General features: G+C 37.0%; 1 protein-coding gene across 3 annotated transcripts; it reads right to left on the reverse strand.

Annotated features, from left to right (window-relative positions):
* Positions 1-20,655: 20,655 nt before the first annotated feature.
* Positions 20,656-36,818, reverse strand: LOC131065765 (glutamate synthase 1 [NADH], chloroplastic). 3 transcript variants are annotated; one of them, XM_058000408.2, is made up of 22 exons: positions 35,706-36,818; positions 35,498-35,617; positions 33,236-33,349; positions 31,676-31,828; positions 31,377-31,477; positions 30,559-30,655; positions 29,877-29,986; positions 29,574-29,677; positions 29,317-29,496; positions 28,387-28,730; positions 28,237-28,307; positions 27,647-28,116; positions 26,623-27,495; positions 26,289-26,443; positions 25,879-26,040; positions 23,941-25,524; positions 23,586-23,804; positions 23,146-23,414; positions 22,716-23,021; positions 22,362-22,629; positions 21,948-22,205; positions 20,656-21,473 (listed from the first exon to the last, which is right to left on the reverse strand). In XM_058000408.2, the coding sequence occupies exons 1-22, from the start codon at positions 36,045-36,047 to the stop codon at positions 21,213-21,215; spliced, it is 6,561 nt and encodes a 2,186-aa protein (XP_057856391.2). In that variant the 5' UTR covers positions 36,048-36,818; the 3' UTR covers positions 20,656-21,212. The 3 variants fall into 3 exon arrangements, with proteins under 3 accessions (XP_057856391.2, XP_057856392.2, XP_057856393.2); XM_058000409.2 differs by lacking the exons at positions 31,676-31,828; positions 33,236-33,349; positions 35,498-35,617; positions 35,706-36,818 and adding an exon at positions 31,194-31,281 and having other exon boundaries at positions 31,377-31,476; XM_058000410.2 differs by lacking the exons at positions 30,559-30,655; positions 31,377-31,477; positions 31,676-31,828; ... (1 more) ...; positions 35,498-35,617; positions 35,706-36,818 and adding an exon at positions 30,180-30,317.
* Between the last annotated feature and the right edge of the window lie 35,271 nt (positions 36,819-72,089).

Here is a 72,089-nt window from a genome sequence, read left to right on the forward strand (position 1 = left end):
TTGCTTCTTAGTCATAGCCAATGTTGCCACCCTTCGTTCCTCCAACCGCTCCTCGAGTGAAGCGAGGTAGGGCGCCTATTGTTGTGAATGTAGTGCCTCTCTGGGATGCACCTCTCATTTCATCGGTTGGGCCTTTTCCCATTCTTGACACAATTCTGGAGGCCTCTCCTATGGAGCATCCTCTCTAGCTTTAGTTGGTGGTCCTCACCTCCGTCGGAACCAACATGTGCATGAGTGTAAACACTTTCAACACGCTTGAGCCCAAGAGCGTGGCGTTGCCTTGTAGTCTGCTGGTGTGGTTGCGACACCCAGCGCTGCTATTTCGGAGTCTATCCCTTTGATTGCTCCCATCTCTGCATTTGTTTTGGTCTCGCTCCTTGTTGCTTCAGGAGCTTTCGATCAACCTCCCCCTAAGCGGGTGCAGGTCTTCATCGCTCCTTCCTTGGAGCCTCATCTTCTCACGTCTTTGATGGACATGCCTCCTTTGTCCCAACCTCTCGACATGTCACACACGCAGGTGGTGTCTAGCGCAGCTCTGTTTGCTCCACCAGTTTTGCCTCTGCTTCAGCATCTGAGCTTTCCTGGGGTCCTTCAACCTGATACAATTGATAGGAGACCTGACACTCTTGTCCCGTATAAATACAAGTTCAATCAGGGCCTTGTCCTGAAGTTTCGACGATGTTGTATACACCTAAAAATGGTCTGAAGATAATTAATTAAATAAGTAATTATTTAAATAATCCTCCTTCCTAATTTAATTAAATTCATTAGGAAATTTGATTAAATTCTCCCTTTCATCTACTTATTAATAAATCTAAGGATTTATTTAATAGGTTCATTTCCATAGTCCCCTTTGATTAATTAATTCAAATTAATTAATCCTCCCCCCACTTCAATCAATTCTTCTAATCTTCTAATTAATTAAAACAAATCAATTTATGAGTTGTTGAGAATTAATTAGTCTTTTCCTATTATTTGAATTTTTAAATTCAAATTACCCACATGCCTCCTAACTTCTAACCATCCCTCTAACCTAACCCATTCCACCTAACCTTGGGTTTAACTAACCCTATCCTATCTTGCACATTCTAACCTCCTGTGGTGTGGATATTTTATTCTTGAGACACATGGCACTTTGGCCACATGTCTCCTCTCTTGGACACTTGCCTTTTTATGAGCAAATATCCTTGACACTTGTCACCACAGAGATGACAAGTGTCTCTTCCTCCAACCTCCTTCAATTTCACCCTTGATATCTTCAGACTCAATCTTGACCGTTGATTCCTGCCACCTAACCCCTAGCCTTGGAAATCCTATAAATATCCCCCATTTTGGAGCAATAAGTATCCCATCTTATTTTCATCTTATGCATTGTTACTATAGGCATATCATTTGAGCATTGTTGTTTTAAGCAATTGCATCTTAGATTTAGTTTAATTTGATCATTTCTTAGCATAATTGTTGAATCATGTAGCTTAATCAATCTCTTTTCTATCTTAATTGCATCATCATCATAGCTTAATCATGCATATCATTAGCTTAATTAGTCTCTTTGATCAATCTAGCATAATCAATCTCATCTTTGCATATCATTATCATTTCAAATCCTCCGTCTAGGTGTAGTCAAGTCATTGGGATTGCTTATCTAGATCTGAGAGCAAATCCACACTTGTATCTCTTAGGAGGCGATAGGTCACTTTGTCATGGTTCATCTTCATTTTCTTATTATTTTCTAACCATGCTTGTAATGATCTATTGAGTGTTTTGTGTTGCAGTTGCAGGTATCACACTTCACAGGCACGACAGATACAAATCCTCGCAGGTATACTCCTCATCTCTTCCTCTGCTTGTCTTAGTGCATGTTGGTTTGCCAGTCTCTGTATGTGTGATTGAAGAAGGCCCCACCTTCTCCCAAATTTGTCACTACCCCTCTTCAAGAGGTCAGCAGTCCTTTTCTTGTATCATCTTCTCCGAGTGAGTCACTTGTGTCCTCCACGGAGGCCTACATGTTCGACTCATTGGGGGACATATCGGCCTTGTCTACGACTTTCACGCGATCATTGACCCTTGACTCCTCCAATCCTATAGATGAAGACGTCATTGTTTCTTCATCTCTTTCTCTCATTGCAGGTGAGGCGCCCGATGAAGCCCTTGCAGTGGTCCCTCTCCAAGCTCATCCCCCTTCTCCCTATGATCTAGATTGGGAGGACGATGATCTCCTCAAGGATGACCTTTAGGATTCTTATCTCCATCTATTTGCATGTGTGTGTGTTTGCAAGAGCTCAACAAAGAACGGATTGTGGTTGAAGACCCTTGATCGCAAGAAATCTAGATTGAAGTAGTTGTTAAGTGATTAGATGATTAGGGTTGATAATTAAGGAGAGTATCCTCTTATATAGAAGACACTTTAGAAAATGGAGGGATAAGATTAAGAGGTGTAAAGATAAATGGTCAGCTAGGATTAAAAGGTAGGTAGAGGAAATAAATAAATGATAAAGGGGGTAGGTAAGAGAAGAATTAAGAGATGAGTGACATGTGTCATGGGTAGAAAAGGCTAATTAATTAATTAAATAAATAAAGATTTATTTAACTAATAGAAGAAGTGGGATTAATTAAATAAATAAAAAGTATTTATTTAAATGAGGAAAGGCTTAGAAGAGGATTAATAAATTAATTAAATAAATAATAATTTATTTAATTAATAGAAGACTTAGGATAAAATAACTAAATAAATAAAATATTTATTTAATTAGACAAGACAATTTTAGGTGTATACATTTTGCCCCTCTTTGAGACAATGCAGCTTGTCACGTTGGCTCAAAGAAGATAAGATAAACTGATACAAAGTTTCCCCATGACGGGAATGATATGCCCCCTCAAGAGATTGGATGAAAATGTTTGAAAAGATCGCAGACAATCTCTCAATAAGACGGAAAGGCTAGAAAGGACTGATGAGATAGGGTGACAAGGTCATGCAGGAAAAAGACTGACTCAAGAGGAATCAACAGAATCATGTCTATGTCTTAAAAGGCCAAAATTGATAGTTTTGTGATGAACATACGCTATCAATTGGATAAGTTGTTGAGAGGATTCACTCAAACAGGTGCCCTAGGGAAGACAAACTGAAAACAAGGCTAGAATTGTCAATTATGTGATAAACATACGTTGCCAATTGGATAAGTTGTTGAGAGGATTCACTCAACAGATGCCCTAAAATAGGTAGGTTTGCTAAGCTGAGTATAGGATAAGTTGTCGAATTAATAAAATCTGGTAATTACTCTAGCAGAATAGGATTAAGCGCAATGTGATAAACATATACACTAGGATGCAGCACCATGTGAAAGACATAAGCACTAGGATAGAGCCTGATGAGAAGCACCATGTGATGGACATAGATACCACTAGGCTAGGATATGATAAGATAAGAAGCACTATGTGATGAACATGAGTACCACTACGATTGAGTCTAGAGAGCGATTCCCTGTAACATAGCGGTTACGAACAGATTTGACTGTTGAGGACCATACTGCGATCAAGTCGATGGGATTGAGACACATTATGTATATGCCTGAGATTTGGGCAAAAACAAGACTGTTAACTGATTTGGTGAAAAGATGGTCCCGTCGGGTCTGCAGGAGAGGATAGACGAGATGATCCAGGGGTTGGTCCTTAGAGAGCTCAGATTCCTTCGAGGCCAGTTCTCTTTGAGGGAAGGAGTTCATCATAGCTCTCTTGGATCCCATTTTGTACCAGTTTTTGTATGATGATATAAACACCTTTGGGTGATTTTGTAGCCATATGAGATTTTGACATCGTTGTAGCATGACACGTTCTTTTTTTGATATATATGAGATGACCCATCCTTGCGGAAGCTATATGCATGTGTTCCTATGTGATGCTTCAATATATTTTATGATGATATTATGATGCTTATAATATGGATGCAAATATGTACATGATGAATGCAATATATTTTTGTTCTTTTTCTAGGTTTATATGTACTAAATGCGGATGAGTATATGGTAATGATATGATATGATTATTTACAGGATGAGATGCATGATGTGTTATTATTTTGGCATTTTATGTTTTATATGAGAATGCAAATACTAACCAATGATATACGCAAGATGTGATGCAATTATGATAGCTATATGTATGTATATAATGCTAATATGTGGTAATGTAGGTGCAAACTACATGAAATGCAGATATTTTGGTGTGTCATTATGCTCAGTCATGTGATAGCAGGCTACACAAACTCAAGGAAGGACAATGGAGGTCAATCACAAAAGGGGGATGGAAGATAGAATATATGGAAGTGAAAAAGATTCTTGTGTTGTATCATCATTGAGTTTTATTATGGCAAATAGGTTATGACAATCGAAATATAGGTTCGACCCAGAAAGTCATTGTACCCGTTTGCATCGAGATCAGACAATTGCAAACAAGGAATGCCCTAGTTCACACTAGACTCATAATGTCCTCATATCCTTGGATAAGTCATAGCATTACTAAGAGACAATCCACAGACAAAAAAATAATAGCTGAACATATCCCATCCTCGCCTTTCTAGTCAAAGACATCCTTGAGATAAAATCTCTAGTCAGAGACATCCCAGAATCACCAAAAGATAAAATCAAAAGAAAACCTAGACTTGACACCAACATACAATGAAATCCGCAGGTTCTTTGTGTTTCTTGCCACATATGTTAACATGTTTGATTTGGTCAAAATGTTGTCATCTTAATAAAGGATTGATCATGTTGAAAAACATGTTGTTGCCAAAGTCTGCTGAAAGATTTGATTGTTTGAAAGTCGATTGTTGCTTTTGTCTCATTTGAAACTGACTGAATCCATCAAATTGATACTTTCTTGTGGAGAAGAACGGAACTTTAGTACAGATTGGCGATGCAAGTGATCTTTTATTGTGGATTGTGCGCAAAAAGGAGGAATGAAAAGACGATGCTCCTCAAAACATGTGATGCTTAGGGTACCACTTCCATCACTAGATTTAGGATTTTGCCCTTTTTATAGATTGGACCTGATTTATTATGGAAGGAAAGGAGGAAAAGGAAGGTTTATTATGAATGGATAACCAAATTTAGGTAGATCAATAACAAGCCATGATGGGAATAGGTAAGTTTATTATAGATGTATAACTTGTGAGTGTGTGCAAAGTGAAAGGATAAGATTTGAATCTTGAAAGAGAGAGGAGCAATGTCTCTACACATGGCGTCGGTAACCCGGTTTTCACCATGGTACTTGCCCAGGGCGCCACCGAAGAGGTTTCCACTGTTGCATGAATTTATTTCTCTTTACTTTTCTTTTTTTTTTTCAATTTTTTTTTGTCACAAGGTGCCTGCTTGTCAGGTTTTCACCAAGTAACGATTTTTTATTTTTATGATTTTTTTTGTATTTTTTATATATTTTGAATTTTTTTTTTATATTAGGATATTCTAAAGAGTTGTGTGTAAAACCTGTAGGTGCATGTTGTTGATAGGATCTTCCAAAGGTTCTCCATTTGGTGTTGAGAGTTGATATGCACCTGATCCATAGACTGTTGTGATGATGTATGGACCAAGCCAATTTGGTTTGAACTTGCCCTTTTTCTCTTTGTCTTGCTGATTTTTAGGATTTTCTCTTAGAACTAAGTCACCCACCTCAAATGTGTGAGGCTTTACCTTATGATTGTAGTTGTGTCGGTCCTTGAATGAATGATATGTTTCTCCCTTGATTGTCTTCCCTGATGAAGGAAGTAAGGTGGAATTACTAATGTGTGAACTATGTAGGCCCATATGTGTGTCACCTAAAGAAGTTTGGGCATCCCTGATAACAAAGTCCTTCAAGGAAGTTCTATTAAAGGTACATTGATGTGATGTATCGCCAAAAGGGGATGGATTTGTGGAGCAAGTGGATGAGGAATGAAGGCTTATGATTGCGAAAAGAAGTGAAAGTAGGATAGCATGATGGAGACTTAGGATCAACAAGTATTCTTTTTTACTTGAAATTTTAGAACTTTTGCCCCCAATTATTTTGATATTAGGGGAGATCAACTATTGTTCTTTTTTCTTCGTAGGATTTTTATCCTTGACTTTGATTTTTGCAGAGTCCAATAGCTTTTGATTTTGATTTGGACTGAAGGACTTGTCTTTATTTTTTACTTTTAGATTTTTCTTTTCAAGGCTTGATTTTTTATCCCCAATAAGTAAGGTCTTTTGTAATTCTTGTTGATCCAAGTCTAGAAGTGGAGTGGAAATGGAAGGAGTGATTGAAATGGTAAGGCTATATGAGTTCTCAAGAGGGCTGGTGATATATTCAATAGATTCTTTGTTGGAACCACTCTTAGGACTATTGATATCAAGAGCTGCTTGCACCACTAGAGGATATTTGCATTCAGAATTAGTAGCCACAACACTAGATGGTTCACACCCAATTCCTTGACATTGACAATTGTTTGTAGGTTGTTCTTGTCAACTAAATGTCTTAGGAGATAGTGGGAGTTGATCAACATGAAATATATACTCACCACATCCTATGTCTTTAACCTTCAATTTTTATTTTAGCTCTACTTTTTCTGATGTAGAAGCTTTCAATGATTATGGGTCAACATATGCGGATGATGGAGTTGCTTCTCTATTGGTTGGTATTATTGTTTCCAATTTTGGCTGTGGGTTATTGCAATATATGAACGGATTTGGAACACCATTAACAGTCACTTCCACTCCATTGTGTGGGAAATTGATACATTAGTGATATGTTGAGGGAACGGCTCTCATTTCATGAATCCATGGATGTCCCAAGAGTATGTTATATGTGAGATCTAGATCAAGGACTTGACAAACCACATCCTTCATGACTGGCCCAATTCTTAGAGGTAAGGTGATTGTTCCTTTGGATGAACATTCTTCATCATCATATGTTTTTATCGTGATTGCATGTGTAGAATTCACAGCCTTTTCAGAATATCACAATTGTTTAATAGTGTTCAATGTAAAAATATTCAGACCTGCTCCTCCATCTATCAAGACTCATTTTATTCGGTTTTTATCGATAAAGGCTTCAATATGTTAAGGTGCATTATGAGGCTCAGTTACGGATGTGTCATCAACTTCTGTAAATGTGAGGGTATGCAAAATGGAAAGGTATCCCACCATGGCTTAAAACTAGTCCACATTCAGATCAGTGGGTACGGAAGTCTCTCTCAAAGTCTTATCAAGGATGGCCTTATGTGCAGGGGATATGCGTAAAATATAAAGGATGAAAATGAGGGCAGGTGTCTTCCCTAACTGATCTACAAGGTCATACTCATTCTTGGTAGATGAAGAGGTTGTGGTCTTGGATGGGACGCCTTGCAAGGTAACTTTACCTCGATGAGTTGTGACATTACATTCGAAGGCTTTGTCTTTAGAAGATGAGGAAGATGGTCCAATGCCTTTTAAAACAACCTTACTCCTTTGGGTAGACCCTTCGGGAGTTTTTTTCCTTTATAATGATAGTAGAAACATGATTCTCCATTGAAATGTGATTAATAGTGGAATCATAGTCATAGGACATCTTGGTATAATTGGCTTGATTATTTGTAGTTTTTTTTTTGTTCCTTTGTCATGTTTAGGAAATGGCTCCTTAAACATCACATGCTCTTCATTGGAGGTGTGACCATTAACTTCTATGTCACCTCTATCAATAAGATCATGTATGATATTCTTCAATCTGTGACAATTGCTAGTTAAATACCCTTTACTCTTGTGATACTCACAATATTCATCATCATTCCACCAATTTGGTTTTACTTTTGGCTCATATGGTGGATTATTGGGTAGTGTTATGAGCTTGTTTTCCACTAACTTCTTGAATGTTGTTTCAATCGGTTCTCCCAAAAGAGTGTACTTTATTCGAGGTTTTGATTGTCTTTGATTGTTCACTTGATCATTCATATTAGAAGAACTTACACCGGGGAAAGTTATCTTAAGTTTCACAACATTTGCATCTACTACCCTGTCATTGATTGTGTTCTTATTCTTGTTCCAAAAGTAGGGTTTGTCTTTCCCATTTGATTTCTCTTTGTTCGCTTTGAATATCTTAATGACACCTTATTCGATAAGGACTTTTTCTGTTGCCATTCCTTTCTCAATGACCTCTTTGAAGGTAGACAGACAAGCTTTTCTTAGCTCATATCCAATACCCTTGTTGACGTTTTGAGTGAACATTTCTACCATTTGTTTTTGTGGTATTGTAAAGTGGAAAAATCGAACCCTAGTTGTTCTCCTCTCCCCAACTCCAAGGAGAGAGAAGGGAGAGTCACTAGGGTTGATGGTTTTCACTTAGGAGAGACTTTACATTCAAAAGAGGGGTTGAAACCCACAAGATCCAATCCCAACCAATGCAAGATTGGATTCTGAATGAGTTTCAAGGGTTAAGACATCAAGGATACCCTCTTTTGTAAAGAAATGTGGAAAGAATGATTGAACTAGGAATGCATGTAGAAGCAAGAAAGATTCGCTTATAAACAGAGATAGGAATATGGGATGAAGCTGCGGACCTGGAATTAGCAGTAAAATGTCGAGACGGTGCTGTTCTGCAAATTTGAGTGAAAGTTGACGGGACGATGGCGCCCGATGTGCACACGGTCCTCCGAAAAATTCGCGAAACGAAGGTGGATTTGTTCGTCTCTGCACAAGGATTCCAGATCTTCAATTACAGCTGCGTACCTGCAACCTACACACAGAAAAGAGAGGACGATTGGGGGGTTAGGGATGAGGGGTTTGCCTTTAGGTCAAACCCCGATTTTGGAATTAACCAAGAAATGAGAATGTTGTAAATGTAAATGTTTGTAATGTAAACAAGTACTGATACCTTGTTGTAAGAATGTTTGTATTCTTACATGCGAAGGTGTAATGTATGTTGTATGTAATGTGTTGTAAGTGATCTCCTCTTCAATGGTTGAATCCTTGTCTTGAATGCAACACTTAGCCTTGAATGGAGACTTAGAATGCTCAATTGCTTGAAGGAATGTTTGAATGCTTGAATGTTTGAATGCTTGAATATTGCTTTCGCGCCTTTGCTCACATATGTCTCCTCCTCTTTCTCTCCCTTTCTAGGAGAGGAAAAGTAGTTTATATACTTGTCAATTAGGGCTGATAGACTGATTTTCCCGACCTTAGGCCGACCAGGAAATAATATTTTCCAATTTGCAAACTTAAAGACCCGAAGCCCCATAAGAGACCGGGCCCAAAATAGGGCCAGGGACCAGGGCGCTGGGCGCCATGGTCCTGGGGGACCAGGGCGCTGGGCGCTATGGTCCTGAAGGACCAGGGCGCTGGGCGCCATGGTCCCACCTCCCGGGACAGCAGGGTGCAAGGAGGATCAGGCCAGGGTGCTAAGAAATGCAGTTTTTGATGTCATGAACAAGTTTCGGGGTCTCCATTCAGGTTCTGTGTTGCATCACCATCGTGAAGACCCAAATGCAGTCGAAATTGCAAGTGTCGCAATTTTAGGACGCTACAGGTATATCACAAGAGCATCAACTAGCAAGACCTCTCCATCGTTGTAGAAATGACGAGAAAGATTCCCCATTTTTCTGCCTAGTATTGCACAAGGTAGCCACTGACATGTGTGTTTCAATGTTATATGAGAAGTGTTGTATGAAAGCCTCTGCTAAATCACCCCATGACTTGATTCCAGGTGGAAGTTGGGAGAACCATTCCATTTCTTGTTCACCTAAGCTTTGTGGAAACAATCTCATCAAGTATGTTTCTTCTCCTGGTACCTCAATGCAAGCTGTGAAAAATTGTCTTATGTGTGCCTTAGGTCCCCTTTGCCTTTGTATTTATCAAATTTTGGTATCACAAAATGTGGAGGGAATGGAGGCATTGGAATGCTTCTATCAAATGGGTAAGGACATATATATTTCATTGTATATCGTTGCTTTACTCATGTCCGCCATTTGCTTTTGTAAATCCTTGATCTGTTGTTGCAAGTCATTCTTGGGTGGTGTCTTTTCTCTTTGAGCTAGTCCCATGTCTGAGCCACCGGGCAGAGGAGGAGGGATATAATGCATGTATGGATGGTATTGATCATAGATGTGTTCATATGGAGGATGGAAATAGTTGTAGCTTGGATATGGACCACTTGGTATGGTGTTGTAGTGAGGAGCACTAGGTCTAGGTCGATACATGTCATGACCATGAAAATAGGGGGTATAATAAGGGTGATCTTGGATATTGCCCCCAAATCTGACACGAGGTCTCCTCGTGTCATGATTTTGAATATTCACTTGAGTGTAATTGTATGCATTGGTATGATCTTGGGTATTATAATGAGCATGTGTGGTGGTAGTTCTTCTCCATGGGAAAGGATGACTGTGGGGTTGTTCATGAGAGGTTCTATCATAGCTGGCATGCGAATGAGTGTATGTGTTTGAATTTCAGGTTTTTGAAATAGGGAGGAAGGTGACTCAAGCACGAGACGCTCTCTCCTATTACCACCATTATTGGGGCTCCTAAGCCTTGTATTAGCTTGATTTATTTGATTTATATTATCCTCCAAAATTTGTGACATATCAAAATCATGAGGTATTGTTGTTCCACTTTGTGCGATAACTTGTAGGAAATATTGTCTATCTCTCTTCATGATTTCTTGAACCAATTTATTAAAATGGGGATCCGTGATAGTTTCCTCAACTTCTGCAGAATCCACATATGCATTGTCATTGTCATTATCATTTCCATTGTTGTTCTCATTAGTGTCATTGTCATGGTCTGGTATATTACTGCGATTGTCAAATGGATTGTAAAATTCATCTCCATCAAACTCATAAGTACTCATGTTTAAAAACCTTAAAGCTTCTTTGGCTTCCCTTCTAGACCTTTGTGAACGGATTTTAACCATGGACTAAAGTCTTGACCAAAATGAAAGGTAGTATGAAAATGCAAAGACTATGAAAGACCAAGAGGTGTATGAAGTGTAGATCAATCTAGGATAAACTTGCAATGTCCAAGAGTGTAAGACCAAAGTATGTATGTTTGAGAGTAAGGTGTGGCTTCCAAAGATATGATGGATCTCTTGATGAGGTAAGTTGACCTTGACTCAAGAAGATGATACATCTTGATACGGGAATCACCTAGTGTTGTGTTGTAGTATGTTTGCAAAGTTTGATGAAGACAAGCAAAGTAACATTTTGACTCAAATTTAGAAAATATGTATGAGGGCAATGCAAGTGAAGAAAAATGATTGACTATGTGTGACTAAGATAGGTTGACTAAAGAATGAAGCCCTATAAGAAGCAGCCTTAGAAGCTCTTTGAATCTAAAAAACTTAAGTCCTTTTTCTCTTGACAAATCTTTTGCAATTTCTTAGTTCTAAACACAGACGCGGTTTAAGTAAACCCAGACGTGATTTTGAAAATGTTTTGCAATTTTGTCCAACTGTGAAGTTGTTGAATATGACCAAATCTCAATGTTTTGACTTTTAGTGACAAGAAAACATGCCAAACAATGAAGACACAATGTGTGAAGGTGTTTTTATCCAAAAATGATAAAGTGTTTCAATTTCAAGTGTGATTGTAAAATGTCCTTGTTTGTTTTGCATACACTTGAAAACACGATAAACAATGTTTCTTTTTTTGCTTGAAAATGTTTGAGTGTTTTGATCATACAAGCACAAATCCTAAGGCTAGCTAGGACAATAGTTGTTGAATCTCACTTGGGGATTACCCCGAGCTACGCAATTCAAAGCGGATACTTAGATGCTTGACGCCACTGGCTCCACCCTCGGCACTCACTTCTTCAGGGAAGCCAAGCACCAATCCCCATGAAAACTCTCCGTGGAGAACTTTGTATCTCTACTAAGAACCGTAAGAATGTGAACCGCTTCAGAGGTTCGACCTCTTGTGCCAACAACTAGAAGTTTTTTGGCTTCTAACACAAAAGGTGTCTAGTAAGGACATATGTTTGGGTGGTTATAATCAGCAGCATGTTACGCTCCGTTAAATGGAAGGCCTCCCAGCCTATAGAGGTTGCACTCTATATGGTTTATGGGGAGTCATAACGTCGTTATAGCAGCATGTAACACCCATTGCTTGCAACTTTTGTCACAAACACTTTTATTTATAGTGGCTTGGAAGAGCTTGGCTTTAGCCTGTTACCACTTGGGTCGTTCCCTCTCACTTGGCCTTATGAGCTACTCGGGAGGCAGACTCTCTAAAAGGTAAAACAAAAAGAGCCTATTGCTCAAGATACAAAAAAACACTTGTTAATTTTAGAGCACCAATTGAAGTGTTTTGCTAGACTAAAGAAGACAAAGCAAGCAATTTCAAAATCAAATCTTTGTCAAAGGTCATGTAGCAAACTTGTTAGTAGTTGTGAAATAATACCCCTCCTGCAAGCACACGAGTTAGGTAAATTTTAGAAATCTCAAATGACTTTGTGAAATAGGGGCCTTCAATAGTACGTTTTTTGAGAAATTCAAATATCTGATTTTCCACGAGTTATTTTACATCAAAATTAAATTCATAAAGAACAGACCACCTTTAGAATTTCAAGACATTTACAGAAATGTAATAAAATCCAAAAAAATTGCTAATTTGCTCTCAAAATTATCTTTTATGAAAAATCATAAAAAAATCAAACTTGATCCAAAAAATCTGAATTTTGTACTAGAAACTCCTAATACCATTCCCAACCTTCAAAAAATAATTCCTACAAAACTTCCAAGCAGTTTGTAAGATATGATCAAAACATTGCAAAACCCTAAGTTTTAAAGACCTGATTTTTCACGAACTATTTTGCATCAAAATTAAAATCACAAAGAACATATCCCTTGTATGTTTCTGAGAAATTTCCAAAAATGCAAAAAAATCTGAAAAATGCTCTAATTGTCTCCCAAAATTATTTTTTTATGAAAAATCATAGAAAAATCAAATATGCTCCAAGAAATCTACATTTTGGATTGAGCACTCTTGAGACTGTCCCCAACCTGCAAAAAACAAAATTATGCCAAAATTCTAAGTCGTTTGTGAGATTTGATCAAATCATTGCAAAACCCTAAGTTTTAAAGATCTGATTTTTCACGAATTATTTTGCACCCAAATTAAAATCACAAAAAATGGACCCCCTGTATAATTCTGAGAACTTTCCATAAATGTAAGAAAACTGAAAAAAATTGCTTCGAAAATTTTTTTTTTAATGAAAAATCATAAAAAAATTTAAATATGCTCCAAAAAAATCTGAATTTCGGATTGAACACTCCTAATACTATTCCCAACCTACAAAAACAATTTGGTGCAAAAATTCCAAACCGTTTGTGAGACCTAATTAATCTCTCCAAAATCTTAATCTTGTGTCCAAAAACCTAGTTGTACAAGGTTATTCTCCAAATTGTTTTACAAAACAGCAATATAGGGTTAGAAAAACCTGCAAAAAAAAAACATAGATCTAACAAAAATCCATGTCCCACTGGGCGTGCCAAAATGTATATTGTGAAAATGGATAGTGAAAACAATAATATTGAAAGACTAACAAGGATCCAACCACAAAACCCTAGCCTAACAATGAAAGCAATCCACCATACACAAATGAAGATACCTAAGATCATGTAAATCAACCAAAATAAAATAATATTACCATTTACATGTATAGCAGGGTTTCAATCTTCGTTGTCTCTTATCTCCATTGATCTTGTTTGATATATTTGCTCTCAAATTTTATGTGTGCACAAAAGCTCAACAAAGAACGGATTTTGGTTGAAGATGCTTGATCGCAAGAAAGTTTGATTGAAGAAGTTGTTAGGTGATTAGATGATTAGGGTTGATAATGAAGGAGAGTATCCTCTTATATAGAAGACACTTTAGGAAATGGAGGGATAAGATTAAGAGGTGTAAAGATAAATGGTCGGTTATGATTAAAGGGTGGGTAGAGGAAATAATTAAATGATAAAGGGGGTAGGTAAGAGAAGAATTAAGAGATGAATGACATGTGTCATGGATAGAAAAGGCTAATGAATTAATTAAATAAATAAATATTTATTTAATTAATAGAAGTGAGATTAATTAAATAAATAAAAGTATTTATTTAAATGAGGAAAGGCTTAGAAGAAGACTAATGAATTAATTAAATAAATAAGAATTTATTTAATTAATAGAAGCCTTAAGATTAAATAATTAAATAAATAATATTTATTTAATTAGATAGGACAATTTTAGGTGTCTACAATTCCTTTGCTTCTTCTATCTGTCGTATCTTACTTTTCGATATTCAGGAACGATGCAAAGTGTTGGGGGCATCATTTTGCTTCTTCCATGTTGACCCGAATTTTTATTTTATCTTTGTCTTCGTGTGCTCTTCTTTCAATCCAAGACCTTTGGCACCATGACAATACACCCATCTCGTAGTGATACTATATATCATTTTAATGTTGCTATGGGTTCTGATGCCAATATCGGATCCCCCTATCCTTTTGCATTGCATCTTTTGATGTTGTGGATATCTATGTGTCACTTGTTCTTGGTGGCATTCCACGAAAACATCTCGCTATGTTGGCATGCCACAACTGCTCTTCTCCTTAGAATAACATGCCTTCCATACATATCATTCTTAGGGGGGGCACCATAGCTGCATTTTATCTTTTAGCTCTTGCATTTGTTTCCTTTGCTATTTTCTTTTTCATGTTCACCTAAGTGGGGGCCAAACCACTCGATCTTTCTTTGTTCCAAAGATTGCCTACATGGGGGCCAAACCATTCCTGATCTATCTTTTTTGTTTGCCTTGGTAGGGGCCAATCTACTACTTACCAAATTCATTTTCCATATCGTGTGGCATTCTAGCGTGTCACTACCCATGCTGGCAAATCTATCTTCATATGCCCTATCGCATGGCTATCTAGTGTATCGCTACCCATGTTGGCAATTATCTTGCCCTATCGTATGGTCATCCATACTGGCACATCACACTCTATTGTATGGCTATCTAGCATGGTACATATTGCTAACCATACCGGCGTATCTTATACCAATGGCAGCCTCTTATCTTGTATTTTTCCATAACCAGGGGCTTTCCTCCAAGGCGAGGTTTGTTTCTATTACGTTATCTACTTCTTTATCTTATCATCCATCAAGCTAGTCTACAGCTAGCGTGTTTGCAATGTACCAAGTACCAATATCTGTTTCAAGCCTTAACATCGTCTCGTTGGGGGCAACCTCGTCTAATCAACGAAAATTTGCCTCCCTATCGCGACTTTCTTTTCTTTTATCTTTTTCTCTACTTTAGCTTTGCACCTCTTCAAAGAGACGTGCTTGCTAAAGTGGGGGCAAAATGTACTGTCGAAAATCTCACCCTTTTGCGATAAATGCGACAAATGGCGCCTTCCCCCATGCCATTGGTAGGTCGGACCCAGCCACTTTATCCTTTTGTCCATTCAGGGTATTCTTGTCAGCTCTGGCCTAAGTATTACCAACTCCGCCAACCTGTCACCTTCGGGGACACAGACGCGGTGCGAAGACGTCTATGTAGCACTCTAGCATCCCGCAAATCTAATAGTCCACAAAAATGGTCGCTTGAGCGTTACGTCTGCGCCCCGGAAGGAATGGTAACGCCTCTGCATGTGCCCACCGACGTCTGAATTCCTTCTCAGGCCTTTATCTTTCATGTTAGAGGCATTTGAGGTGATTCTTTTTGGGGTTTTTGGTATTCCTTCCAGCATTTTGAGCTCTAGGAGATTATTTTGGAGAACACAACCATCATTGCAGCACTTCAAGCACTTCCAAGCATTTCAAGCACTTCACACCAGCATTCCAGCGATCGTTCGTAGAAGAGCAGTCTACTCAAACCTCTCTTTTTAACTGTCCAATCTTTATTTCCAATCTCGTATTGCATTATCTATTATCTTTATTATTTCTCTTTTCTTGTGGCTTCTTGGGTTGTCCATGGAGGTGGAAACACCAAAACGGGGCTCTAACTTAGGCAGACTTCAAAACACAACCCCACCATTTTTCCTCTCTTGTATGTGCATAGGAATATCATCGTGAGGAGGATGTCAAGTTGCGGGAGGCTTCATAGCATGGACCTGTTGTGAGATTTTCTTACTCCTTTAGTGTTTTCTTATCCTATTTTGTGATTTGTGCTTTTCGTTCATTTTAACATTGTTTAGTCGTTTTACAAACTCTGTTAGTACATCCTAGACTCTTTGTTTGCGTTTTGCACTTCGTTCGTACACGACGACAACGCGTCACGCTGGTATCCCAGCTCCGACGCTCGTCCCGAAGATGGAGGCTCTGTAGAGTCATCCAGAGACGCCTCTCAGGTGTCTGACACTCCTTGCATAATTTTGTTATCCCCTGACTCATCTTAGTGTCAGTTCGAGGAGGTAACGGAGGGTTAGTCTGTCCTTAAGGATTCATCATCCTTGAGATGACAAATTTTCTTCCTAACATTATCAACTCTTCTTTCTCACTAATCACGAGAGCTATAAAAGAACAAACTACAAAGAAGGATACAGTGATAGAGCAGGTCGAGACTAAATATGAAGGTTGTCAAAAGTGCTTATAGTTGCAACCGACATTGCTTGTTAGGCATGTAATTCAGGCTTTTGTTTGAGAACATTTGTTTTCAGAAAACCAAAAATGGTGCTTTTGATTGAGTGTCGTGGTTTTTCTTTAAGTAATTGTCTTCTTGACCAGATATAAAAGTCGATAGTGTTCTTTCTCACAATTTTGCATAGTTTCATTAAGAAAGAAGTATGATTGTTTCAAATTTGAAGGCCTTATTATTTTTCAAGGCTTCCATAGTAATGAATTTTTACTTTGTAGTCTCTAGTTTTGAAGTTGAATGAAATAAGAATTGTTCATTAAAAGATAGCATTATAAATCTCCAACACTTCAATCTGAAATGAATGCAAGCAGACAACGTGTACCATAACTCGTATCATAGGGTTGGAATTCAAAACAGCGGAATTCACTTAGTCTTTCTTGGAATGAGCTGATACATTCAACTAAATGCTCTTTTACCAATTTGAAATAAGTTGGGAAAGACTTGGAATAGTAACCCGTAGTTGTCACCACCTTTAATAAGAAAATTAGATGCAAACAAAATTATGAATACAGTCCTAGCCATCAATTAAACATGCAAAAATAATGAGGGCAAGCCATGTCTTTTTGGCATAGGAACCCAAATACATTAAAAACTATCATGCTTGCAAGCAAACTGCTAAGAAGAGCTACTATGTGCAACAAGTAGAGTGCAAGTTGGGCATAATAATTGTTGCATACAATAACGGAAAGAGCACATTGAGTGTCTGCGTATGAAATGCAAGAAAAATCCTACGTCAAAGAATTTAATATTTATAGAATGCATATATAATGAGTCAATGAAATTGCAAACACATACATGTATACATGTATGTGCATGTATGCACAAGTAACTATCTCTTAGCGTGTGACAAAATGAAGTACCATGTCAAAAAGTCTAGACCTAGTCAAGGATATTATAGCATTAAACATAGATGTTGTACTAACCGAGTAGGATGGTGAACATTGATTACACATTCAATCATGCTTACAACTATAAATCCTTTTGCCAAGGTAGCACATTACCTCACATGTGTATGTCAATTCACATGATCTAGATACACTACTTAGTCAAAAGTCGTGCTAGTTAGGAGGTACCTATTGCGTATGACCAACTAGTGTCATGTAGGGTTAAAATACCAAGTGTAGATGGCATTAAGATCTGTTTACACCCTCGTGAAGGGTAGTGCCACTTTTAAAACAAGGTGTGTGGGGGACTGTCATATATGTAGTTGGAGGTATAACATCTCGACAATACTCTCCATCTAGTCAGCTTGCACTGGTTTATTCAAAATTTAGAGTGGAATCCTATTTCAATAGACCCTAACTTTGTACAATGTTTTCTATTAAAAAGGTAGCGTTAACTAGGGCGTTGACCTTTTACATAGCCAAAAGGCTATCAAAAAGCAAACAACAGCCCAAAGGCGGCAAACAGACCAAGCAGGGGTACAAACCCCAAACAAAAACGGTCAGACAAACTAAACAAACCTGTCAAACCTGCAACAATCCAAAACCCAACTCAAGAGAGGGGAGAAACGCCCAAAACTTGACAAGGGGGGTTTGGGAAAGGGGGGCAGATTTCCCCTTCTGCCTACGACAAACAATCGTCCAAGCCACACTATCATTAAGAACATTCAAAGAAAAATCAAGTGGGGAGGACCCCATCGAGTTAATGTTAGATTGCTGATGCAGAACAACAACAGATTGTTGCTACAAAACAATAACAAGAGCAGAATCGCGAGAAGTAGAGTGGAGTTGTGGAGCAAGAGCAACAAATGTAGAAGCCAAAGGGGCAGAAGAGTCCACAACAGTAGTAACATCGACAAAAGCTTCATCAACAGTAAGGGGGACCTCATCGTGGGAAGAGACAACATCCTCCAGAGAGGAGTCAATAGAATCAGACCCAGAAGCATTGATCGTCAAGTGATCTTCAGTAACATCCTTCCACCAAGTAGCAACACCTCTGCAGCAGGAGAGAGAAGAGTCTGAAGCTAAGTGATCCATTGAGAAGCATCTTCTGCAACGAAAGAGGAGGCCCTCATAATCCAACGATTAAGTCCATGGCCTATTCCCCACCATTAGAACCACATCCCCCTAGGGAGGGGCATAGATATGTCAATATCAATTAATAGGTGAGCAAAAGTAAAATGACCCATAAAAGTTGTGGCATCAACCTTCAAGAAGCTGTCAATGGAATTATTGATGGCCTCGAAACAAGAAGGCTCCCTGAAATAGAGGGGAAGATAAGGAAGACGAACCTAAACCGAACGAACAGTAAGGGGGTTGAAGGAAGTTGTTCAAGGCTTAATAGAGAGAGAGTGATACCCCAAGCTCACAACAAACCCAAAACCAAATCACGATCAAGAGTAGAAGGGCAGAACCCAATAAATCTACAAACCAAAACACAGCGTTGATAAAACTCAACATTTTCCACTACCTCCTGACCACAAAACACAACAGGGGAGGTCTTGGCACAAGGAAAAGGACAAATTCCCTTGTGAAGAAAAGCAACAGATCTGGAACAGATCTGGCCATGTAGGCAAAGCTTCGCCTAGGAGCAAAAGAAGGTTTGGAGGAATAAAATCAGATCTGGCCATGCAGGCAAAGCTTCGCCTAGGAGCAAAAGGAGGTTTGGGAGGAATAAGATCACCAACAGTAAGGATCTTGACACCACATCTTGACACCAGCAACACCAGAAGCAACCAAACCCCGGCATCAACATCGACAACCGTAGAAGGACAGTCCACAACAGCAAAAAAACCCCTTGCAGCAGACGGAACAGCCACAGCACCAGCACCCGTAGCAGCCAAATCCACGAGTGGAGGAAACTCGCCCACAGCGTGAGAAACGCCGGGCAAGGCATCCACCTCCCCAACTGCAGACCTAGGCAAAGAGGCCACCGGCACCGCTGAGGAGGGAGAAGACACCGGGATATTAGAGGATGCCCCACATGATCGCAAGGCAGATCGGACATTCGGAGCAAGGGAGCCATTGGGCAGAGCAAGAGAGACGACCATTTGAAAAACTATAATTTTGTACAATGTTTGAAAATCTATAATTTTGTACAATGTTAAGATTAGAAACATTGACTTGTTTATATGAATACGTAATCATTATTTACTTGTTTATATGAATATGTAATCATTATTGGATTAAAGAATTGTTTCACTTTATATGAATATGTAATCATTATTGGTAGCTCTATGAATTGTTCACGTGTTGAAAATCTTACTCAAGTGGTTGCATTCAACAAAATCACCATAAAGACCTCTGCAGCCAGTCTTTACGTGCTCTAAAATAAATCAAAAATAAAAATAAAAATAAAAATAAAAAAGCAAGATAGATGGCCCTCCCAAAAGAAAAGCAAGATAGAGGGCCCTGCCAAAGGAAAAGTCGAGACCATGTCTCATGATGCTGCTACCATTAAAATTGAGGAAGATCCCCTGGAGACTACCTTTGCTAACCGAGCCAACTTCCTCACCAAAGCATGACAAGCTGCCACTAGTTTACAAAAGTTGATTTGTTTTAAAGTAGGTGGTGTCTTCTTCATGTTTTTATACTCCTGTGTTATGTTATCACTGTTTCTTCTCTAGTTTTCTATTCCTGATTGTTCTTTGCTTGTTCTGTTTGTTCCATAACTTGTGGAAAAATGTTTTCCGGTTGAATAATGGTTTGGGCCCTTTCAAAATCCATTTTTTTAATCTTAATCAAAAACTAGTATTAATTAATGGGATAATGCTCTTTTGGTTTATTTTCTGAGCAGTACAGCTACTAGTATGTTGATGGAAAATTGAATTAGCCTAAAACACAAATAGGATCAAGTTAAATAACTGGAAACAAAAAGCAAACCGTGCATGTAGCTGGCTGCAGCGAATTTAACAAACAACATAAAAGTTATTAAATCTTATCAAACTTAACTAGTACCAATCCATCAAAAGTTACTCTCCAAATTGTACACGTAATGGAATACCAGAACATATTCACATTATTCAATTCAACGAATTATATACATAATAATAATGTGAAGAATATGTCATTAAAACAGAGCAAACATTAAATATCCATTCATGCAGAAGATCAGTCGCAACTATCAAAACTGAACCTCAAGAAACACCTTACGCATGTATTTAAATAGGATAAAAACCTGGTGCAGTTACTGCCAGGGTTGACATAACAAAAGAAAATGGATCTTATTCTACTCAAATTACATCTCTGTACACAGTCCACCTGTATCATTAACTTGTAGCATGAATCTTATAACTGAAAACACATGCATGCATGAATTGCTACTGTACACGCCTTGAACTAAACTGTAAGGCAACAAAAACCAATGATCTACTTCGACCTGGACAAAAATAGCAAACCCCACAACTCATCAAAAGTGGGACCAAAAGATATCTTCGTAACCATGCCGACCACAACTTATCAAAATAAAACACAGGCCACAGAAAGTTGCTTGTATCAAGGCCAAAAGTATCATAATGTAGACCCTTCTCCAATGGAGGACCATAGCCAGGGCAGCTGTTGCCTTTGCAAGATTTGTTACTATTAGTAAGTATCAAATGCCCCTCAAATCTGATCGAGCAGTCAAGAATTGTGCCCTTTGATGATATTAATGTTCAGACGAAACAGCCAATTCAGCTTTCATCCAATTTCAAGTAAACGCTGGGTGTTTATCCTTGCCCTCGACTGCATCTTGGTAAGTTGTGAGCAACTGAACATCTTCTTTCATCACAAACTTATCTATCTGGCAAGCTGCTGCTCTCCCTTCTGCAATGGCCCAAACAACAAGTGACTGCCCTCGCCTACAGTCACCTGCTGCAAATATACCTTCAACGTTGGTTTCAAAGCGGCCAAAGTCTGCTTTGAAGTTTGATCGGTTATCTCTTTCCATTCCTAGCTTCTCTGCAATGTTCTGTCATTCCAAATACAACTCAAATCAGAATGGAGCTACAACTGTAGAAATACGAATAAGAACCTAAAAAGCGTACGTGAAGTTATCACTTGGGCATTGGAAAGAAGGGGAAAAAATTTGAAGATTTCCTTTTAATGTTTCTGGTTCCAAGTATGCAATATTAGCGTACTCAATTTTTGAACAATCAATACCAATAATTCTAACTTATCATTTAGTGGAGATCAAACCAAAAAAAATCTTTCAAACCCTATAAAGCTAAACTACTAAACCACGTTGGACTACCAAATACATTTTGAGAAATCCGTGTAACCTAACAATCACTTGTCAATTAGACTCTAAATGCAGATGAAACTCTAAATAGTGTCTGTCAAAAGCCAATAAAACCAAACTAGTGAATTACTTTGGCCTACCAAATATATTTCTAGGAGCCCAGTATAAACTTAAAAATCATTTGCCTATTAAAGAAGCGCTTACCTGCTCTGGTCCCAGAAAGCCCAATGCTAATAAAACAAGCTCTGCTTTTATAACCTCTTCTGAGCCCTCTATCTCTTTGAACTGGAACTTTCCACTTTCATCTTTTTCCCACTTTACCCGAACAACTTCAAGCCCTCTGACATTCCCATTGTCATCTCCTATAAACCTTTTTGTTAGGACTTCATATTTCCTGGGATCCTCACCAAACTTTGCTTTAGCTTCTTGATGACCATAATCTACTCGGAAAATTCGAGGCCACTGCCAAAATGTGGACAAAGATCATACTCATGGAATTTTAATATCTGCTATTTATCGCATGTTCAATAATCTTTACTGAGGTACAATGCACAGGGTGTAAAAGCCATTTTATATTCAGGAAAAAAATTAAGTTGTTTAACGGGGAAAAAAATTAACCTGCGGCCAAGGATTCCCAGGAGCACGGGATTTGGGTGGTTCGGGAAGGAGCTCCAAGTTCACAATATTATTGCTCCCATGCCTGATAGCTGTAGCTATACAATCAGTTCCAGTGTCTCCTCCTCCTATAACAACCACCATTTTATCTTTTGCAGAAATGAACTTTCCATCTTGCAATTCGCTATCCAACAAACTTTTGGTGTTTGCATGAAGAAAATCCATAGCAAAATGTATTCCTTTTAATTCACATCCGGGTACAGGAAGATCCCTGCAATTCATATAATCTAGTCTTTGTAACATCTTCAACTCCAAAAGTAAAACTTCAGCTATTTAAATTCAAAAGGATGTCCATACCTTGGCTTTGTTGCACCACATGCAAGGAGAAGAGCGTCATTGTCTGCACGAAGCCTATCCACAGAGAAAAGTGGATCAACACCGACATTTGCACTCACAATAAAGTTGACACCTTCGTCTTTCATTAGATCAACACGGCGCTGCACAACATCAATCTTGTCTGTCTTCATATTAGGCACCCCATACATCATCAGACCTCCAATTCGATCAGCTCGTTCATATACAGTAACAGAGTGCCCTGCTTTATTGAGTTGGTCAGCTGCAGCCAGACCAGATGGCCCACTTCCAACTACAGCAACTTTTTTCCTGCACCAATAGCCATCATTTCAAAACAGAGACTTGCCCACAACAATTTTTGTGTTATTGATCCTTTTTTAACAGAGAATATATGACTATGAAAGTAAATTAGCAAGCCAAGCCAGAGACATACCCTGTACGTTTCACAGGTGGGCGAGGAATCATCCATCCTTCTTCAAAAGCTTTATCAATGATGGAACATTCAATACTTTTAATGGATACAGGATTTTCAATAATTCCCAGTACACATGAACCCTCACAGGGGGCAGGGCATACACGCCCTGTGAACTCAGGAAAATTGTTTGTTTCCAACAGCCTATCCAAGGCTTCTCGCCAGCGGCCTTGATACACTAATTCATTCCACTCCGGTATTTTGTTTCCAAGTGGACATCCACTGTTATCCTGTGTGGAAAGATGATGTACAATCAATAATAAGATAATAGCAGTAGAAAATAGCAAGCTTATAGACACAGGCACACTGCACGGTAGATATCATGAAATGCAAGGAATCAACTTTCCTACATATATATTTGTTTTATAAATTGTACTTGAGAGATCATATAAGACTATAACCTGATGACAAAAGGGTGTTCCACAGTCCATACACCTAGCTGACTGTGTTTTCAGCAGGGCATCTGGCCGTGTTTCCTCAACAACCTCTTTCCAGTCATTTATTCGTACCACCGCATCTCTATAGGAAACACTCTCACGCTCATACTTCATAAAACCACCATTCTTAACTGCATCATCAATTTTTGTAGGCCTCTGTGCTACAACTTTCAGTTTGCTTTGCTGTAAATTTAGAATGAAATCACTTTAAATACATAAGGAGTTCTAAACATATATTATAATTTTGGGTTTAAGTTGACTAAATTAACCATTCTTTAAATAATTCACACTGTTTTAACACTGAACTTATAAAATATACCTCTGAAACCTTCTCATCACTTCCACGTGCATTTAAAGTAACTTCAGACATTTTCTTCAGCTCCTCAAAAGCATCTTTTTTCATTAGTTCGGCCTTCTCTGCTTCCTTAATAATATTGTTAGCCTTCATTTCTTGTAGCACCCTTTTATAGTCTTTTGGGAATACTTTTACAAATTTTGGAAGAAGAGTTCCAAAATCTGTAAGAACATATTTTGCCAGCTCACTGTCTGTGTGGCGCTGATGCTGTTGTATCATTGCCTTCAATGTTAAAATATCTTCTTCTTCTTCAACTTTTTCAAGATATACTGACTCTGCATTGCACCTAGAACTGAACTTTCCATCTACATCAAAAACATAGGCAATTCCACCACTCATGCCAGCTGCAAAATTCCTCCCTGTCTTGCCTAGGATAACCACAGTTCCACCTGTCATGTATTCACATCCATGATCTCCCACTCCTTCCACAACTGCTTTGGCACCAGAATTTCTCACACAAAACCTTTCTGCTGCCATTCCATTGAAATATGCTTCACCACCAGTAGCTCCATACAGTGCAACATTGCCAATGACAATGTTCTCTTTGGGATCAAACTGACTAATTGTTGGAGGGTAAACTACAATCTTACCTCCTGATAAACCCTTACCAACATAATCGTTGCTATCACCTTCCAGCTCCAGGGTAATTCCTGCACAAAGGAATGCCCCAAGACTCTGACCTGCACTTCCTCTTAGTTTAACATGAATAGTGTCCGTAGGCAAACCCTCCATATTGTATCTTTTTGTGACTTCATGGCTAAGCATTGTGCCAACAGCCCTATTAACATTCCCAATTGGCATTTCCGCATAAACTGGAAGCCTTTTCTCTATGGCTGGCTTTGATAATCTAATTAACTCTTGATCCAATGCCATGTCCAATCCATGATCTTGTTTCTGAATGCAATGTTGAGCTGCCTCTGGGCGAATCTCTGATGCAGGTTGCAGTAGTAAAGAGAGATCAATATTTTCAAGCTTCTCACTACTGTTAATGACTTCTTCATCCATCTCCAGCATTTCTGCATGGCCCACCATATCATCCACGGTCCTGAAACCCATCTCAGCCATAAGTTCACGAGCCTCTTCTGCAACCATAAACAAAAAATTGATCACATGTTCTGGTTCTCCTGCAAATTTCTCTCGCAAAACAGGATCCTGAGTAGCAACGCCAACTGGACATGTGTTCTTGTGACATTTACGCATCATGATGCAACCCAGAGTGATCAGAGGTGCTGTACTAAAACCGAACTCTTCTGCACCAAGTAGAGCTGCTATAACGACATCTCTTCCAGTCTTTAGCTGCCCATCTGTCTGTAGAACTGTGCGACCACGTAAATCATTGGCAACTAGGGTCTGGTGAGTCTCTGCCAGACCAAGTTCCCATGGTAGCCCAGCATTTTTTATGCCTGTCCAACGAGATGCCCCTGTACCCCCATCATGTCCTGAAATTAGTAAATGTTCTGCATGACCTTTCACCACACCACTGGCAATCACTCCAACCCCAGCTTCAGAGACCAACTTTACACTGATACGAGCTCTAGGATTGGAATTCTGCAGTAAACAAAATAATCTGAGATACTCCACTTCCTTTCCTTTACCACATCTCCGATTCACATGTTTTAATAATGCAATACTCAAGCTAAAATCTTTTTAAAAAGCAATTAATGAAAAGTACAACTTCACCAGCATTGCATATTTTCAATGTACTTTATGGGAATATGCAATTCTGTTAAGCTTGGGTAGAGTTGGATGCGGAGTGGAAAATAGCATAAATGAGAAATTTACAGTCTTAACGTGTACATATATTGAAAAAGAATATGGTGAGTGAAATTAATAACATAACAACACATCTATGGTTGAAAAAAAGAAAAAAAGCCATCGTATCTGTTAATCTAAGTTAAATACCTTCAGGTCATATATAAGTTGTGCAAGATCTTCAATAGAATAAATATCGTGATGTGGAGGAGGACTAATTAGTCCTACACCAGCAGTAGAATTTCTTGTGACAGCAATGTCGTCAATGACTTTATGGCCTGGAAGTTCACCACCCTCACCAGGCTTTGCTCCCTGTATTCAGCCATATTTGAAATGAATGACAAAAGCAATATCCATATCTGAAATTGGAAACAAGTTCTTAAAATGCCTACAATCTCCTCTGTACAAAAAAACAATGAATTAACACCAAGTCTGGCAGAGTGTTACTAACAAGCAGATGTAAGTCAGAATTAGTTTGTATGAAATTTGATCTCTACCCCAAAAAGAGACAGTATTACTAACACTGCCATCTAGGCATCATAGATATACCAAATTCATACCTGGGCCATCTTAATCTGAAGCTCGTCTGCATTGGTCAAGTAATAGCTAGAAACGCCAAAACGTCCACTTGCGACTTGCTTGATTGCACTTCTTTTAGGATTCATGGAACCATCCGGAAGTGGTTGCAAGCGAGATGGATTCTCTCCTCCTTCACCTGAGTGAAGGAAAAATAGGCCAAAGGTAACATTAGGAATGGTCATGGGTAAAAAGTAACTAATAGTATTTCATTTATGTTGCCCTTTTCTTAAAGCCAAGTGTTAGAAACTTTGAGGGATTACAGATACCTGTATATTGATGCACTGAGATTGTCACAAGAAAGAAAGAAACAGATACCTGTATTGGACTTCCCTCCAATCTTGTTCATAGCAATAGCCAATGTTGTATGAGCCTCTAATGAAATTGACCCATAACTCATAGCACCCGTGCAGAATCGCTTCACAATCTCACTAGCTGGTTCAACTTCATCCAAGGAAATCTTCTTATCCAATGATTTCTTAAATTTCAACATGCCTCTCAAATTGCAATGTTTGTTTAAATCCTGAACTATTTTAGAATATTGTTTATAAGCTACAACACTATTTGTACGTGCTGCCTCTTGCAGTTTTGCAATAGCAAGTGGATCATTAAGATGCACTTCACCATCTTTACGCCAATGATAATCACCAGGATTGGGCAAAGCTTGGGCATCAGCACTTCCTTCAGGTAAGAGTCGGCTAGGGAATGCCAAGTCATGCAATTGAAGCATATCCCGAGCAAGCATCTCAAATGTTGCACCCTCCACCCGACTTGGTGTTCCAACAAAACACCTTTGAACCACCTCAGAAGAAAGCCCAAGTGCCTCAAAAATCTGAGCCCCTTTGTAAGATGCTAGAGTAGAAATTCCCATCTTTGCTATAACCTTCAGCATGCCAGAATTACTTGCTTTGAAATACTTTCGAACCAGTTCGTCTTTGGAATGGAAAATGCCATTCTTCTTTGGAGGGATTTTACCATCAATATGTAGTCTCCATATTGATTCAATTGCCAAGTATGGGCATATTGCATCTGCACCAAAACCTACAAGTGTGCAGAAATGATGGACTTCGCGGGGTTCCCCAGATTCCACAACTAGTCCAATTCGAGTACGCTCCAAAGATGAGACAAGATGATGATGCACTGCACCCACTGCTAACAGAGAGCTGACAGGAACCCGCTTGGATGATGTGGCTGCACGAAGTACAAACTTTTAAATACAAAAAAATTTCATCCCATACAGTCCAAGTACAAAGTGAAATTTCAGCAGTCACAAATATGAAGATTTATAGTCTGTTGCACAAGCAACTACTAGGAATAGCTCAAAGCCAATAACATTTCTTACCTCTATCCGACAGTACCAGTGTTTTGTAACCTTCACAAATTGCAATGCGGGCTTCTGAGCATATTCTATCTAAAGTCGCTTCCAAACCTTTGGTTCCTTGTTCTTTAGGAAATGTTATATCAAGCACTTTGCTACGCCAACCACGAAAATTCATCTTTTTAACTGCTTCCATTTCTTCAATGGAAAGAAGAGGGCCCTTCAGAGAAATCCGATGACACTGTTTCTCACTAGTTTCTGTAAGATCCCCTTCTGGACCAATCATGCACTCCATTGACGTGACGATAGCTTCACGAATCGGATCAATTGGTGGATTTGTCACTTGAGCAAACATTTGCTTAAAGTACTCAAAGATAATTTTTGGTCTAGTTGACATCACAGCTAAAGGTGCATCGTTCCCCATTGAACCAAGTGCCTCTGTCCCATCTTTTGCCATAGGAAGCAGTAACATTTCCAAAGCTTCAATTGTGTACCTACATATAAACATTTAAATGATCTAGTAAACTAACAACCCAATCAGATAGTTTGTGGATGATGCCATCAAATATATCTTCAAAAAGAATCTGATAGTTATTTATGCATGGAACAATTACCCATAAGCCTTCAATGGTGATAACAAACCATGTATTCCCATGTTTTCCATTGTATTATCAGATCCATCAACCTGTAAAACAATAAAAGGCCAGAAGCTAAGAAATTGGTCATAGCAAGGGTATCTTAGTCGTAACAAGCCCTTAATTTACCTTCATAGATCCAATTATTGGTTCAGGTACCCTCTCTGATTCTGGTAGAGAGTCAACAATTTCTTTGAGGGTGATCTTCTGTCTTTTTAGCCATTCTCCATAGGGCCGTAAGCCAGAGAATTGTTTTTTCAGAGCCTCATCATCTACAATGACATGTTTATCAAAATCTACGAGCAGCATCATGCCAGGGTTCAGCCTTCCCTTCTGGCAAACATCCTCATATGGAATGTCTACAACTCCCACTTCACTTGCCATGATAACTCGCCCACTGTGGGTTACATAGAAACGGCCAGGACGAAGTCCATTGCGGTCCAATGTTGCTCCAAGATAGCGGCCATCAGTAACTGAATATGCAAAATAGAAAAATTATGGTGTTATTCATGCAAAAGGACCGCATATTCTTGTCAAAAGAGTTTCATTCCACCACTTTTATGGTAGCCACTTCATTCAAACATCTATCATTTTCAATTAAAAATGCATGCCTGACTTATGCGAACATTTAATAGGAGTAGAATTTCACACTATGCAATGAAATCATAAAAAACAAACAACACTCATGTGATGATGCAGAAATAATGGAGAGATGGGATAGGGCATGAAAACAGGGACGATTTATTAATATAGGGTTGGAGTATGAAGTACAGGAGTGCAACCAGATTACATTTACACATAGTCGCCAGGACCAGACAATGAAGTTACCAGAAAGGAAACTCTAACATGGGATGTGGTTACAAATACTGAACATGAGCTGCTAAATTCCAGGATTAGAGATTTTTGAATGAATTTTCTGAACCTTACATGTAGGTATGTTTAGGGGAATTCTATATGCTTGTCTATGGGTACAACGTCAAGGTCCCTGTTCCTAAACCTCAATCTCCTGTCAACAACAAGAAAATGCATATTCCCACAAATAGACAAGTAGAAACTTACATGCCACAAGGGCTGGCCCATCCCATGGCTCCATCAAAGCTGAGAAATATTCATATAAGGCTCGTCGATCAGGATCCATGTTTTGATCATTTTGCCATGCCTCGGGAATCATCATCATTATCGCTTCAGGAAGACTTCTCCCAGTACGAACAAGAAGCTCTAATACACCATCAAAAGCCCCTGAAATACATTCCAACTGTGAGATGACAGCATACTTATTAACCAAGGAAGTTTACTTTTAAAAGCATTAAAAGTACCTGAATCTGAAGAACTTGCATCCACAATAGGAAGAAGCTTCTGCATCTCATCCTTTGAAAGAGCAAGGTTCTGACATTTTAACAGTCCTTCACGTGCTCTCATCCTGCGAAAGATTTGAGAAACTACTTTTACAATTGAGATAATGAGTAAAAAGGTCAAGCTGCAAGTATGACCCGTAGCTCTACAGTTTTCCCTTTATTCAATAAAAAATTCAAAGTGCAGTATGAAAATTATCTTCATGCCAATGATCATGAGCACAATTTTTCATACCAATAGATCCATCAAAATGGAAAAAACCTCACCAATTGACATTTCCACGCAGAGTATTTATCTCCCCATTATGCCCCAAGATACGCATAGGCTGAGCTCGATCCCAGCTTGGAAATGTGTTTGTTGAGAACCGAGAATGAATCTGCATGTAAAGGACATAAATTTACCTGAGGCAAAGTTATAATTACTCAGCTTATTCCTGACATTCGCTTCATTATGAAAGGGCATGAGAACTTAGGCTGGACAAAATGTTTCTTAGGACACAGAAAATAAAGATAATGTCAGTCAGTTTTAGACTCAGTCTCATTATAAATTATTTCAAAACCCTCAGCTACCTTGACATCTCAGCTCCAACTACACAATCTCACATCCATGGGCGAACATCATATTCTTCAAGTGCTCCATTCATCTCTTTGCCCAGGCAATGGAGAACTGCCCCATTGAACTGACCATGTGGAGCTATGCATCAAACTCTGCAACATTTGTCACTCCACATCAAGGTCTAACCCACCTTACCCAAGTCATCCACAACCCACACTAAAAAATAATCAACAGAACGAAAAAGAGAAACTCATTCTAAGTTTGCAGCCGCAACCAACTTTGAGAAACACCCTTTTGATAACCAATCAATCTAAAGCAGGATGATAACTTGCATAGCTAGTTCCACATCTGGTGTTCACAATTGACTGTAAAGCAGAGAGAAATAATATTTACCAAAGCCATGTAGCTAGTAAACTTTTCATGACCCAAATCTGCGAAGTAATAGTTCTTCAACTGATCAGGTTTGAGTTGACCTTTATATACAATTGTCCTACAGCAAAGAATACACTGAAGGGTTATTTGACTGTTATCGACTTATTATAGCATGTGATTTTGTCATTTGTTAAAAAAAAAGAGCAGAAGAAAAATATTTGTAATACATACAAATAAATCTTGTCCCAATATATAACCATTAGTAAGAAAATCAACACACCACATGAAAATTATAATGGCAAGCATGAGCGACATTCAAAATGGTATTCGGTGACACATTTCTCTGTTAGAAGCTTATGGTATTGACATATGTCTCACACTCTTATGCCATGTTACTTTTAGTAACTTTGAAAAGCAAAGAAACTGAACCACTCTCATATCAGGGAAGAGAGCAGCAACAGAAAATATATTATATTTTTCAAAACAACTTGCAAGATGATCTACGTCTAATGTTTAAAATTGCTGTTAATTGGCTTAGACCCAATATTTCCTTTCTTTTGTTGGTAGAAATGACTTTTTGAGGCTATTGACTTTGGTAAATTACTAGAACTTTTGAAATGTTTAAGTACCACAAAAGGCTATTTACAAAAACATACACGTTGAGCACAAGATTAGTCCCCATTGAGTTCACTAACTGCATCTTTTACTTGAAAAGCTCCATCCCCGCTTATGGAGTACCCTTTTCTGACATACACAAGCAAGACAGCCACTAGATATAGAGTCCATCTATGGCCAATAATATTTCCAATAAAAATTGTAGTTATTAGAGAAAAACTAACCTTGACGAAAGGGAGCATATGTAGAAATCTCTCACTCCTCCATGCTGCAAGTTTAATGCAGCTCTTATGGCCACCATTGAGGTCCTTCTCAATACGTACATCTGCACAGTATGTTGCAGATCTACATTAGAAGGGGTACATAAGATTTACAGGTCTACATTAGAAGGGGTACATAAGATTTACAGGTACTACTTGCTCATAATCAATGTCAACCATAACTGTAAACCATTAATCAGACGTTCAACAAGAAAGCAGGAAAAACTGACTTAATTGAACTTAGAAATTATAATAAATTTTACCTGTTGCTCAAAGTCTGCACTAGATCTGGAGCTTGCTGTAAGAAAAACTTGTTCAACAACAGGCTCTGTTTGAAGAGCGGATTTACCCAATTCTGTGTTGTTTGTTTTCACATGACGCCAGCCCAAAATAACATGTCCCAATGACTCTGCAACCTACAATTTAAAAATGGTTTTAAAAAAACTGGCAATCATCCATTTTATAGTTCTCCGGTAGTTAAACTAGTTGGCACTCATACAGCAAAAAATAAAACTGGTAATGAACAAAATCACGGTTCTCCAGTAGATAAACGCCAGTTACCACTCCTCATAACCAAACATAGAATGCAGCAAACAAACAATAAAATCTACAATTTCCCAGTATATCTAACCTACAATCATTTATCCAACCAAAAGATTGAAGCAATTAGTTTCAATTGTTGAATAAATGGTAAAAAGCCAGTACTCATACATGACCAATCGGAAAACAGGAACAAACAATCAAACATGTGCACCAGAAATCTGAGCACTACTAAATGATGAAGCAAACACAAATTTTATTGCTTTAGCAAACAATGCTGCCAAGAGAAACATCCATGTATGTTTGACCATGGCAATAACTTCCTTTTTCAAGTTCTTCTTGAACATTAATCGTAGCTTGTGAACACCAGAACCCAATAACAGGAAAAAGTAGTGGAGAGAATTGCACCCCTAAGAAGAAAGGGATGGGGAGAGAGGAGAGAAGTAAAATCTGCCTTGAAACTCGATATTTAATTGCTTGTACAACTATCCATCTCAGTTAACAGGGAAAAATCTTATATTAAGAGTGAGGCAAAGGAAGTTGAGGCAGATACCAAATTCCATATCTTAATTGATTTCTTTGCACAATTCAGGAAAGGCGCCAAAAAGGACAATCTCCACATTCATAAGATACTAACATTTCCTTGAAAGAATTCATGAAAATGAAAAATTTTAGCCAAGTTATTGAATACTGCAGATATCATTCACTTAGTGCAGATCAAAATAACAATGCAAATGCACATACCATGAAGAAAGGAGAAATTAGTTTCCTGAGCTGCAAAACCAAGAAGGCATCCTGCTGGCTATGTAATCAATTATGGGTATAAAAATAACTTTTTTCTATTTGATGGGGTTCAAAGCCTATTTAATGTACATGGACATGATTATGCTTGTGCTTGGAGTATTTATCTTATAATACTTCCCTTGGGCACTGTCACTAAAGACATTCTGATCCAATGTCTAAATAAATCTGAATGACATTTGGCTGTTAAAAATGGGAAGAAATGAAACATGTTATGTTTAGGATGAATCACTTTCCAGGTAGTCCATAAACTACAGTAGGTATGAACCTCGCACCAATGACTAATTAATTGGCTTAAATATATACTTCTTAATGCATTTTCCACGCAATAATATTGTAAAACTACTTGAAAATTCATTTGAAGCATCAAATTCAATTTACTAGCATTTACTCTTTCACAAACCACACAAATCAATTACAGATCAGAATACAGCAGTCCTGACAACATATTCCTCTGGGATTTGAGATAGCATGACATATACCTTGTTAAAAACATTTTTGCTTTCTTCCCTTCTGGTTTCAGACGTTGGCAAGAAGAACATTCCAACTGCATACTCTCCCGCAGGTGGCAAATCAAATCCACAATCCTTAACAGCCTGAACAAAACCAAAATATAGGCATCATATAGAGAATACCATGTCCTCTAATGTCACACATCTTTGATGACTTTAACTGTCCTAGGTAGACAACACATGAGACTGCTAAAATGACAGTTAAAAACAGATGCTTAAGAGATGACAGAGCTATTTAACTCCACTGTTACATACAACATAACCATTAGCCAAAATATAAACAAATCTGTACTCGATAGATGTCTACAATGACACAAGAAAAATGTTTTTTGTGTTCGGTAGGCCAAATGTGCATATGCATCCAGTTTTACCCCAATGTATTTGTAAACAATAGTTTAGAACCAAACTAGGAAACAAATGCAAAACAAAGCTTCCTCTCCTAAACTATCACAAACCTCAAATAAACGAATCATATAGTTAACTATTTTGACACCATGCAGTTAAAATAAGATTGGATTCCAAAAATGAGAGCTTGTAGCTCTTAGTTATAGAATTTTGGGAGGGAAGATGTATGGTGAAGATGAGTTTAGAAAATCAGTAGTGAAGAATGACTCAGATTTTTTCTAGGATTGAGGAGAGATTGAATGGTCATGATTAAATGTGTTTGAAATGTAAGGCTAAGATTGCATTTACTATAAATAGTAATTTGTTGCAACCATAAGAATTTAGGAGGGAAACGCAATTAATGGCTCGTTTACTCTTAAAAAAGGTGGAGGAAAATTGCTTAGTTAATAATTTAGACATGTGGGTTGGAAATAGGATAATTAAATAATAAGCTTATTTAATTAAGTGTGAATAATAAGGTATGGGATGCTTTAGGCAAGCAAAATTAACTAAATAATTTAAACATTTAGTTAATTTTTGAGAAGGATTTAATTTTGAGAAGGGTTATAATAGGATATATTTAGTGTCCACGGTATTAACATGTTTTATTTGTAGCCGATCAGAATAAGTATTGTCAAACAATCAGCAGTTCAAGACTCCAACAAATTCGATTTAGGTCACCCATTTTATTTTAACAGAAGCAACAGCAATCTCAATTGCTGCAAGATGATTGGACCCAGGACTTGATAGCAGTTTAATTCCAATAATGTTCAAACCATGGATGCTGCTAAAAGTTAATCGAGATTTCAAATCAGCGGATGCAAAGTTCACAGGACAGACCTGTATAGACAAAAGTCGCATGAAAATGCCTCCGAAAACTCCAACACTGATGCTTCTTATAGATCAGCCAACACTTCAAATTTCAACAAAATATTGGAAAAAAGGTATAAGAACAATAATACTTTTCGAGCTATGAACACGTTCTGGCAGTAAACTCCTTAGTGGATTTTGAACTTAACGAGGCAGGACTTTGCAGGTAAAAACTTTTGATCCGAGGGCACAGTTTTCAGTAGCTGCTGGATAGAGTTAAAGGTCCGTGGCTGCAGCTACATGGCAGATAATACTTTTGCAAAGTAACCCCAAATAGGGAATGTGATGCAAATAGTTGATGTAAAAATTGCTATGCAGTTTTCTCCAAAAAGCTTGAAATCTCACTTACATAAATGGACTGTCAAAATCTAATGCTACTAACCTCCATAATATTTAGCGAGGCTTTTGGAAGAGGACATAGTTTGTAAAAGTTGACTTGGCCTCTATTGGATTGGATTATTTTATATTTAACTGCGTAATACATAAGTAGTGGTCCATAAAAAACCCATCAATCTCGATTAGCGAATGGTTTAAATCATTGATTCGAAATTATGCAGTCAAATCCCAATTAATTATCACATAAATCGATACAGTAAGAAAACTCTACATGCTTGCAACTTAAAGAGAATATTCAAGAAGACGTGATCGTTAAAGCTCACTCGACCTTCCCTCAACGCAAGGAGGTTCATTATTTGACTGCTAAAAGTTGAAAATGGAGAATTGATCCTCTCATCACATAAATTAACGAAAGGAAGGGCAGCATATGCAAGCTCTAGTAGATTGGATCATATTTACGCGAAATCAAATACACTGCTGTTGACCATGACAGACGAAATGAAAGAAAGAAATAACAGGCATAAAGTTCCGTTGAGGAGCTTCTGTAAAAGACTGCGTCATGGATTTCTATATGTATCTTTCAGATCACACAGAAACGAGTATATTTTAGCTGATCACATGAAGCGGTGGATATTTACGTACCTGTACAAAGAAGCGGTGTGGAAGTGCAACGAGAATTCCAGCACCATCACCTGTATTAGTCTCGCAACCGCAGGCGCCACGGTGCGCCATGCGAACAAGCATTTCCAAGGCATCCTCCACCTGCATCCAATCATCCATCCATCCATTCAACAACTGAAACAACACCCTGACATTGACCACCTACGTAGCAACTAAAATCTATCGTTACCGTTTTGCGAGTGGGGCGTGAAGAGAGATCAGCAACAAAGCCCACGCCGCACGAGTCCTTGTCCATCGACGGATCATACAAGCCCAGGCGCCCACTCGGCACCTCTGATAACGCCATAGCACGCACCTTCCGACAATGCCTCAGCCTGGCCTGTCTTCCCGGCCCTTCCGACCGCCATACGTATTGCATTCTCCTGCTTGCCGACACCAACGGATTCGTCACCCGCGCCGCTCCTCCCCATTTCAAACGCCCCACAGAGCAGGGCTGCACCGCCACCCCCCGCCCCTCATTTCTCCCCTTCCCCCAGATCGTTCCCCCCTTACCCAACACTACCGCCTCCATTCAAGATTCGATCTTTATGTTTTCAAAATCTTAATCTTCCCCCTCACCGCCCTCCCTCCTGTCTCAATATCTATCACACTCTGTTGGTGCTCGTGAAAACGCGGAGCCGAGATCGGGAGTTAAAAAAGAAAGAGAGAAACTAAACTAAAGCATATGGGGCAAGCATATGTCCTCCTTCCGCCACCATTACTTCTTTGTTCCAACAAAGCCCCAATTATCCTTATATAGCAAGCTTATCGTGGGCGCACCTTGGCCCAGCCTGGCCCCAACCCACTTCTCTCAGCCCCGTATCTACCTCACATATGCGTCCCCTTTACCTACATTCCTATTCTTACCCCTCCACACCTGTCTTTCCCCAACCTCCAAAGGTCTCGTGATAATTGACGGACAGCTGGGCGAGAGCAGAAGCAGCTTATAGCTTAGGTGGTACCTTGTTACGTGACAATTCCCACCCCCATAAAAATAAACAAATCACCAGCTTAGCTCACACCTCGGCAGGGTGTGATTCACGATGCGGCTCTTGGAAGCCGCTAGGGCAAAATCTGTTGCACGGGTCCCACCCCACTTCCGATCCTTTTCACAGCCCGTACACAACTTAACCCTCAAAACCTAGGGCAGCTCGTAGAAATCACCATGACCACTAAGCACTACTCTCAAATTCTGACCCCCAGCCGGCGGCCATGCGTCTCTCACTTGTTTATTTATTGTATGATTATCTCATCCTGACTGAAGCGATGATGATTTTGGAGTTCCGTCCTTATACTAGTGTTCATCATCACCACAACAAGACCGATTAGCAGTCAAAACCTCCTCTCCAAACAAATGATATGACCCAAATGATCCAATGACCCAATTTATAGATTTATTTTCCTTTTTTGAATCGTCGCTCTGATATTTTGTCGCTGTGGAAGCGAAAAGTACGTGATCTGCTCCAAGATTAGGGGAGGAGATCTCCTCCACAACATTTATTTAGTCACCTACTCTGTGAAAATAATATGATATTTGGGTGTAGAGTGGGGAGTTGTGACTACCTACCCCTACCAAACCACACAAGACCATCCTTACACTTTTGGACCATCTTTGTTTGGTGAAGTAAGTTGATGCTGACCCCTGGCCTACTCAACGTTTGTTGTTGGTGTGATGGGGAAATTGCATAAAATACAACATGGCATGAAATGTTATTCTAGCTTGTCTTTTTCATCATTTATTTAAATGACACAAGTTTCATTATTTTAGTTCACATTCATTAGTATAGAGTTAATTGAAATCTTTCTTACAGGGATAAAATTGAATCTATTAGTTTAGATTCATGTTTTTATATGGAGTGTATATCATCTACACTTGATACAAGTGCATGAACTTTAAGTTGAGATCCGTTCAGTTAAGGACGAAGGATTGAGAGGTATCCACTCTACCAAAGTAAAAGACACAATTTCTATTATTTTAGTTAAACTTCAATATTATAGAATTAATCGAAACCTTTCTTATAGTCATGAATTTGAAACTTGAATCTTAAAATTTGAATTGTTAATTTAGATCCATGTCTTTTGATGACTTAGGAGTTTATATCATCCATACCTAATACGAGAGCATTAGCTTTAAGTTGAAACATCTTTGGCTAAGAGCCAAGGACTAAGGGGTATCAATTATGCCAAAGTAAAGGATGTGAATTTTGTTCTTTTAGTTTAGCTTCAATAGTATACCGATTAATTGAAATAATTCTTATAGTCATAAATTTGAACCTTGAATCTTTAAATTTGAATTTGTTAGTTTAGATCCATATTTTTTATGCAGGAGTTTATATCATCCACACTCTATACAAGTGCATGAGTCTAAAATTGAAACCGCATTGATTAAGATCCAAGAACTAAGAGTATTCATTCTACCAAAGTACTACGTGTAGTATCAACCTCATTTCTTATAGTTTCAAGACCTTACACTCAACAAGACTTAATCCCTAGTGAACTCATTCAAAATCAATCAACTTCACCAACAAATCAAGGATTCATTAACTTTCAAAACATATTTTGTTCTCTTACTAATTGTATAAGCCAACAAAAGAACAACTTTTTTCAAATTGTGGACACATATTTAATATCTAAATTATTTTATTTATGATGGAAATGGTATTTGTCCACTTAACATTAAAAAATGTATTTATTTGTTTAAAATTGTCCACCTTTAAGTGGGATGTCACACTTTGAATAAAGAAATGTTTTCCTAGGTAATTGTTATATGTAATATTAGAAATGTATTTAATTTTGTAGGTTATATAAAATATATTTGATCTAAAGGAATTGAAAACTGGACATTTTAGAGAGAGCATTTGAGTTTGCTTCAAAGTTGTTATAATTAGTGGATGTAAAGTCAAGCATGGGTACCCACCTTTAAAAAAATGTTTCTTGGGTACATTGACAAAAAAAAAAACTAGTAAATTTTATCTTCTAAGTTTTCTTGTTATTTTCTTGTCTATATAGAAAGTGATTAAGATTAGATGAGTATAGTTGTTGAAAGATAAGATTAGGTTGCAAATAACTCCAAAATTTGAGTTGAATATCTCCTTGATAGCATTGGAAAGTTCTCTCGTTGTATTATAAATTTCTTATTGTGAATACATAGCAATGTTATTGTTTATTTTTTCAAAGAGTTTAATTCTTATGTTAAGTGTTTTATTTTCTATTGAATTATTTGAATTATATTTTATTTTGTAGATATTATTATGTTTAAATTGGTATTATTGCATACATTTGATATTAGAGTAGGTTTTAGCTTATTTATGTCATGACCCCTCCTTAAGCATTTTAAATATGTATTTTGGTCTGTTAAATCTAACATTATTGGATGATTTGTTGGAAGTGTCCAAATTGTTAATATTTGTTTCTCATTCATGTTGCTTTGAACATTCAAACTAATTTTGTTTATTTTTGTCATCTTTTGGATGATACGAATATCACAAAAGTATAGGACCACATGTTAGAGGTGAATGCATCATTCAATAGGGTATCAAGTTATCTAAGTTTCACATCTATACCATAGTTACAGTATCATAACATCATACTACATCATTGTTGTTTCCAATCTCTCTATAGTAGAAGCATAAATCCCTATCTCACTTATGGTATATTCTAAAAAATGTGTTTTGCAAGCGTAAAAAGTTGGAACACCTTCAAATGAAGGTCCTAGACATAATAGGTGGCATAAACCTTCAATAACCTTTAAAATCAAAGGTCTTCTCTAATATAAACGCATTTGTATGGCCTACATCCAAGCTCATTTTTGGCATTTTTGGGGTAGGAATAAAGGGAAATAACATCTTCACTTAAAGGTGAGCAAGTGTTGTTTCATAAGTGTGGAATCAGTCAAAATTTTCTTATAGTCATAAATTTGAACCTCAAATTTTTAAATTTAAATTTGTTAGTTTAGACCAATGTTTTATATGGATGAGTTTATATCATCCATACTTGACATGACAATACTAGGCTCAAGTTAAAACATCTTCAACTAAGAGCCAAGGACTGAGGGTGTTGATCTTGTCAAAGTAGCCTAGGGCACAATCCTAACATCATCTCTTATGGTGTTGAGGCCATGCACTTAACAAGACTTGATCCCTAGTGAGCTCATTCAAAACCAACTTAGCCAACACACCAAGGACTCATTGGCTTTTGAACCATGTTTTGTTATCTTACTAGTTGTTATAAGCCAACTAAAATGAAAATTATTTCAAGTTACACTTTACTATGTCATATTTATGTTCTAATCTTGATTTATTTATGTTGGAAAATGTATTCATCCACTCGACATAAAATATATATTTTTTAAAGTCATGGCTCACCTTTAAGTGGGATGTCATGCTTTGAATAGAGAAAAATTTTCCTAGGTAACTATTATATGTAACATTACAATTATATTTAATTTTGGAGGTTATATAAAATACATTTGATCTAAAGTAATTGAAGATAAGTCATTTTAAGAAGTTGAATTAGAGAGAGCATTTGGTTTTGCTGAGAGTTGTTATAACTATTGGATGTAAAGTCAAACTTGGTATCCACCTAAAAAAAGTTACTTGGGTTCATTGATTAGGAAAATTGGTGATTTTTATCTAGTAGGTTTACTTGTTACTTTCTTGCCTGTGTAGAAAGTGCTTAAGATTATATATGGGTGTAGTTGTTGAAAGACAATATTAGGTTGCAAATATTTCCAAAATTTGAGTTGAAGATCCCTTTGATAGCATAGGATTTTTTTTATTATATTATAATTTTTTTATTGTGAATACATAACAATGTTACTGTTTGATTTTCAGAGAGTTTGAATTTTGTGTTAAGTGTTTATTTTTATATTGAATTATTTGGACTATATTTTATTATGTGTGTATTATATGTTAAGATTATTATTATTTCCTACATTTGGTGTTAGAGTTGGTTTTAGTTTGATTATGCCATGACCCATCTTCAAACATTTTAATTATGCACTTTAATTTGTTAAGTCTAACATTTTTGGACTATTTATTAGATGTGTAAATTGTTGATCTTTGCTTATCATTTATGTTTTTTTGAAATTTAAATTGATTTTGTTTATTTGTGTCATCTTGTGGATAAAATGCAAATATCACAAAAGTATAGGATTGCATGTTAGGGGTGAATGCATCATTCAATAGTTAAAATATCATAGCATCATACCACATCATTGTTGTTTCCAATCTCTATAGTGGAAGCATAAAGCCCTATTTAACTTGTGGTTTATTTTGAAATAAAAAAGTGTTTTGTAAGAATAAAAAGTTGGAAAATATTCAAATTAATATATTCTTAATTACAAAGACCTTCAAACGAAAGTCCTAGACATACCAAGTGGCATTTACCTCCAGTAACCTTCAATCAAAAGTTCTTTTTAAAATAAAAACATTTTTATGGCTTACAACAAAGCCCATTTTAGGCATTTTTGGGATAGCAATAAAAGGAAATATCATCTTCACTTAAAGGAAAGCAAAAAACGTAGCAAGCAAATGTTGTTTCATAAGTATATAATCAATCAAAATATTTCTTATAGTCATACATTTGAACCTTGAATCGTTAAATTTGAATTTGTTAGTTTAGATCGATGTTTTTTTTATAGACAATGTTACATCATCCACACCTAACTGTTGGCATTTGGCATAACTGATGCAGATCAGGTGATGTAGTTGAAGCTGGATGACTGCACCGGTAAAGGATAGAAGTCTATTTGTGATGAAGAGATTGAGATTCTATGAATAGATGACATGATCAGTTATTTGTGTTGTCATTGCTAGCAACTGATGTTCCTGATGTTTTGTTTTGTCATCTAAGTGATTTGGTTTACCGGAAGATAGGGTTTACCAGCAAAGAGCTAAAGTCTGTGAAATAGTACTTTAACTAGTAAAGCAGAATTGTTTTGATTGGATCGGTCGATCGACAATGATTGGTGATTTGTGGTTTGGATGGTGAACTTGTATCATGGAAAGAAGTATTTGACTGGAACCATAACTTGTGATGATTACCAGAAGGCGTGTTTCAAATTTCTGATGAAGTTTTGCTAAGGTTTTAGTAAGGTTTAAGGATCGGTGAAGAAATCATCAAACCGATAATGATTTATTTTATGACGGTGATCAACAACGAGTCTACATGAATTTGGTAACATGGTACAACCCATGTGAAAGATTTAATAGTTGTTTTGGCACGATTCAAGGAAGATTTTCTTGGGAATCAATGAAACGCTTAGTAGAGTGTTTTGAGGATATAGATCGGATTTCCGTGATGGGTTAAGATTAACCAACGATTGATATTGCATTGTAATTTGTTGTAATGATCTGGATAGCGATCTATGATGATCTCTTGTGATCTAATTGTAAATTCATGATGTAATTAGGTTTTGTGGCCGACCTAGTTGAGATGGCTATTTAGGTTGATGCAGTTGATGTTTATTGTGTTGGTGGTCTTAGAGAATGTGTTAAGTCGTCCAAGTGAAGTGTGAGATCTGCTTGAGAGTTGCAAAATGTTGTGCATAACTGGATCTGGTCAAGAAAGTAAAGAAGTGCAAGTAAACAGATCATTTTCTTACTGTTGTTCCCTAACAGTTGCAGCAGGTTAAATCCCTTAATCGGGTAGGTTCTAATAGGCCTTAAACATTTAAGTCCCCTAACAAGGCAGCTCTCAAAAGAGTGTTAAATCCTCTCATGAGGTTGATCCTAACATATCATCAAGCTCCTAATCGGGTTGCAAGGCAAATCCCCTAACCAAGTGACTCCTAATACGGTTTGCTCTTAACCGGGTGTATTGTAAGCTCCTAATAGGGCTAAGCTCATAACAGGGCATACTTCAAAAGAGTACAAATATTTGTGGGTGCCAACTCCCACCGTGGTTTTTTTCCCTATTTGGGTTTCCATGTCAAAAACTTATGGTTTTCATGTGTGGAATGTTTTTCATGTGATGTTCTTGTTTATATTTCATTTCATGCATTATTTCTGAAACATCGGTTATGATGTTTTATCGTAAGTTTATCAAAGGTTACCGGTATTGATAAGAAGTTGTTTGAGAAATTATTGATCTTATTGATAAGGTTAATGAGTTGGTAATTGATCAAGTTTATATGATTACTTTGGAGGTGAAAGTATTGGTAAATGATTTGATTAATGTGTTAAGCAAATCTAATAAAGAGGTTATTAGATCTGATTCTAGAAGTTGAGATATTTGTTAAATGGTTTCAAATCTGAGATAAGTTTGATTTTGAGTTAAAGTTTGAATTGGTCTTAATACTTATTCACCCCCCCCTCTCAGTATTAACCGGATCCTCATAGGATTAACAATTGGTATCAGATCTTTGGTCCTTTATGTGCAGAAATCCTAACCGCTTGAGGAAAAGATTTTGAGGAATTCAAGATGATGAAGAAAGTGTTAGTCCCAACCAGTGCTGAGAGGGGAGGGGTGAATCACTTTACCAGTTTTACACAATTAAAACTTTTAACTCAAGTTTGCACTAACTTAATATTCATCAATACACATAATTACTGCACAATAATATGCATGCATGCAAAGATATACAATGACACCAAGATTTATCTCGTGGAAACCCAAATGGGAGAAAACCACAGTGTGAGTAGGAACTTACAAAATTTGTACTCTTCTGGAGTACGCCCGGTGAAGAGCCATCCCTGTTAGGAGATTACAAAGACACTGTTAGGTGCCACCCAGTTAAGGGATTTTGTTTAAGGCTTGTTAGTGCCTTTACCCTGTTAAAGGTAGTTTGGTTAAAGGACTTAGGAACATCAGTTAAGATGTCACCCAGTTAAGGCATTTTACTAAAGGGACCTGTTAAAGTCCACCTAGTTAAGGGATTTGTGTTGCAATGGTTAGAAAGCAACAAAAATATGATTTGTTTGAGTAGCTACTGATAGCTTGATCAGATCACAATGAAAATCATACTCTATCCACACCGGTTGTGTCTGCTTTGCACAACACCGATTTTCTGCTTATACCTTTGGCTTTACACTCTGTCGGTCTTCTGATACTCGGCTCTGCACTCTGCCAATCCTCTGACCCTCGGCTCTGCACTCTGTCGGTCTACCTCATACACTCTCTGCTCTGCTAAAGCTATTAGCACTTCCTCTCACTCTATTTTGCACTTTGGATCGCCTTCTACAGGATTTGCTCTTTGCAAATTTTATGATCTAGAATTTTTTAATAAACTCAAAAGTACTTTATACACTTTCTGTCGTCACCTTCAAGTGTTTCCTCAATCAAAGCAATCACAAATTTTGGAGGATTTCAAATTCAAAATCTCCCACTCTTTCTCTACACGCCCTGCAAAAATTCCACCAACTGCTCAACCAATTATGCCACCTCATCCCCCAAAAATAGTGATTTCTAGGTCGAGTTCAGTCTTTTAAATGCGAACCAGAAAATCCACAAGTAATCATGGCTAAACTGCATGATGATTGAAGTTGACTTCACCAACCTTTAGTTTTGCGTAGACACAAGCTCACCAACTCACCTTTTGCCACCACAACTAAATAACCGATCATTACTCCGAGATTTTAGGCAAACACCTATCTTCCTTCTGCTTCATCGGTCTACCCGTATACCACTATGCTCTTTATTGTCAGTTCATCCTTTGATGTTGGTTTGCAGTGCTTCTATCAAGTCTCTTCTCCTATTTGCCAATGAGGTTCCAGTTTGCATACAACCTCAGGCCTTCTTGCCTAAGTCACCTTTGATGACTTCATTATCATCATAATGACCAACCTGAAGATCTGACCTCAACACTGATCTTCTTGAGTGACAGACCGGTTAGCTTAGTGTGTCTTCCCTTGAGCTGATTGAACCTTCATCACTTGTATCTTATGTTGTTTCCATGTTGTTTACAAGTCATCACCTTTGATACTGAGATACACCACTTCACTGGTACCACTCCACCGGTCAGTGTTAAACATTAATGACAAATCTTAGCAAGTATATCGGTTCTCTGGATTAACCGATTTTGTCAATGTCAACAATCTCCCCCTTTGGCATTGATGGTAGCACTTCAGAATCTATCTTATTAGTTGCTCCTGCATATACTTTCTTCATTTATTTCTTTATTTCTGTACCGGTCATTACTTTTGCTCTGAGTAATGAATATCTCCCCCTAACACTGGCAATATTGTGTTTCAACAACTTTAGCTCAACACTATTTACCATCAGCAACCTCAGCTCAATCACTACTTACCAATGCTCAAACACTATAAACATATCTCCCCCTTTGACAACAATGCCAAAGATGTATTCCAATACACTTACAAGACCGCTCCCCCAAACCGGAGTAGTCCACACTTATCAATCTAGTCTTAGAGATTTTTTATAAATAAATCATACCAGATTGATATAGAGCCTTTTTTACTTACTTTACTGCAGGTAGGGGCATCACCCCTAGCTTACCTCTGAGGTATTCAAAGGTGTCCTTCTGTAGTGGCTTAGTGAAGATATCAACCACCTATTCTTTTGTTGGTATATACTCCAACCTCACTTCCTTGTCTTGAACCTATTCTCCGAGGTAGTGATATTTGATAGCTATATGCTTTGTCTTGGAAAGCATCACCAAATTCTTAGATATGTCTATAGCATTGGTGTTGTCACGGTGAATTACCACAGGTTCAGTCACCTTTTCTTGGATACCTTCCAATAATTGCTTGATCCACACAATTTGTGTGCAGTTAATTGCAGTAGCCACATACTCAACCTTAGTTGTGGATTGAGATAGGCAATTTTATTTCTTGCTTGTCCATGACACAATCCTATCTCCAAGAAAGAATGCACCTCCACTAGTGCTCTTTCTGTCATCAATGTTCCCTACCCAATCTGAATTGGTGAAGACACTTAAGCTGAAGTCTCCCTTATGTGGATACTAGAGACCATACTCATCAGTCCCCTTTAGGTATCTAAAAATTCTCTTGATTGCCACCATATGAGTCTCTTTCGGATTTGCAACAAATCTGCCAACTAAGCCAACAACTTGTGCTATGTTTGGTCTACCGTGTACTACATACTGCAACTTACCGATCATGGATCGGTAAAGTGTCTCATTCACTTCATGAGCCTCATCATTTTTTGAGAGATTGCAACCTCTAACCATGGAGTTCCAACAGGTATGCAATCTTCCATTCTAAAAGTCTTCAAAATTTCCCGTATGTACTTAGTCTGGTTGATGAATATGCCATTCTTTAGTTGTGAGACTTGCAGGCCGATGAAATTTTTTATCTCACCGATCATGGACATCTCAAATTCTTGCTTCATTTGTTCTGCAAAACCTCTGCTCATCTCATCATCTCCTCCAAAGATGATGTCATCTACAAATATTTTAGTAATTAAATGTTTTCTTTCTTCTCCGGTCTTCAGATACAGGTTACTATTATCACTGGTTCTCTTGAACCCTATGCTTAATAGATATGAGTGCAGCCTCTCATACCAAGCTCTTGGTGCTTGTTTTATCCCATATAGAGCCTTCTGCAACCTGCATACCATATTTCTTCCATCTTCTGATGCAAACCCTTATGGTTTCTCTATGTATACTTCTTCCTCTAAAACATCATTCAAGAATGCCGATTTGACATCCATTTGGTAAACTTTTAAATTCTTGTAAGCAACATAGGTTAGCAAAATTATGACACCTTCTAGCCTAGCCACCAGTGCAAAGGTTTCTCCATAATCCAAATCTTCTTCCTGAGCATAGCCTTTGTAGACTAATCTTGCTTTTTTTCTTACTACTTGACCGGTTTCATCCATTTTGTTTCTAAACACCCTTTTGGTACCTATCACATTTTTGTTTTCCAGTTTGGGCACGAGAGTCCAATTTTCATTTTTCTCAATCTACTCCAGTTCCTCCTCCATGGCTTTGATCCAGATATCATCTTTTAGAGCCTCCTTTGTTGTTTTGGGCTCAATTATGAAGAGCAGACAGGCATTCTCTCTTGCTCTTCTTCTAGTCAATACTCCTGCATCTTTGTCACCAATGATATTTCCAGCGGAGTGATTATTTCTGACATACTTTGCTAGTATTGGTTCATTTCTTGGAGCTTCTTCTATCAGTTGTGCAGGTTCTACTTCACAAACTTCTTCATTTGCCACTTCAACAAGATTCTCTTCAGCAGGTTCCACTGGTATAGTGTACTCAAACCCTTTATAATCCTCTGGTTCACTCTTGCTATCATGTTCATTTTTCTCAGAGAACTCATCTACTCTGACATTTGCACTCTCCACAATCTTACTGGTCCTTTTGTTCAAACACTGGTATGCTTTACTCTTTGTGGAGTAACCTAAGAAGGTTCCTTCATCACTCTTGGGATCAAACTTTCCAGAGTACTCATCCCTCTTGATATAGCACCTGCTTCCAAATACTTTGAAATAGCAGACATTGGGTGAGTATCCACACCATAATTCTTAGGGAGTTTTATATATCCCTTTCTTCACCTGTATCTGGTTCAAGGTGTACACAATAGTGCTTACTGCTTCTCTCCAAAAGATATGTGGAATATCCTTTTGTATCATTAGATTCCTCGCACAATCAATAAGAGTTATGTTCCTTCTTTCAGCAACCCCATTCTGTTGAGGTGTTCTAGGTGCAGACATTTGTCTCGTAATCCCCTGTTCTTCACAGTAATTCATAAACTCTTGAGAGGTGAACTCTCCTCCTCTATATGATCTCAGACATTTAAGATTATTGTCGATTCCTCTCTCTACTCGAGCCTTGAAGACTTTAAACATGTGAAAGGCTTCAGATTTTTCTTTCAAGAATACAACCCAAATCATTCTTGAGAAGTCATCTACAAACAACATTTGTGCCACAACCAACTATCTTCTACCTTTGCCAATAGACAACTACCTATGGTGGTGTCTAGATGAAACAAATTACCTCTAAATTGTTTACCGGTAGCAATCAGACTTCTTGATTTGTCATTTATTTTGCATATTCCTTCATTGAATTCTAACCGGTAACCCTTATTGTTAAGTTGTGAAACACTTAACAGACTATATTTTAGCCCTTCTACCCAATAAACATCTTCACAATTTGTTTTATCATTTAGGGCTATAGATCCCTTACCTTTTACTACACAAGGAGCATCATTGCCAAATCTCACCGTTCCTCCATTGCAATCCTCCATGCTGAGGAATTTGTTTCTGTCACCGGTCATGTAGTGAGTGCAACCACTGTCAATTACCTAATCTCCACACCAGTTTGAACTAGAAATCGATGCCATATCACCTTCCTTTGCGTTATCTTCCTTTACTACCACAAAAGCAATTTCATCTCCATCAGATCCTTCTGATTCTTCATCAGTAACTCCTTCTGCAAGATAGCATTCCTTCTTTCTCTTGTCCTTGTAGCTTCTAAAATTATCCTTCCTATCTCTATCATTGTCAGGACATCTAAATGTAATATGACCTATCTTATTACAAGAGAAGCACTTTAAGGGTAGTTTACCTTTATACTTTCATTTTCCTCTTGGCAATCTTCTTGCCAGTAGAGCTTCAATCTCATCTTGCTCCTGTTCTTCAGATAATAGGTTGTCACTTTCATGATAATGGTCGGTTCTTGTAGTAGAACTGCTTCCGGTTTCTTTTCTTCTCCTTGTTGGTGCATCCATCATGGAAGCTTTGAAAGCAACATCAATCTTCGGTACACTATTATCATAGTTGCTCAGTTCAAAGGCAGTCAACTTACCGATCAGTGAGTCGAGTGAAACACTGACTGTTCCCAAGGATCTGAGTTCTTGAATTGCAGAAAACCTTATGGCATATTGTGGTAGCAAGGTTCTCAGGATTTTGCTATCCACATCATCCTCTTCAAGCTTTCCTCCAACACTTTTAATGGAGTTTACTACATCATTTATTATTTTTCTCCTTCCTGAATCCTCATCTCATCAAATTTTCCTCTCAAGTTGTCTACTTTATCCTTTTGAACATGAGGATCTCCTCCATAAATAGTTTTCAACTTATTCCACATCTGAAAGGTTGTTTTCAAATCTTGAACCTCAGAATACTCATTGTCAGATAGAGTGCTAGCAATAAGATCCATTGTAGTAGTGTTGTATTGCCTTTCTTTGATCTGATCTGGAGTGAGAACCCCTGTAGGTTCATTGTACTCTATGAGTACATGGTTCCAGTATTGTTCTCCTAGGGTTCTTAGTTAGAGTTTCATTCTACCACGCCATAAGGTGTAATTCTCCTTAGACAATTTAGGACCCTCCTTTCACATCATCTTGGATCTTTCCTTAAGCTGTTAGGCTCTTCTAAATCTAAGGACCAAAGCTCTGATACCAATTATTAGTCCCAACCGATGCTGAGAGGGGAGGGGTGAATCAACACTTTACCAGTTTTACACAATTGAAACTTTTAACTCAAGTCTGCACTAACTTAATATTCATCAATACACATAATTACTGTAAAAGAATATGCATGCATGAAAAGATATACAGTGACACCAAGATTTATCTCATGGAAACCCAAATGGGAGAAAACCATGGCGTGAGTAGGAACTCACAAAATTTGTATTCTTCTAGAGTACGCCCGGTGAAGAGCCATCCCTATTAGGAGATTACAAAGACATTGTTAAGTGCCACCTGGTTAAGGGATTTTGTTTAAGGCATGTTAGTGCCTTTACCCTGTTAAAGGTAGCTTGGTTAAAGGACTTAGGAACATCAGTTAAATGTCACTCGGTTAAGGGATTTTACAAAAGGGACCTGTTAAAGTCCACCTGATTAAGGGATTTGTGTTGCAATGGTTAGAAAGCAACATAAAGATGATCTGCTAGAGTAGCTACTGATAGCTTGATTATATCACAATGAAAATCATACTCTATCCACATCGGTTGTGTCTGCTCTCCACAACAATGATTTTCTACTTATACCTTCGGCTCTACACTCTGTCGGTCCTTTGATCCTCAGCTCTGCACTCTGCTAGTCCTTTGACCCTCGACTCTACACTTTGTCGGTCTACCTCATACACTCTATGCTTTGCTAAATCTTTTAACACTTCCTCTCACTCTACTCTGCACTTTGGGTTGCCTTCTATAGGATCTGCTCTTTGCAAATTTTACGATCTAGAATTTTTGAATGAACTCAAAAATACTTTATACACTTTCTGTCATCACCTTCAGGTGTTTCCTCAATCAAAGCAATAACAAATTTCGGAGGATTTCAAATTCAAAATCTCCCACTCTTTCTCTACGGGCCCTGCAACAATTCCGCCAACTACTCAACCAATTCTGCCACCTCATCCCCAAAAAATAGTGATTTCTGGGTCGAGTTGAGTCTTGTAAATGCAAACCAGAAAATCCACAAGTAATCATGGCTTAACTGCATGATGACTGAAGTTGACTTCACCAACCTTTAGTTTGGTGTAGACACAAGCTCACCAACTCACCTTTTGCCACCGTAACTAAATAACTGATCATTACTCTGAGATTTTAGGCAAACACCTATATTCCTTCTGCTTCATCGGTCTACCGATATATCACTGCACTCTTCATTGTCGGTTCATCCTTTGATGTTGGTTTGTAGTGCTTCTATCAAGTCTCTTATCGTGTTTTCCAATGAGGTTCCAGTTTGCATACAACCTCAAGCCTTCTTTCCTAAGTCACCTTTGGTGACTTCATTATCATCATAATGACCAACCTGAAGATCTAACCTCAACACCGATCTTCTTGAGTGACAAACCGGTTAGCTTAGTCTGTCTTCCCTTGAGTTGATTGAACCTTCATCACTTGTATCTTATGTTGTTTCCATGTTGTTTACAAGTCATCACCTTTGCTACTGAGATACACCACTTCATCGGTACCACTCCATCGGTCAGTGTTAGACATCAATGACAAATCTCAGCAAGTATACCGGTTCTTTGGATTAACCGGTTTTGTCAATGCCAACAGAAAGAGCATCCCAAGTTCAACAAGGATAACTACAAGATCTGGAAAGACAGAATGCAGATCTACATCAAAGGTCTTGGTGCACAATATTGGAAGAAATTTGAAACAACATATGTTGCTCCTACCACTACTCCCTTGACACCGAATGAACACAGAGAAAGACAAGATAACATGCAAGCCCTAGAAGCTATTGTAAGTACTTTATCTGATTCAGAATATATTGACTTTCAAAGATTGGAAACTGCAGGTGAGGTTTGGGAAAAGTTAGAGACAATCTATGGAGGAGATGAGCATGTTCAAAGAGCCAAAGAGGAAATATTGAGAGGAAAGTTCGATGACATGAGAATGCTTGAAGGAGAGAATATTGGACAGTATGGTCAGAGAATCAAAGAAGTTGTTGGCGACATTAAGAGTGTTGGAGGCAAAATAGAAGATGATACAATAGTAAATAAAATGCTCAAACTCTTCAACCTTAGTATCCTATAAGAGTATCGGAAATCCAAGAACTTAGATCTATTTCAAAGGATAAGGTAACTATTTATTCATTGATTGGTAAGCTTACAACTTTTGAGTCAAATAGTTTTGACAATAGTTTGACAAAATCTACTGAATCTGGCTTTAAAGCTTTTGTTACTGGTTCATCTGCTAGAAAAAGAAAAGATATATGTCAAAATCATGAGTGTAGGACAAGTCATGGAAGCAACCGGGAAAATGAAGACAATGAAGATCAAGTGATTGAACTTGAGGCATTGTTAGCAAAGAGATTTCCAAGAGGCACTGATACGTATAAAGGAAAGCTACCTTTGAAGTGTTTCTCTTGTAATAAAATTGGTCATGTTGCAACTAATTTCCCTAACACCGATAAGAAATAAAAGTTTAGAAGATTCAAAGGAAAGGGCAAGAAACATTGTTATGTTGCAGTAGATGGAGGTGTGACCGATGAGGAGTCAGAAGAAGAAGATGACAATGAAGAAATTGTGTTTGTAGCTGTGAAGGAGGAACTGTTTGATAAAAAGGCACTAGTATATCATATGGAGAATAGTGATGAGTGGATTATAGACAGTGGCTACTCACACCACATGACTGGAGACAAAAGTAAGTTCATAACCCTTAATGAATTTAATGGAGGTGTTGTTAGATTTGGAAACAACTCTCCTTGCATGGTGAAAGGTAAAGGTTCAATCTCTCTAAATGGAAAGAGTAATGTTGATTATGTATTTTGGGTTGATAGTCTTAAGTATAATATTTTAAGTGTTGGTCAGCTTAATGATAAAGGTTATTTGCTTGATTTTAAGAGTGGAGTCTGTAGAATTCTTGGAGGTAATAGTGAACTGATTGCTACCGGGAAGCAAACTAGAGGTAACTTATTCCATTTGAATTAGTAATGTTAATAATTGTTTGGTTGCAAGAATGGAAGACAGTTGGTTATGACATAAAAGATGTTGTCATGTTAATTTTGATAATTTGATTAAAATAAGCAAGTCAAGTGTTGTAAGAGGATTACCCCAACTTGTCAATCTAGATAGTGTGATATGCAAAGATTGTCAAATCGGTAAGATGACCTCTATTTCTTCCAAGAGCAAGAATGGTATTTCTGAGAATGTTTTAGATTTGGTACATATTGATCTATGTGGCCCTATGAGAACAAAGAGTTATTATGGTGATAGGTATTTCATGATCTTCACGTATGACTATTCTAAAATGATGTGGGTAACATTTTTGAGAGAGAAATTAGAAGCATTTAATAAATTTAAATCATTTAAAGCTCTAGTTGAGAAGGAAACTAGTAAGAACTTGAAGTGTTTAAGATCAGACCGAGGAGGTGAATTCACATCTAATGAATTTGTTAAGTATTGTGATGAACAGGGTATAAAGAGACATATGTTTGCTCCGAGGACACCACAACAGAATGGCATAGCAGAAAGGATGAACATAACAATAGTTGAAACTGCAAGAACCATGTTATTATAGGGTAATTTATCCAAAATGTTTTGGAGAGAAGCGGTCAGTACTGTTGTATACACTTTAAACTGGGTACTGATAAAGAGAGGTAACAATAAGACACCGTTTGAGCTATGGTATGGAAAAACTACTTGTGTTAGTTATTTTAAAATCTTTGGAAGTCAATGTTTTATCAAGAGAGATAACTACATTGAGAAGTTTGATGCAAAATTTGATGAGGGATTTTTTCTTGGTTACTCTTCTAAGAGTAAAGTATATAAATGTTACAATAAGAGAACTAAGAAAATTGTTGAAAGTGCTAATGTAAAAGTTGATGATTTATCTGATAAGTCTGAAGGTACAAGCAGATCTGAACCTGAAAAAAAGGATGATAATGAGGAAAAGTTTGTGATCATTGAACTGGAAAAAAAGAATAATGAAGACCGATAAATGCAGAACTAGGTGCTCAACCAGTGAGCGATGACAATGAGGAAGAAGATGAAGAACCAAATGAAGAAGATGCAGAATCAACATAGGCAATACCTAGATATGTCAGATTGAATCATTCACAAGAACATATAATTGGTGATAAGAATGCAAGTGTGCAAACCAAGAGAAAGATTTGAGAGAACTCATGTTTGATATCTACAATTGAATCGAAGACAGTAAAGGAGGCACTAAAGGATGATGATTGGGTTAAGTCAATGAATGAACAATTAGATCAAATTAAGAAGAATCAGACATGGTCACTTGTTCCTAGACCGGAGAATAAGAATGTAATTGGAACAAAATGGGTCTTTAGGAAAAAGATTGGATGAATAAGGAAGGATTGTAAGAAACAAGGCAAGGTTAGTCTGCAAAGGGTATGCTCAAGAGGAAGGTGAGGATTATGGTGAAACATTTGCAACTGTTGCTAGATTAGAAGGTGTAAGGATGCTATTGACATTCGCTACATATAAGGGATTCAAATTCTACCAAATGGATGTCAAGTCAACCTTTCTAAATGGGATTGTAGAAGAATAAGTATACATTAAACAATCAGATGGATTTCCCTTGACCGATGATAAAGACATGGTGTGTAAATTACACAAAGCTTTGTATGGTCTTAAGCAGGCATCAAGAGCATGGTATGAAAGATTACATGCACATTTGATCAAGATTGGATTCCAACGTACTGATGAGGACAACAACATTTATTTGAAGATTGATGGAGACAAGATGCTGATAGCATAAGTGTTTGTTGATGACATAATTTTTGGTGGCAATGATGATATGTGTATGGACTTTGCTGATATAATGAAAAAGGAATTTGAAATGTCTCTAATCGATAAAATTATGTTCTTTATTGGCTTACAAGTTCAACAACTGGATGATGGTATCTTTATTTGTCAGACCAAGTATATCAAAGAGGTGTTGAAGACTTTCGGCATGGAAGACTACAAATCGGTAGGGACACCGATGGTGACTAGTTGCAAGTTGTCAAAGGAAGATGATTCCCCTGTTGTTGGGGAAAAAGAGTACAAATCTATGATTGGCAAGCTACACTATGTTATCCATAGCAGTCCTGACATTGCTCATGATGTTGGATTAGTGGCTAGATTTCAAAAAGAGCCTAAAGAAAGTCACATGGTGGCTGTGAAGAGAATTTTTTCAGTATCTCAAAGGTACAGTAGATTATGGTTTATGGTATCCCTATAAAGGTGATTTTACTTTAGATGTCTTTACTAATGCTGATTGGGTAGGTAATGTGGATGATCGAAAAAGCACAACCGGTGGAGCTTTTCTACTTGGAGGAAGATTAGTGGCATGGATGAGCAAGAAACAAACTTGTGTTTCTCAATCTACAGCTGAAGCTGAGTATGTAGTTGCATCTATGAATTGCACTTAGCCAATATGGATGAGACATGTGCTAGAAGGATTCAAGATAGATATGTCAAAAATGGTGACTATCTATTGTGATAATACAAGTGCAATCAACATTTCTAAGAATCCTGTACTTCATGCTAGAACCAATCCCATTGAATTGAAGTATCACTTCCTAAGGGAAAGAGTTCAATATAAGGAGGTGAAGATGGAATATGTGATGAGTAAAGATCAGTTAGCTGATATCTTTACTAAGCCCTTACCGAAGGCTACCTTTGAGTTTCTTAGAGGTAAACTAGGGGTTAGACCCCTACACTAGAAGAACTAAAATGATGGAGATCCATAAATCCTATGGATTTCATGTTTATTTTTCACTAAGGAATGATGAAGGTGCAGGCTACTCCTTTGGGGAGCGAGTCTGATGTAAAGTTCTTATTTGAAGCTCTGTTATAGTTTTTCTGATTTATGTAGTAGAGATGATGAAAGAGGCAACAACAAAATTAAAGACAAGTGATGCATTTACATCTTTGGCATTGTTGTCAAAGGGGAAGAAGAAAATAATAGAAATCAGATATGGCAGATGTGTGAGAAGTTGAACATCGGATTGAGTGAAGCATTGGTTAAGGGGGAGATGACAAAAGGAGAACCGAAAGAGATGTGATATCAGCAAGCAAGTTGCAGATGATGATGTTATTCTGATTGTATATCTGATTAGTGTTGTCATTAATGCCAAAGGGGGAGATTGTTGGCATTTGGCATAACTGATGCAAATCAGGTGATGCAGTTGAAGTTGGATGATTGCACGGGTAAAGGATAGAAGTCTCTTTTTGATGAAGAGATTGAGATTCTACAAATAGATGACATGATCAGTTATTTGTGTTGTCATTGCTGACAACTGATGTTCCTGATGTTCCTAATATTTTATTTTGTCATCCAAGTGATTTGGTTTACCGGAAGACAGGGTTTACCGACATAGAGCTAAAGTCTGTGAAATAGGACTTTAACTAGTAAAGCATAATTGTTTTGATTGGATCAGTCGATCAACGATGATTGGTGATTTGTGGTTTGGATGGTGAACTTGTATCATGGAAAGAAGTATATGACTAGAACCAGAACTTGTGATGATTATCGGAAGGCATGTTTCAAATTTCTGATGAAGTTTTGCTAAGGTTTTAGTAGGGTTTAAGGACTGTTGAAGAAATCATCAAACCGGTAATGATTTATGTTATGACGATGATCAACAATGATTCTACATGAAGTTGGTAACACGACACAACCTGCGTGAAATATTTAATAGTTGTTTTGGAGTGATTCAAGGAAGATTTTCTTGGGAATTAGCAAAACACTTAGTAGAGTGTTTTGAGGATACAGATCCGATTTTCATGATGGGTTAAGATTAACCAATGGCTGATATTGCATTGTAATTTGTTGTAATGATCTGGATAGCAATCTATGATGATCTCTTGTGATCTAATTGTAAATTCATGATGTAATTAGGTTACACCGATTATGATGTTTTATTAGAAGTTTATGAGAGGTTACTAGTACTGATAAGAAGTTGTTTGAGAAAGTATTTGATCTTATTGATAAGGTTAATGAGTTGGTAATTGATCAAGTTTATATGATTACTTTGGAGGTGAAAGTATTGATAAATGATTTAATTAACGTGTTAAGAAAATCTGATAAAGAGGTTATTAGATCTGATTATAGAAGTTGAGATATTTGTTAAATGGTTTCAGATCTGAGATAAGTTTGATTTTGAGTTAAAGTTTGAATTGGTCTTAATACTGATTCACCCCCCCTCTCAGTATTAACCAGATCCTCATAGGATTAACACTAACAAGGCAATATTAGTCTTAATTTGAAACCTCTTTGACTAAGAGTCAAGGACTAAGAGCATCGACTTTTCCAAATCAGCCCAAGGTGCAATCTTGATCTCATCTCTTATAGTGTCAAGGTCATGCACTAAATAAGACTTGATTCATAGTGAGCCCATTCAAAACCATTTAAATTAGCCAACAAACCAAGGGCTTATAAACTTTACCATGATTTGTTCTCTTACTAGTTATAAGCAAAAAGAATGTAAACTATTTCAAGTTCCACTTTTAAGATACCATATTTAAAATCTAACCCTAATTTATTCATGTTGGAAAAGGTATTTTTCCACCTTAACATAAAAGATTTTTTAAAAGTTTTGGTCCACCTTTAAGTGGGATGCCACACTTTGGATAAAGAATATTTTCCTAGGTTTATTGTTATATGTAACATTAGAAATGTATTAATTTTTTTATGTTATATAAAATAAATTTGATCTCAAGTATTTGAAGACAAGTCATTTTAAGAATTTGGATTGGAGAGAGGATTTGAGTTTTCTTTAAATTTGTTATAACTATTGGATGTAAATTCAAACATATGTACCAAAATTTAAAAATGTTATTGGGCTCATTGATTAGAAAAAATAGTAATTTTTATCTAAAGACATCCATTAAACTCCCTATATGGTTATTCAAAACCGTGATAAATTTCCCAATCCTATATTTCTCATCCGCTTGGAATTGAGGTACATACTTCTGCAAGCAAGTGTACTTTTCCCAATAGGTGTGTACTGAGAGTTCCCCCTGTTTTAAATCTTGGAAATCTGTCAACTTTTGTTCAAAGAATAGCTAAGGCAACCACATTTGTTTAAAAATTTCTACAAATCCATCTCATGTAATGTTGGTTGATCTTAAGACAAGTTCAACTTTCTTGTTTTCCCACCAACTGACATCCTCTCCGATCAGCTAGTAAGTCCCCCATACAACTTTCATGTTTTCAATGTAGTCTCAAATTTCGAAGTATTTATCCAAACTAATCAGCCATGCATCTGTGACATCTCCTCCCTTTGATCCATCATATTGAGGGGGCTTGAATTTCTTCATGTCATCAAACATTGCATCCACTACTTGTTTATCTCTCCTATTCAGGTTATGGGATTGAGTTCCCCGAAACTCACTCTAACAAGTGTGTTCATGTTTTGTTTGGCTATCTCTAGACTAAGATTCATGTTCTTCATTGTGGGTTTTTGTGTGACCTTCCTTCCTCTGCTCCAATACTCGGAGCCTACTCTTAATGTCTTCCACCATGTGGATAAGCCTATCTATCTTGGCGATTGGAGTCTCTGGGGCTCTAGATTCTCCTCCACCCTTTTGGTTTTGAAACATCCTAGTGTTTCTTGTTTAAATTTTTGCTTTCATTAATATTCAGTTTTAGGTTCCATCCAACTTTCATTATTTTGAAGAAAGAAACTAAAACAAAGCTTTTACACAACCAAAATTGATATTTTATTAATAGTGAGCACACGAAAATTATTTTTTAATTTTTTTTTACATTATGTACAATGCAAAGCTCTGTCTAAGAGATACTACCTGAGGCAGTCATGGGCTCTTCTTGCCCTTCAAATTTAGAGAAAGGTACTAATCAAAAACTCAGAGTGGGTACCTAAGTTTATTTTGGATCTATGGGCTCAGGTTTGATTACAATAGAGTTTGGTGTTTTGTTGTCAAGTGTTGGCTCTTTGTTGGCCAGGATTTTAGTTCTCACTACTGCCCCCCTAGAAGCAATCCAGGGTTTTCTGTCCCTTTTTAATCTCTTTATGAAATCTACTAGGGTTTCATCATATGTAACAACTCCTCCTCAATCACTCACTAAGGCATGGAAATTAAGAAAATTAAACTAGACATTATGTTGACTTGAAATAAGAAACAAAAACCTAACAATTTTTATTTTTTTCCAACATAGATGATAAATCTGCAAGCAGTAATATCAACATAAGTCCACTAAGATATTAGAACTAAAACTATTTATATCAGTTGTGCTCTTTCACAGAATTCAAGCTATAGTAGTAGAAATGACAAAAATATGCAATCAAGTAAGAGTCACCTGCTCATCTCAATTAGCAAGACACACGACAAACGATATATTATCATTTGCATTACAACCCTCAAATAGTTCCTTTTTCTAACCTAAAGGAGAGAGAGGGTATCATCAAGGTTTTATCCACCCTACCACAAAGCATAAAGCTTCCCCATGCTACTCCAGTGGAGGAGACTGACCCATCAAAAGATCCATCCATGTGTGGTCAATCTTGCATGATGAAATATTATTCATTGTGTGAATATATTAGAAGGTAGTAACCTATATGCTCATGCATCATGAATCTAACACAAAATTCAATTGAAAATGTATTATGGATAAGAATACAATGACTCCAATTATCTACTTATGAGTGTAAATAAGTGATAATTATGTTTATGACATATAATGTCTAGATCACCTCACTATGATCAAGATGGATAAAACTATATCCAAAAGACACACCCAAATTGTACATAGTTCCAATTATAATATCCAAGTCATGGAATTTAATCATAATGATAATATCCAACAAATCATATTATTTCGTCATACTTATCAAATTTAATCTACGGATTATAGTGAAACTGAGCAGCATTAAAACAATCATAACTTTTATGTTTTTAAGCCACACTTTAAAATTCAATATGTTTTGGAAATGGGAAGGAATGAAGAATAAAACCTATAAAACGGTTTTCCAAGAATCCCAACCATCTAAAGCAGTTTTTCTTGCAAAATAGCTCACTAGATTCCTATTACAGCAGCATGATAACAAAAATAGTCTTAATATTTCTTAATAAATCCTTCAAGTATCACTTGGAACTCTACAACATGGATAAGAAAATAACCTAGAATAAAGATCATGTTGGAATCAATTCAATAATATAATTCCAAGTAATAGCATTCACTTAATAACATTCCTAGAAAGCTACTCCATATCCCTATATAGTTTCTAAATCCTCTCAATACTAAATGATTTAGAAACTAATGATCTTACTTTTGTTAATTCCAATTTTTAGTAACCCTTCTAGAATTTGTGAAAGTTTGATAGATAGTTTTAACCATATCCATAATAGTTTATTTATGCATAACCATAGTAATCATTAAATTTATATACTTAAGCCTTATAAACCAATTTATAGCTTCTCGTCTGCAGATTGTGATGAACAAGACAACATATAAACACTCACAACTTCTTCATTATTTGGCCAAATTATAAACATCAATATGTTGTGGAGAGAGGGATTAAACAAGATCAAAACCCAGAAATCATTTTGAAATATTTTAAAATATGTGTGAGCAGTTTTGTCTGCAACCTAGCTCACTAGTTTTCTATCCAAAATCCGCATCTAGATTTAAAACATTTTTAGTTCTTCACCAGCCCAATTTGAATAAATATATAAAACCTTTGTCTATTATTAAGATATAAAATCTATATATAAAGGTGACCATAATTGACTACTTGATTTTAAGTTTGCTTCCAAAATCATTGGACCCCTCTAAACAATATTAGATAATTACCTTGATCGGTGTAGCTAAACACTACATGGTTGGTGTTGGCAACTGACACTCATCTGGTAAGTGTTAATGGCTTTTAGGGTTGTCAATGATGGAAACTCTTCTTCAGGTGATTGGATATTGTTTGGGTTATCTGACGTCAACCGACATTCATTTCACTTTATCAACATTCACTTTGCTTCACAACCGGCTAAGTCCTGATCCCGATAATGTGCATTTGGAACCCGATAATGGATAGGACCTGGCTAGGAGATCTTAAGGCCCTGATAATTTATTTCATGGATTTTATGGTAAGGTGTGAAGGCCAACATGATCATTGGGATTATGTCTGAGATTCATTATGATTCGGCAGTCGACAGGTTTATACTTTTCATTGAAGTCGGCATGGTGGAAGATAGAAGGATATTTAAGGAGATCCTTTCAGCGATAGATTGGAGAAGGTATGGAATGCAAATTTTTGGTTGTGAATTATTCAGTGATTATTGGTATGCATTTTGGTCAGTGATTAGAAGCGTTTGTGTGTAGTTTCACGTGCACAACATAACCGGTAGCAGAACAGGGCAGAACAAAGCATCAACAAACCAGTACACAGTGAGGGTTATCAGAGCATAAATTGGAACTTATCTAGCATGGTTAGATGCATCTTATAAGTTCACTCTACCTTGTGATTACTTTAGAATGTTTTGTAAGTCAGTGAGACTTCCCATTCTGTGTTTGAGAAGTGAGCTCTAGGCAATTGGCCTGATTGCATGTGCAATCCCCTACATGTAATATTTGTATACCTTGATCAAGTATATAGATATTGTGGGTATCAGCCCCACCGTGGTTTTTCCCTTTGCAAGGTTTTCCATGTATAAATATTGGTGTTATGGTGTTGCCTCTTTATGTGTTATTTGGTGTATACACTTTAATTTTATTTACTGTTAACCGGTTAATAATCAATAAGTTCAAAACTGTCATTATTGATAGAACACTGATTCACCCCCCTGCTCTCAGTGTTCTTGGATTCCAACAATTGGTATCAGAGATTGGTTCATCAGAAGAAGTCTAACCACTTGAGGAAGATCCAAAATTTGGAATCAATGGAAACCGATCTACAACAACAACTTCGACTTGCTCTTGAGGATCTTGATAACGAGTAGATGGAGAATAATAAACTGAAAAATGAACTAAAGCAAGCCAGAGAACACATCATTTCATTGCAAGGAAAGCTTTTAGTTGTTAAGGATAAGAGAAGGGAACTTTGTGATCAATTACAAAATTAAAACAATGATGAGGAAGATGCTATGAAGGATCAATGTCAGAAACTCATTGAGGAGAACACTATCTTAAAGAATGAGATGCAATCCCTAACCATGAGAATGTGCAAGGAGATTGAGGACAGAAATAAAAATGAAGAAAACCTAGCTCAAGCATTGAAGGATAGATTTGGTGAATACAACAGACTGACACATGAGAATGGTATGTTGAAACTTGAGTTGACCTAGTCCTGAAACAATGAATGGGAACTTGAGAGATAGATTATAATCATGAGAGATGACCTGGTTATTGCAAATGAGTACAAGGACAAGTTCAAGGATAGCTCTGCTAAACTTGATGAACTGTTGAAGAATCAAAGAGATGCTAATGACAAGAGAGGTTTTGGTTATGAAGAAGGAGAAAGCTTTGGCACTACTCAACAAAATAATCATTCGGATAGAAGCAGAATCATATTATCAACCAAAACCAGAAATCATCGGTAAGACAACCAAATGCTCACAAATTCAATGGTACATGCTTTGTTTGCAATAAATATGGTCATATGGCTAGTCAATGCAGAAATAAGAATAATCAGAACAATACATCATTCACCGATCTTGGAAATGTAAGATGTCATGCATGTAGCAAATTTGGACACATGGCTAACCAATGTAGATCAAATGGAAATAAAGGAAATCCAGTGTTTAACAAAGAAATTCAAAAGAATAATATTGTCTATTATGCATGCAACAAGGTCGTACATATTGCTAAATATTGCAGAAGTAAGAAACCACCGACAACTAATGCAAATTCAGATGAGAAGGGAAAGGAAAAAGTGGAAGACTTCAGACAACAACACGAGAAAAGATGGGTAAGAAGTTTGGATACAGAACCGACAGATCACCCGATAGAGTCATCGAGTCCTATACCGGTAGCAGATACAACCGGTAACTAAGGCACTTTGCCTTAGGGGAAGGCAAATCATTGAATATCATGTGAATACCCCAGATTGGATCTGTAGTCAGAGAATTCTGATTGCGGATAGGTACTCAGGAAATTTTAGGAGTTTACCGAAACCTACTTGCAGACTATGTGAACCGGTAATGCTTCCCGACAACATTTATGATAGTGAAAAGTAGGGTTAACGACGATAAAAGGGAAAAGTAAAGTTATTTTTGTCACACAATGATCGAGCATTTAGACAAGCGATTTCCAGAGCGATTGAGAGTTCAAGGCGATTTGTGCAAGCACTTTATTTTCAAAAGCAATTTTTTTCTCCCAACAATGTCTTGAGGTATTTTTCATTTGCAGAAACCCTAGTTTCCGTATCTGGTTATTATGGCTTCTTCATCATCCAGCATCGACACTCCTTTGGTGGTGGAAATCAAGAAACGACCCCATCCAGTTTTCAAGAAACATCCTTTCAAGTCTCTTTTGGATGAACCATTGGGTGCATTTTCGAGCGTTTGTCATGGTACTCTTCACACTGAGGATATTAGGGCATACATACATTGTAATATTGAGGAGCTTGGAGGATATGAGTTGTCCCGCATTTTCACAAAAAACTAATCACTGACAACCAGCTGAAACCGGAATTTGCACACTTGCAGAGGAAGGGTTTCACTTAGTTCATCGATTTTCCTAGTTTTGATGAGGTAGAATGGGTGCGATATGTTTTGAGCCACATTCACAGAGAGTTTATCTGGTTGGACTAGTCGTACAAGATTACAGAGGAAGTGATCAAGAATGTCACCTGTTTACAAAAAGTTGGAGGTGTACCCGGGCCTAGGTGCAAGCTTTTTAGCTCTGAACTCAACAAACTCATCGGCCCTACTTTTGATGGATGATCTATGAGAGTTGATGATGTAAGGGATATGGATGTGAAATTTGTCGCGATGATTATAGGTTACAAGGTTTATCAGTCTAACCGACTGAACTCTGTCTCCGGCAACAATGTTTTGGTTGCTCATCAAATGATTAAGGAGGATGCACACTATGATCTTTGCAGTGTAATGCTGAAAGAGCTCATGACAAACCTCTAGAAAATAAAGCAAGACAAAAATAATACTTTCCGCCAAGAATAATTTGGATCATGCTAATGGGATATGAGGTGGACGAGGCCACACTGGATTCCTATGCACAACACCTACTGCAGGCACCAGTAGATGAAAAGGAAGAAAAATTTAGCACAACTCAAGAAAAAGGACTTAAGGTTCAATAGGAATAGGTTGCACTAGCAATAAGAAATAAAATGAGTAAGGTTGCATCGGAATCTCTTATTGGTGAAGATCATGACATGACAAAAGTTAAACAAAAAGTTAAAATTCTTGAAGCCCGCAGGAAAGAAGAGATGAAGAAGAAGAGGAAAGAGGAAAGAGGAGTTTGGAAAGCAACTCAGGCCACTCCCAATGTGGTCCCGATACAAATAGAGACTTCCAAGAAACTGGAAGCACCATCCACAGAGCTTGTTACTTCTAAACCGACTAAGCAGAAGGCCACCCGATAATACATGACTAGTTCTTTCGAGGAAACATAATCAGATGAGGGTGTAAAGGAAATTCCAAAGAAGAAAGGTGTAGAGAGGGAGAAGAAGGAGGAGAAAATGAAAGAACATGTCAAGGAGACTCCCTAGAAGCCCAAGATAACAATTGTACATAAGAGAAAACCCAAATCAAATGAGCAGTCCCAACCAGAAGCAAAGAGGAGAATATGTAAGAAGAAGTTGGAAGCTCAAGATTTAATTGATCAGATTATTAATGATGGGAATTTAGATAATATTTCTTTATTCTTTGATGGATGTGAGGTGAAGGATAAGAAGCAAATTGAGGAAGTAATTCTTTTATATCTTGATTCTTTTAGTAGGGCATTGATTGAACTTGAGAAAATTTTGCCTAAAGAATTGTATGATAAGTTAGAGGCTAGAAAATTACATGTTCAGACTCTGGATTGGCAAATAAAAGAGATAGAATTGGTCAATCTCTATCCCACAATAACCCCTCTAGAGATGGCAGATTTAATTAATAAAACTGACTCATCCAAATTTAATCCCAAGCACAGAATAAATGGCCTAATGTTGGAAAGATTTGAGGAGATTCGGAAGGAAATTGTATATATTTGGGTGAGAATTCTTTTGAGTTTGGGTTATGAGCTTAGTCCTAGTTTTGCGCAATCTCAAAATATTCAGTTGCCAAAAGGTCAACAACCGACAGAACAACAAAGTGTACATACTGAGAAACTGGCTAGTACTTCATCGACTACCACTGTATCAGTTAACGAGTCACATTTTACATATGAGGATTTACCAGTAGATAATGTACAAACTACAGAGGACATAGAGGAACATATAGATAAGGATACATTTAATAAGGGTGAAGGGGATGTTCAAGATCTGAATAGGGCATCAAGTGGTGAAGCCACCGATGCACAATAGATAAAAGATTCTAAGGTTATCTCACTGATAGACAAGGGTAAGGAAGTTGTGACAGAACTCTCTTCCAGCTTAGAAATTGACACTACAACCTTAGCCAAAGGGAATTTGTCACAAATTTCTATCAGTTTTGACAAACCCTATTACAAAATGTCATCGGCAGAGAAAATTTTGGTGGTAGCAGCTCTTCAGGCTCAAGCTACCCAGGAATTGGCTCAGGAAGAGTCAAAAGACAAAAAATTAAGTGAATGCAGTTTTGAAGTTTTGAACCAGTTAGTACTAGAATTTCAAGCACAAGAAAGTGCAAGCTCATTTGGTAAACTGGAAGAAATTATTAATTTTATTCCTAAGCACTATGATTCCTTATTGAAAATTTCATTAATGGAGGCTAAAGAAAATTTTGTTGTGGCCCAGAAGTTAACATTTTTGCAAATGATTGAGATTGATAAAGGAAAAATCCAAACTTTTTTGCAATCCTATAGATTTTGGTAGACTCTCAACATCCATAGACAAACAACTATCAGATTGTATGAACAATTTAATTCAGATTTCCAATTCTTACAACTCGACAACAAATCTTTCAAGTTCTTTAGATGGTCCAATTTTGGCAGTCTTGGATCAAATTATGAAATTGGAGAAGGATAGGGACATTATTATAAAGAGAGCAAATGAGCTCCGAAATATTATTGGTCCCTAGTTAGATAATTTATTGTTTCATAAAACTGAATGTATTTCTAATATGTAGAGAGAGGATCCCTCTACATCAAAAGAAATTTTGTATCATTCCAGTCTCTTGAATGGATTCATCTCCATTCTCGATTCACTCAAGAAACGTTGGGATAACTACTTTTCATTTTTGAAGAATATGTATGCGGACATTATGAAACTTGTATAGAACTGGCTTACATTTATAACTATACAGAATTCTTTGAGGACACCCCGTTTTGTCATTGATGCCAAAGGGGGAGAGGAGTAAAGAGAAAAAATTATATAGTTCTCAGGGGGAGCATCTGACGCATATGTACAGGTCAGGTGGTCAAGTACATTCAGAGGAAGATTGGTGATATCATCATTTTTCACATGAGTGTTGCCATTAGTGCCAATGAGGAAGATTGTTGGAAATTGACACTCATCCGATAAGGGTTAATGGATTTTAGGGTTGTCATTGATGGAAAATATTCTTCAGGTGATTGGAGATTGTTTGGGTTAGCCGACATCAACCAACATTCATTTCACTTTACCAACATTCACTTTTCTTCACAACTGGCTAAGTTTTGATCCCGGTAACATGCATTTGGAACCCGGTAATGGATAAGACTCGGCTAGGAGATCTTAAGGTCCCGATCATTTATTTCATGTATTTTATGGTAATGTGTGAAGGCCAACATGATCATTGGGACTATGTTTGAGATTCATTATGATTCAGCAGCTGACAGGTTTATACTTTTCATTGAACCGGACATGGTGGAAGATAGAAGGATATTTAAGGATATCCTTTCAACGATAGATCAAAGAAGGTATGGAATGCAAATTATTTAGTGATTATCGGTATGCATTTTGGTCAGTGATTAGAAGCATCTGTGTGTAGTTTCACATGCACAACATAACTGGTAGCAGAACAGAGCATCAACAAACCGATACACATTGAGGGTTATCAGAGCATAAACCAAAACTTATCCAGCATGATCAAATGCATCTTATAAGTTAATTCTACCTTGTGATTACTTTGTAATGTTTTGTAAGTCAGTGAGACTTCCCATCATGTGTTTGACCAGTGAGCTCTAGGCAGTTGGCCTGATTGCATGTGTAATCCCCTACATGTAATATTTGTATACCTTGATCAAGTATATAGATATTGTGGGTATCAACCCCATCGTGGTTTTCCATTTCTAGGGTTTTCCACATATAAATATTGGTGTTATGGTGTTTCCTCTTTATGTGTTATTTGATGTATGCACTTTAATTTTATTTATTGTTAACGGGTGAATAATCAATAAGTTCAAAACTGTCATTACTGGTAGAACACTGATTCATCCCCCCTCTCAATGTTCTTGGATTCCAACAGTTGGATCCACTAGAACAAATAAATGCTATAATATTTTATAAATAAGTTTCTGGTAACATATATGCTTGTAGCTTTCTACAATGTGAAGATTGAGGATGATTTATGAACCAGATCATTATTATTATCAATGGCATTATTAATAGAACTTTCAAGCATACCATTGTTTCTACCACTTCAAAGTGCTTAACACTTTTTTGCTTATATTTTACTAATTCCAAGATGTTACTACTTCCTACCAAAATTGATGTCATGGAATAATTGATTATAGTTTTGAACTAAGGAATTTGTGAGAAGCTACAACACATATGGACGACTAAGTTGGGAGTTGATTTGGCCATTACATGTATCGTCAAATATTTATGGTTATGTTGCAACCAATCTGATCTTTTACTATTTCCTTCTTCTTGTTGAGTCATGCTATTTAGGAAATTATATGAAGGTTGTTGAGTGTGGTGGCCGATGCCAAATAATTATGGCTTTCTTCTCAATAATTGTGGTGTAATGAGAAGTATTGGTGTCATGAAGGTTGCCTTGTAATTAAGAAGATAACATTTGAAATCTATATGGATTGGTAGAATCAACATCAAGTAAACTAAATCAACTATACCAAAAATCCCACATTCTTTTCATGAGATTGTAATTAGATGCAAATTGATGCCAAGGAAACTGTGAATCATTACCTTAGCATATTATGTAGATGTTTTCCATTATGATTCATGTTAAGGAAGATTTTAGATAGAAAAAATAAGCCATCCCTTTAATTATTGTTATCCTCCAATAAAACTGGAAGCTTCAACCAGGTATAATTATTGATGCTCATAAATTCTTTCCTGATCATAATGGAAAAATAACAAAGTATAATACAGTTCACAAAATGATACGTAGTAAACATAAATCATTACCAAAATTGAAATAATTCACATATGATAGTGGTTCCACTCTTCCAAGTCTAGACAGAGACATTAGAATCCCAACCAAAATACCCAAAAGAGGCTATACTTCATCAGAGGGAAAGAGATTCATATCCAGGGAGACCATTTTAAGGTTCTTTAAAGTTGATGAAAATTTTTGAAACTGAATTTAGGTATTGCCAAAGTTTCTGTGTTTTTGAAATCTTGTTTCTATAATGTACAAATATTTCTAGCCTAGAGTCAATCTTACTATCATAGTGTAAAGTGGAAAGTTGGATCCTAGTGACTCCCCACCTATGAGAGAGAAAGGAAGCCACTAGGATGATTTTCACTTGAGAATAAATTTACATTCAAAAGAGGGGTTGAATCCACTATATCTAAATCTAAGGGAAACAAGGATGTGAATTCTGAGCGGATTGCAAGTGGTTGAAGTGTGATTTACCCTCTTTTGTAAATGAGAAAGTTGACTTGTTGACTATGTGGAAAAGAGAGGGAAGATGAATGAAATGAGGAGCTACCGGTTCGGGATCGCGCTGTAACTTCGGATTTGAGCTAATTAGACTGATGTGGATCTGCTCTGCAAATTTGGAGAAAAGTCGTCGGGACCGTGGCGGGAATGTACATGGTTCGCCATAAAATCCGCGAAACGAAAAGGGTTCTTCTGTCTTTGCAAATGAAGCCCAAACCTGCAATTATAGTCATGCACCTGCAACCTACACACACAAAAGAGAAGAAATGGGGGTTGTGGATAGGGGTTTGCCTCAATAAAACCCTAGTTGAGGAATCAACCTAGAAAGAAAGTAATTGCAAATGCTTGAATGTAAACAATGGAGATGTATACCTTGTAGATCTGCAGCTTGTTGATGATGATTGCTTTGCTTCTTGAATGTAATCACAAATGTTTTATGAAATGGGATGTAACATGACAAATTCTTTACACGCACACATGCTTGCAAATGATTGTTGTAATGTTGCTCCCATGGATGAATGAAGAAGACTTGGATGTTTGAATGCTTGTTGATGACCTTGAAATCTTATATCTTCTCCTTATGCTCTCTATCTATCGTTTTTCTTTTTTCTTTTTTCATCCATCCTTGAATGAGGGTATTGAATTCCCTTTTATACATGCCTCAAGGTTTAATTTTCAACCACCGAAGGCCAACAAAGAGGAATAACAAACCCCTAAGACAAGAGATGCATAGGAGATTAGGCAACCTGCACATAGGACCACCCTAAGAGGTGGGGATAGGGCCGCCACGCCCCTGTCCTGCCCTATTTTGGGGCCTGGACAGGGTCTAAGATAGACACAAGATATGAAGGAGGAAGAGAGAAGGGTTAGAAATGCAGAAATAGGTCCTAGTTAGGGAAGAAGATGACGTCGCTAAGGTGAGGACCCCAAATGTGATTAAAGTTGTAGGGGTCACAATTTTATGACACTACACATAGAAAAATACAGAGAAAGATCCATAATTGGGGATATTTCCAAAAGTTAAATTCTGAAAAAAAATAGTAAAATAGAGTTGAATCCAAACAAAAATGAAGATACTTACATCTGAGGCTATACCCGTACTTTATTGAGCCCACAAACTTATGGTTTGAGACATCAAAAAGAAGAGGGGAAGTCCCTGATGTAGAGATTGGTACCAACAAGGAAGATTATATCCAATTGAAAACCTATTCCTCCTTTTTTTCCTCCCTCCTCTCCCCAATGAATTCTTAAAAAAAAATCTTTTTTTAAAACCCCAATCCCCACTGCCAGGTAAAAAGATTTAAATTTTAACTTTTTGCCCCCCATCCTCCACATTAAGTCTTATGCAAGATGTGGATGCATCTTCTAGGCACGTGGAACCTTATAATATATATGCATTCTACAAAATAGATTTATTGCATGCTTTTAAAAATAATAATAATATATGTTTTTATTTATTTTATATAATCCTTTTAAATAATCTTTAAATGAAGTAAAATTGAATTTATAATGTCTCCATTAAATATATTATAATTTGTTGATGATATTAATTTTATTTCTTTACCATAGCTGTTTTAATATCAAACATACACATAAAATGTATAGAGCTTATCATAGGATGCATATTTCCAGCAATATGCTTCAAAGGTATTTGGGCCTCTTGTAGTAACAAACATGTATATGTACATATAAGTTTGTAATGCTAAATTTGTATCCATGTCAATTCCCATTTAATTTGGGTTTATTTTGAATAAATTCCTTAATAGAACTTCAAATCAACAAGTAGAACACTCTTATACTAAGTTTGGCTCATGAAGGAATATTGGCAAGAGCTTTCTAGGTTCCATTCATAAGCAACTATATACAAGTAAGGAACACATATATGCACTAATTGTATGCAGCTTAGTTGTATGAATCTAATGTGTGTTTGTGTGTATGATTCCATCATGGCAAGTACCACCATTGGCTACAACCTTCTCCTTGATGATACCCTATTTCCGACCTGAGAGGTTGACACAAGTTCTTGTTGCAGTAACATAAAAGTCATCACCATCATAATCATTCTTAATTATCCCTCAAGTAGTAAGTAACATAATTTAAATTATCTTTTCTAATTGATTGTTATTAAATATTTAATATAATATTTAATTTAATACTTAAGCTGGACTAGTTATATGGGTTGTGACATCATCAGATGGCGGTGAGCAGCATGAATAATCATGCTTGAGATTCGTTACTCTCCATAACTAAGAGAAAATCAAATCACGAGCTCATTTTTGTTTCGTAGTATGAATCGACATGATGGCAAAATTCTAAAATGTTTCATTTCAGTTATCTACCCTAAGTTGTAGCAACAAGCCCTAGGTTCAGTGTTGAACCTAGTGCTCTGATACCATATGTAACAAGCATTTTCTATGCAAAATGAAATAACAACTTTTTGAAATAGAAACTTGCAATAATTTTTTTCTTTTACAACAATGAACTGAAACAGTAATCCTAGTACATATAAAAATTAACATTATAATTTAAGAGAGAAGAGAGGTTCAGAGATTACATTTTTCTTGATGTACATTATGATCTTTACATAACTTTACCAAAATTATTTGGAGGGAAAGTATCATCGAGGCGCTTTTCTGCTCAACCACAAACTAACTAGTCCCTCATGTCGTTTCCAACTGGAAAGGCCCAACCCTTCGTAGGGAGGTAATGAGAAGTTGAACTCATGCCATCTGAGACTAATGTTTAATCCTACACAATCCCTAGACGGTCATAAACTATAGGCTACCCCTAACTAGTATAACCTCTGACTGGGCTGTATAACTAGATTAATGAACTGACTGACGCTCATAGATAAAGCATCACCTTGGCCAAAGTTTTTAAAATAGTTGCAATCACGCTAATGCGTGAAGTCACGTTACCTGGTTGCAACTTGGGTTTTCAGGACATTTGTTCTCTTCTGAGAATCTTAATTTACAGATGACCACTATGTTAATCACTTGGTAATATTTACAACACACGTATGCTACATGAATCAAAACAAACAATAGTTCTCTATTAAGTGGGCTTAGCTTGCTCATTTGGCCAGTATTCAACCTCATCCAGTGGTTTGAAGGCCTTACTCATAATTTGGATAAAAGTATGCAGCTTGTTGTTTGTTGTATATGCTTGATTATTTAGTTTACTTTTTAGTCCTTTGTTTAGCACACACATATTTTGTCACACATTTTATGTACACCTCAAGATTAGAATGATAAAATTAAAACAAAAATGAAATTGACAACACAATGCAAACCAAAACTCCCACTTTGATTTGATTATTCCTTGATTGGATGTGTGCTCACGACATAGCTTCTAACTCTCGATTATGCTCCATGATGGTAGATGCAAATAATAATGGATGATTGATGAAAAATGCAATGAATGATGATTTCGGCAGAGTAACGGTGAATTGGCATGAAGGGTGGATGATTTGGTTTAAAATTAGGGGGATTATATAGGAGGTGAGAGGAAGGAGAGGGGGTGTGAGGATGAGACACTTGTATTCAAGGAGGACAAGTGTCAAGCTATGTGGAAGAGATTCCACACTTGTCCTCTTGAGGACAAGTGGCTCAAGGAGGAATGACATGTGTCCTTGGGGGACACATGTCTATTTTGGGGAACAATCACCCCAAAATAAAAGGGATACTTTCCTAATTAGTTGGAATGTGCACACATGAGGGGAGGTTAGAAGGGATAGGATAGGGTTAGATTAGATGGTTAGGGTTGGTCATAACCCAAGGGTTAGGCTAGATGGTTAAGTTAGATGGGGGAGGGTTAAAGCTAGGAGCCATGTGCTCAAATAGGATACTAGGATTAAATTAATTAATGAAATTAATTAATTCATGGACTTAGAAAAGGGGAATTGATTAATTAAAATTAATTAATCAAAAAAGGGGTGGAAAGGGGATATTAATTAATTAGATTAATTAATTTGGAGGAAATGGGAAATGGGGGATTAATTAATTGGATGGATAGGATTTAAATTTGATTAAATTAATTAGTCAAATTTAGGTGTCTACACACACACACAAATATATATATATACATACATATACACACACACACATACACACACACACACACACACACATATATATATACACATAAAAATATCTATATATATACACATAAAGATATGTATATATATACATATACATGTGTATATACATATATACATACATATACATATGTATATATATACATATACATATACATATACATATACATATACATATACATATACATATACATATACATATACATATGTGTGTATATA

Source organism: Cryptomeria japonica, chromosome 7 (genome assembly GCF_030272615.1).
Source record: "Cryptomeria japonica chromosome 7, Sugi_1.0, whole genome shotgun sequence".
NCBI lineage: Eukaryota > Viridiplantae > Streptophyta > Pinopsida > Cupressales > Cupressaceae > Cryptomeria > Cryptomeria japonica.

Bases quoted from the DNA above. Each gene is read 5' to 3' on its own strand.
- LOC131065765 (XM_058000408.2), bottom strand. From the start codon at position 36,047: ATGGAGGCGGTAGTGTTGGGTAAGGGGGGAACGATCTGGGGGAAGGGG. The intron at 22,630-22,715 runs GTATGGACATCC...TATGAATTGCAG, and splicing joins TGTGGTGCAACAAAGCCAAG to GGATCTTCCTGTACCCGGAT. The intron at 22,206-22,361 runs GTTAATTTTTTT...ACATTTTGGCAG, and splicing joins CTGGGAATCCTTGGCCGCAG to TGGCCTCGAATTTTCCGAGT.